Source organism: Coloeus monedula (assembly GCF_965178545.1).
Source record: "Coloeus monedula genome assembly, chromosome: 1".
Lineage (NCBI taxonomy): Eukaryota > Metazoa > Chordata > Aves > Passeriformes > Corvidae > Coloeus > Coloeus monedula.
In genome coordinates, this window is record NC_138781.1 from 14,469,813 (window position 1) to 14,530,760 (window position 60,948).

The following is a 60,948-nucleotide window of genomic DNA, read 5'->3' on the forward strand; positions in this document are numbered from 1 at the left end:
CCCACTGAAAAATTCAGGGTTCCTTTTATTCTCCCTTAAACCACTTACAACATAAACATACGGTGTTAGGAAATGCCACATTCCCTAGGTCTCAGTGGGCAAGTACCAGCTGAGCAGGGAGCAGCCCTAGAACCACCAAAAAGAGAAGGATTAACTCAGGCACACAGGCTGTTCAGGTTCAGGCTGCAGTGGGTGCAGAGAAATCAAAAGCTTCTTGGAGGCAAAAGAGAATTTCTCCACCACTGAATCAAAACCACTCTGGCCACTGTCCCCAAAGCCAATTTCCTGTACTCCTCCAGTGCAATGTGGCTTTTACTGGAAATTCAGATGTGAGTGCTAGCACCAATCTATCTGAGGAGCAGACCTTTGAAGCTGTGGTTGTAAATAGTTTTGGCAAGATTTTAAAGTGAGTTTCACTGAATGTGTGATCTAAAATCTTAACAGTTCTGCCCTGACTGATGTAATGGAAGTGGACAACTACTCTTAGGTAAAATTAATGCTGTGCAGGGCACAAACACAAGGTCCAGGAGCCAGAACAAAACTTGCTGCCCAAGAAAGTGTTTGGTCTCCATAAAAGCCTGAGGTGATGGCATACAAATGGACCAGGATCATGGCTTTTTCACTGCAATAGAGCAAACTGGTTCACTAGGTTACCACTTTCTACAGACACCAACAACCATCCAAATCCCAGCTTTGCAACATAAACTGTCATGGTCCAGTTTCTTGACAGTGTATTAGAAACTGGCCTTTTGGTTTATTAAGTTTCTGGGATAAAGCAGCTTTTATCATCAAAGAATTCAAATTTAAAAAAAAGAGAATTTGTTTAATGTGTTTGATTACATAATTGAGGCTATAGATAAAATGGTGTCAAATCACCTAAACAAATGCATCTCTATGTTCAATAGTATTCTCTAAGAACAAAGATGGCATCATCTTAAGAGTAATATTAGTTTTAGAGTGAAGTTTTCATTCTGTTTATAATTGCTTGGCTCAGTGTGATGAACCTTTCTCTCAAAGGATGCTTATGCACAGACAAAGGAAACCAGCCACATAAAAAATTTGGATAGAGATAATATAGCATAGATAAATCTGAAGTTTGGCATCTGCTGGGAGTTCAGAGCTTGTTTAATGCGTTAGGTTAAGTTGTTTGTGGTCCATTGATGTCATCGGTATAACAGGCACAACTTGCAGTTTCAAAAAATGCCTGATTTAAAGCTCAAAGCTTATGGCAATAGCTATTGCTTTAGCACAGGAGACTGCCACACAGAGTTGGAATCTGTGGTGTCTTTTAGTATTTTGTCAGCAGTATGATCAAAATGAAGAATTTCAGAAGAAAAACCTTCTGAGTTTTGGTTGATTTAACATTTTGCTTGTGCTCCAGAGATAATCTGTATCATTTGTATCTTAGAAAGTAAGGCTCAGGAGGGGGAAAATAAGTGTGTCCACCCAAAAATCATCTATTCCATTCTTCATTTCCATAACCAGCCTTCTTGTTTGTAAGAGCTGTCAGCAGCCAGTGCTTGTGCACCTTTGTGTGGGCGTGCACCAGCATAGCCTTGATATCCGCGATAATCACTGTCCCTCAGGGTCACGGCCGGCCAGGGGGCAGGGTCCTTTCTGCAGAAGGCTTGTGTCACTCCGTGTGGGCTGGGAAGAGGGGTGGGGGGAGAAGATTGCCCAGGAAGAGGAGACGGATGTGGGTAAACACTGAACAAACCTGGAGAATGAAAATTAGCAGCCTCCTTTGCAGTTTCCTTGGCGCCGGCACTTCCTGCTGGAGCACAGCCTTTGGCAGCCACCGGGATAAGCAGTTTGTCAGACGCCTTGTCTTGGTGCTTTGGAGGAGTGCCTGACTGTGGCTGGAGACAGCAATCAGATGCCATCAGCCAAACCCACTTTCAGGCTTTTTTATGTCTCATATTTCCAACTGTTTGTCCTTGTTTCTCTCCTGGTGCCTGGCTCGCAGATCTGCCCTCCCAAGCTGCCCACCAGCCACTGACTTTTTCTGTTCCTTTAGACTTGGCCACTGCCCGAGGTTGTCTCTTGTCCTTCTCCTTGACCTTATAGTTTCTCTTGATACAGACAACATTGATATAGTTGTCTGGTTTAGAGACTTCAGAAGACTCTAAGGCATTGCATGAGGGTACAGGGCCTTGCCCTGAGGGCATTTGTCTGCTTGCAACACAGGCCAGAGCTCATCAGAGGGCATCTTTTAGCTCTTTGGTAGCATAAAAGTGCAAAGTTTGTCTCAAGTCAAGTCCTGGCAGACATAGATCATCATAATCATTAAACCAATCACCACAACTGCAGTTAATTTGGACCTCTGTAAGCAGACATGAGGTTTGGTGATACAATCTCAGTCCTAAAAATATAACACAAATGTGCTTCAATGCTCTGCATTGAAGATTCAGTTTTTAACAGAGCCAACACAGACATACCAGCTCCCTTTCGCTGGGAATCTACATTTTCGTTTCCCACCTCAGATTTAGCAGTACTAAAGTAATCCTGCACCTCTGCATCGGGCAGGTGTAGGAAACAAGAATTGTTTTATATAAGTAAAGGCACCAAAAAGATGGGTTAGATGACACATTGAGTCTAGCTATGTAATTATCTCCTTGCTGATGGTCTCAAAAAACCTTCCCTCAGAGTAAGTCAAGTGATGATAAACATTATTTCTCAGGGATTTATTGCCTTCTTTCATTCCCTGTAAATCAGGGTGACAAGAATTATATGGAACCCTTTATAGAGAAGAAGTTGTAGATTTAGCAAAGATCCACAGAAAGAGGCAAGCAACAAGGCAAGGCAGTAAGGAAGATAACATGCACAAAAACTCTGCTGAATACTGACATACCAGAAAACCAAATAATCTAATTGGAATTAGGACCCACTTTGAATAAAATGCAGTGCTGAAATTATAGCAAGAATAGGAGAAATGTTGGCGACACTTGGGCACCTGACACTGTTACCTGTGATGATCCCAGAGCAGACCTGAAAGAACTCTCAGCAGCAGGAACAATTTGGCTGAAGGTGTTGAATGTCTTCAGACACTGCCTTTTCTAACAGGACTGCTACATTTAACTTGGAAGTTTCATGGAGACGTCTTATAATCCGTCCTTCTATAATACATCCAGCTCTGCCAGATCAGCTGAACAAACAACTTGCAGTGATGAGATTATTCGTCTAAAAACACCATTAAAATTGCACTCACTGGAGTATGGAAACCTGTCAAGGCTTTGTGCCTTTTTAGATACTGACTGTTTCCACAGAAAAAAATTATGGGGTATATGGCCTCCCTTTCAGTTGCTATGGAGTTTTGTGGATGCTGGGAAAATTTGCCTTTCACTTATGCTTGGTCTAATAGGCACTATAATGAAAATATTTGATTGAATGAGGTGCAGAAGATAACCCAGCTGGTGACTTTCCATCTTGTCAGGAACATTAAGCCCATTCCCTGAAATAAATTGCTAGTTCAGTTTCATATGTCTGCTGGGGCTAAACACCCTGTTACTGTAGGATGGAAAAAGACAGATTCAGCAGCAACCACAGAAACCTGGCCCAAAATAATTTGGCAGAGATTAGGCCTTGGGTTGGCACAGTTCCTGGAAGTGAATTACATTCGTGCCACTGGACTTAGTGGCCTTTCTCACATGGTCATTACTATATGCTCCTACAATGACTTAGCATCTACCTGCATTTACCTACTTCTTTCCTCAAGTGTCTTCAAAATACCAATACCATAGCTATCAGAAGATTTCTAGTGATGTCATGTTTGGCACCCAGAAGTCTCATCTCTCTAACCTAGTCTGGCTTTTATGCCTCTCTTTGATAGTCATTTTGGATAAATTTTACTGTTCTCTGTCCTTCCCACTACATTTCCTGGTACAAATTCCTATCAGTTCACTGTGAACATGGCTTTTTTTGGCCAGCTCTCAGGCTTGAGAAAGCTTCAGTGAAAGTACAGGGAAGGTAATTCTAGTGAGAAAAGTACAGAGATTAGGGGGAAAAATACCCAGAACAGAACTCTGACTTTCTGCCAGGAGACTGACTTTGCCATGGCTGGCAGTGGAGCTGCACTGTCTGATAGCAGCTGTCACTCTGTGGGAAGAAAAGGATGGACCATCATCAAGGATGTGCAGCAGGCCTTCCTGGGTAACCATTCCTCGTGTAGGGAATATCACAAGGGATATCAGGACACTTCAAAGAGAGGAGCTGTCTCACCAGTCACAGACAGCACTAAACTGGGTTGTTTTCAGTACTGGTGAAACATCACAAGTACCTTTTTTTTAGTTTCATCTTGAAGGCTTTTATTCAGGATATGGCAAATGGGATCATTGTGACCTCAGCTCAGCTCCATTTGCTGATAGAGACTTTATTTTTGGCCATAATGTCACAATTGCTTTAAATAATTGAGACTGAAAACCTCCAGGATGATTCCTGCAATGGGAATCATAATGCTTCCTGTCGCATCCTGCTCTGGGAAAATGTGTAGAAGGAAGATGAAAACCTGAGCTCAGCCTGCAGTTAGGGAAAGGCTGTGCATGGACACTCAGCTGCTGTCTGCAATGCAGGGCAGGTTCCTGAGCTGGCCCTGGGTTAGCTGGCCAGGACCCCACTGTTTCTCAGGAGGCAGATTTGTCCTGGCACAGCAGCTGCTCTGTGCTGTGGTGTGAGACACAGAGCAGTGTCCAGCTCCTGAGGGCATGTGCTCAGGGGAGAGAAAAGCAGCAAGAGGAGGCAGGGCAGCAGAGGTGCAAAGCTTACAGGAACCAGCTCAAGGATCTCTAAATTTGCCTCCTGCGTCAGTTAACTTGGAAGCAACACCTTACATATTTGAAGGATAGATCTGACCACGTATTTCTACTTCCTTATGCTGAACTCAAGCAAGCAAAAAAATTATGACTGGCTGAAAACAAATAAAACCCACACACATTGTGCCTTTTGGCTCTGATCCAGTGGGGTGTACACTCAGCAGTTTTTTTAAAGACTTGAGACATGTTTCTTAGCAAGAAAATCTCTGAAAGTGAAAACTGCCACATGACTGTCAGACTCCAGGAATGATGGGTTGGAGGAAAAAAACCTGATATTGCAAATCTTGCTGTGGACTGGAGGCAGCTGAGAACACCCAACTGCAGGAACACAGAACCCTGTCAAATCTGGATTGTTTTCCTTATTTGTGCTATGGACAAGGACCACTACAGCCAATGTTGAGCCTGTCTCAATCTGCACACTATATAATATGACTGCTGTTGCACGTCAGTAATGGTGGCTTTCTGTGTCAGTTTATAGGCAGGTTTCTTGAAAGACAGCTGGTTTTGGCTTTTGAACAACAGCCAGCACTCACTGAAAGCACTGTACAAAGTTTCTTAGTGGCTTAGGAGTTGCTTGTCCTGTTCCCAGTACACGTTCCCCCTGCCACCAATGGCACAGCCACACGGGCACTATAACTAAATTTCAACAGAAGACTGAAGGGCCATGGACATTAAATTCACATCCCACCCCTGGAAAATAATTCTCCCTAGTGAAGCTGGAAATAATAGTTGTGAAGTGCATTGGCAAAGAGGCCTTCAGAGATGCTACCCATATTAAACATTTCAGTGGAAGAAACCTCACTCTGTAAAAGCCATTCATGCTCTAAGCAGCTTTTTCAGTGAGGAACTCCCACTGAAACTGATGGATAGGAAAGAACAGCCTAAGGCAAGGGATATATTTCATTGGAAGTAATCCTAGATATATTGAAATTACTTGCAAATTTTGGTTTATTTCAACAGGATGGGACTGTGGCCAGTTTTGATGGAGTGGAGATGAATCATGTAATTTTCACGTGGTTTAGTGCAGGAATTCAAAGCAAGGCATCCCTCCTACTGTGCATGTAATAAAGCATAGTCACTGTTCTACTGTTCCCAGCCTCTTTACAGCCACAAGTTAGGCAGAAATCAGCTGCTATCTGATCTCACATATCAACTTTGATGCCCAAATTGTATTACATGACTGAAGAATTCAAACTCATGAGCAATTATAAATTAACACAGATACAATTCAACACTAAGCAAATGGGGTATATGTCAGTCTACAAATATCGTAATGTTAAATTTCAAAAATGCCAGGTGACTCTCCACAGTAACACATCTGGAAAGCTCAGTTTTTTCACTCTCTGATGACAGCTCACCAGTCCTTGGTCTAGTCACTCTTCCTAAGCAGATGTCCTCACCTACCCCATGCCTTTCTGAAGGCCTCTGTACAAGAATCAGCAACTCTCTTCTCATCCTCAACAGCAGAACTGAGCCAAAGCAAGAAAGAATGAAAGAAAGAAAGAAGGGAAGAAAACACCTCATTTCTGATAATTCAAATAGGCTAATCAAATAAATAGTGAGGAAGGGCCCTGCAGAAATGTATTTATAACACAGAGAATGTAAAAAAAAACCAAGTCAGTGACAGAGGGAGAATGACTTGAGTGAGTTAAGTGTCCAAATAATCCATCGGGCTTTGAGTTGGCAAGAATGCTACAGGACCAGATACAGGCTGTGAATCAGCAGCTTTGGAATGCCAGCACAGAGAGAATGGCAAGAGCGATCCAAGGGGGGAGAGAGGCATGCAGAAACTGCTCCAAGACCATTTTAGCAAAGCACATGTTTCTAACACATATATATGTCCCTATGATGGTAAAGTAATGGCTCAAACGCTTACTAGCTTAGTTCCTCAATGCATTAATTGAGGTCAAAAAGACTTCCTGATGTCTTGAACAGATTAAATCCACTGCTGACCAGGCACTAAGGCAAAATTTAAAATTTACAATTAAAAAACATGCTTTAGAAGGACCTATTTGCTGGAGAGTGGAAGTAAAATGCTGAATTCCTGCTGCTTAATTTCCAAAATCTGCATTCCATAGACTGACTTCTGTTTTGGCTGGCACCAGAGCAAGCTGAAGAACAAGTGGAGGAGGGCGATCCCATGCTCCTGGCAATGTGGTGCCAAGGGCAGGATTCCTTTCAGCGGGTGGGGATAAGAGACATGCTGAGGGCATTTGTTCCCAGCTGACTTTGGCTGTTTGCTAAATATTCTTAGGATAGGTCCAGCAGGAGGGCTTGGTGGGTATCCCTACCCTCACCCTGCCCACTGCCCTCTCACCTTGGCGATGGGGGATGCAGGATTATTGCACTACCCAGACTTCAGTACTAAAGACCTTTTGCACTTTTTGAAAAGACACTTCACAGGTCAGTGAGAGTCCTTATACCATTTTCTTTTTGGCAGTATCACTCATTTCTTTTCTGAGAGGTGAACAATACCAAACACTTTCTGTGTTCATCCTCTTTGGTCCATTTGAACTCATAGTCCCCGTGCCCTTCTAGAGAAAAATCAGACTAGGTTCACTAGAGAGCAGGAAAAGCACATGATACTGCTGGAAGAATTATCTTTACTTTCTTGAATTAAGTCATACTTTGGGATATTTCATGGGGGTTAAATATATCTATTTAACTTCAAATGTCTCTTACTGATTTTATGATTAATTTGTCTTTTCTTTCCTTTTTTATCTTGAATAGGGAAAAAGTAATTAATTTATAGAATTCTAACAATAGCTTTTTCTCCAACTTTCAACCCAGAAAAAAACTTTAAAATAATTTCTCTATCAGCTGACTGACTGTGAGTATACCCTGGTCTGCTCAGCATACAAAGAGACCATTGTCAATAGTCAGAAAGCACCTCAGCACTTCAAACAGAAATCACATGAGAGGACCTTCCTGATGCCCAGATGGGTCAGTTGGCAGGAGGAGGACTGATAGGGATGAGAAGCCTACTTTGCATGTGTTTATGATTACCACACAGGCTGCTTAGGATATTTTTATTTATTTATTCTTGTGACTCTGCTGTCAGCAAAGTCAAACATCTTTATGACTTCCATAATGTACCTGAAGATGCACTTTCCTTGAAATCCATTTCAGCATTACGAGGCAGGAATATTCCTGCCACCAAGGAAGCAGGAACTGTTTTCTTCTTTCAATTAGAAATTGGTTCTAGCTTTGACTAATTCCTCAAATTACTTTGATCTAGTCCAGAATAACAGTGCTGAGTTCTTTTTGGAGAGCAGGATAGCAACACTTCTTTTTCTATGCTAGTGAATTCTCTGGATGTAATTTGGATGAAGACAGGACAAGGAAAAAGAAAACAAACAAGAAAATATTATGAGAATTTCTAGTGTTCTGTTCTGCTTCTCAGGAAAAAACATCCCATCCATGATGGTAATGCACTGATCATGGGCTGTGGTCAGGAGGAGAACATTGTTTTCAGAGGGCAATTACAAAGCTCCATTCCTTAGACTGGAGCTGTGCTGTGCTCTGGGGCATATGGATAAATGACATTCCTTTCAGTCCCACTGTGCCCAAACTAAGACCTAAGGGAAATTTAGGAACAGTCTCTGTGGGCCCTCGGCACTCGCTGCATTTGTAGCTGCAGCTGCCTGACTGAAGAGAGAAGCAGCAGATGCCTTTCCCCCCATTTCTAATGTATCTCAGACCTAACTCGAAAAGACCACAGGTAGGACAGGAAGTTTGTGTCACTCTTGTGTTCACTTGCTGCTGCCCAGGTTGCTGCCATGTGTGACAAAAGTGCCGGTTTGGGTTCTGAGGACACCTCTGTGCTGGGAATTGGCCCATGGCTCCTTGCAGAACACCAGGAAAATACCTGGCAACCATGTGCTGCTGCCACTGGGAAAATTGACCCAAACTGTTTGTTAGAAGCATTAATTATGCCTCCCATTGCAAAGCACCTGGGCATTTAGAAATTTGGAAGGATTTTTTTTTATTATTGTTTAAGCATGAAATGAAGTTCCTCAAACAGCTGCCAATTTTTTGTTCCAGTTACTGAATGGTGAAACTAATCCTGGCCTTGTAAAAACAAAAGCTGGCTCCTGTTCAACACCTCTCCTCTGATAAAAAACTTGCAATAATGTAAATAAAACTAAATAAATCAAAGTAAGAAATTACCATGTATATTTCACATGAAGTGAACCTGCTATGCCCTCTAAATACTTACAGGCAGTATGTGATCTGCTTTTGATTCATCACTTGTTTAAGTAATACAGATATTTTGCTCTCCAAAGTAATAGGAAGAAAAGACAAAGTAAAACAAAATGTAAAAAACCCAACCAACTCTATGCCTTATGGTTTGTGTTTGCAGGTCAAATAAAGCAGAACTCTTTGCAACCCTTTCTGAAAAGCTTATGGGTTTGGATATTATCTCACCTAGCAGAAAATCACTGAGAAATGTTAAATTTAAGAAAGACTTCATCAGCAAAAGTGTGACACCTCAATAAATAGATTAAAATAAGTTGATCTGCATCTTGAACTAGAGATCAGCAGTGTGGCTCTGTGTTTGATCCTTTGCCAGTTGTGCCCCTGGGAATTTGTGTTTGCCCTTGTAACCCAGGCAGAGAAATGGCATGCAAGGGAGAAAAGTGCTGGAAAGGCTCATTAATGCCTCTGTAAATAGAGTTCTTGCCTTGTAAAGGTGCTGGGAATGCTTTTTTCATGAAGATTGGGTGAATACCCAAGCAGTCTCAACACTGATGGGCCCTGTATTGCTTTACAAACTTTATACAGACATACAAGGGAAGAGGAAAATGCATCTGCAAAATATCTCAGTTGACCTGCAGCTAGACTTATGTTATTAATTAACATTTTGTTATTGAAAGGTCTCTTTACATGCAGCCCAAGGTAGCCACTAGCCAAAGTGAAAAGTCAACACTTGGTTTTGCTGGTACAAAACAGAGTGGATGCAGAGCACACAGAATGACCATGAGTTTGGCTGGTTCTACATATTCTTTCTGTTACATTCCCAGCCTGAATTGCAGTATCAGAGGTGACAATGATAATTTCACCTTGAGAAGCTAAAATACATGCCTTAAGAAAGAAAAACAAAACAGTTTGTACCTTCCAAACGGAATGAAAAGGTTTCCTTCACTGACTCATGGTAGTTGGTGCAGAATTGCTCATGGTAGATTGTCAGACGTGTGGCAATCAGCATATTGCCAAAACAATATAATACAGTCAGTTTTACAGACCTCGTGTTTGTGACTTGAAATTATATAGCTTGCTAGAGCAAATGTTTCAAGTTTTGTCAATGATACATTTGTTCTTCTGACAAAATAATTAAGCATTCTGTCAAAAAGGGATTATTTTATTGTGGCAACCTCAGAAATAACAAAACATCTATGACACACATCCATCGCATGCATTTGCACAGTTGGAAGGCAAATCATCTGATTGATTATCTCTGTGACATGAAAATCCATTAACATTATTTGAAAATATAAGTTAGTGTGATGCAGTCAAAGAGTTTGAATTTTGGCAGTCTGTCATCATATGCACATAATGTTAAGAGATTATACTTATTAATCAATCATCAATTTGACTAATCTAGAAACACCATGTCCCAAAGCAGAAAAAAATCAAAAGGAAATCCATCCAATCAAAATAACTCTTTTATATTTTGATTTCAGTAAATAAAACTTCCATAGTCTTATTCATCAACTTTCTTTGATTCTTTAGGAAATCAAAAGCATTGCTCCAGGGTTAAAACTGGACAAAAAAAAAAATTCATAGAGATGGTTTGAATGAGGACTATTGCATTTAGATGAATCAGACTGTGAGTGCTTGCTTAGGGAGTACAGAATTAGGATACTAAACACTTTCCTATCTTCAAATCCTACATCTTGAATGATGTGGAATTCATTATTTTCACTTATAACTCAGCAGTGAAAACATCCTCTTACTGGGAAAAATGAACTTGAAAATACTGCGGAAATTTAAAAGTGTTGATACTGCTGTTCTATTTAAACTTAATTTTGATTGCACATGCTGAGAATTTTATGATTTGGTTAAATTATTGAAATACTGTAAATTATAGTAAGGACCATTTTATAAGCTCATTTTTATTTAAAGACAAAGAAAAGAGCAAAAATATCCTCTAACATAACATGTGGTAGCTTATTTTTCATGCAATTTTTCTTTATTATCCCTTCCAAAAAAGCTGATCACTTTGATAAACACATAAAACAATATATAAATTAAAAGAGAAAGTGCATGCTGTGCTCTGCCAGTGGAATGTGTGATTTTGATCTTTGCAAAGTGTCAGTTAAATACTTATAATACACTGGCAGATCAATTTTTTTAACCCTGTGTGGGTAGATAACTTTACTACACTATTGTGTCCTTAGGGTTTGTTTCCACTCAATCTGACATGCATTCATTGATATTGATGTTTCTGTTCCCACCTGGTGGGGAAAGCACAGAGTGGGCCATTACTGGCAGGCTGCTTAGTCAATCTTTAAAGGATTCCATTTTGAATCTGATTGCTCCTTACTTTTCTTTCAAATATACCACAGGCGCCTGCCGAATTTGTCTCTTTGACATAAAAGTAAAAGATTTCTTTAAAATATTTAAAAATCTAGTTTTAGTTGGGCTTTCTTTTAGTAGAGAAAATGCTATAATAGGGTGGGCAAAGCAATTGAGAACTCAGGCACGGGGAAGAGGGGCTGTAAGGACATGAATGCCAGAGGTGCAGTTATCCCAGAATCATGGAACAGCTGAGGCTGGAAGTGAGCTCTAGAGAGGATCTAGTCCTGCCCCCTGCTAATGCCCAATGCCTTTCACTATGTGCACTTGTACCATTTGGTAGCTTCCCTCTGCTCATAACTCCTGTCAGAGTCTAATCAGCCCTTTCAGAGGGCTAATGGCAGAGCTCTCAGACAGTACTTCAGCAAAAAGTTTGAATCAATAATGTTTTAATGGATTCTATTTGATCTTTGCAAGATACAGAGAACCAATCCAATTCTACATCATTTGAATGCTTTCCTTCAAGTGAGTGCCAAATACAGCCTCTGCTTTGGAAAAAACTGCTCTAAAGAGTGTACCAAATGTGTGCAGCACATCTGAGACTCATGCAGTTAGAAATGTTGGTCTGAGGCTGATGCATTGCTGTTATCAATATATTACATACTGCTGCAGATCTTACTGCAGTTTTCTGGAAATCTACTTAAGGTGGATCCAAATTTAAATTTAAGAGTTCTGTGAGTAAATTTAAGCATTTGACTAAAATTCCCCCACTTAGGAGTCCAGCTCAGTCTTCATTCTATCTAAGCTTTTTGCATCTAGGACTTGGCTGTCCAAAGCTAAGTTCATTTACTTGGGCTCTTTTACAGTCAATAGAAGGTACATGGGCCTCTCCAGGATAATTTATCTAACCTACCTTACAATGACATAGATCACCTTCTGAGCTATTTAAATTTGTTCATAGACTACAAGAGGAGACTAGGAACACTGGATTATGTGCTAGCTTATATATGCTTATAACACATTAGGTGAAATCTTCTCTAGGTTTTAACTGTTCTGGTTGTTTAACACTCTAGGAAGCCTCCTGCCCCAGGCAAGGTCAAAAAAAATGAACAAAACACCTCTCTGGCAGACAGAACTTCAGCTTTCCTCCATCAAAATGCTGAAGAGACTCTCCTGGACACCAACCAGACTACAGAACATGAATATCAAGGTTCCTATATACTATGGTATATGATGTTTCCTTAGACAATCTGTTTTCCCTTGCTATTTTTTTTTTTTTTAAGTTATTAGCAGAGGAACAGTATTTCCACAGATAAAAGATTACTATTTTGGCTGGTTTTAATTTGCAGGAGCAAAGTAATCTCAAAAAATTAATAATCAATTAACCAGTTGACAGCAACTTTAAAGTCTTGTTTATATGATTTTGCTTCTTTTAATGTTCAACCTTGAGGAGAGATCAAAGCAATAAATATTGGTAATCTCATGGGAAGCCTGTCTGAAGCAAACCAAACCTTTGCTCCTTTTTCAGTGTTCTCATTAAATTACATAAATATCCTTGCTAACAATGCAGTAAATTCTGTTGGCCATGTATAAAAAGGAGCAGAATTCAGCTTACTACCTAATACATAATTACCCTGTCTAGCAGGGATAAAAAACAAAGAAAAATTACTTTTGTCACTTGCGTGTGCAGATAAAATCCTTACAGAACAAGGAAATGGATTTGGTAAGTAAAAACCTGTCAGGGTCATACAATTTTTTTCTCAGAGCAGAAATGCTCTTTAAAATAAAAATCTGTGCATCAGAACACACTGGCATGCTGTACTTTCATTAATATATATGAGATTTTCTGAAAGGATTTCCTCTACAATCTTGTATATCTCATAAAACCTTCAGTGGTCTTAATGAAGATTTATATCACATTGGATTTTTTAGTTAATTCTAACATGATGTGACCAACATGCCAGTACTTGTCTTTTTTAAAGACTGAGTCATGCTGTTGAGCTGAGAAGTATAAGAAAGGGAATACTTGTTTCTCAGGGAAAGAGCTGTGCCACTACCTCCATCTAGATACAAAGAAGAGAAAGGAAAAATGTACTTTGCACTCACAGCAAAAACCAGCTCTTGTGACATATTCAACGTCCACAAAATGCTCAGTAGAGATTTTTTGAGAAATCTTTAATTTGGCCAAGAAGAAGAGCAGGCAGACCCTAGGCAGGTCAGAGGCACAACCAACAGCCTTCCAAGCTTACAAGCACTGCTCGTTATTCTCTGGGTTCAGGTCTTAGTACAGTCTAGAATATAGTAACAGAGGACTGAAAAAGACTACTTAGGTCACTGAATGATGTCCCAGGCAATCCAAGAACCACTGCAACAGATATTTAGTCTTAAAAGATCCATACAACTCCTCCATGAACAGCCCCATACCTCAGCTTGAACACTATTCCTGACTCCCTGTGGGCCTGAGACACAAAGAAAAAGAAGTAAAGCTGTACGTCTGGGGTACCATGAGAAGAAAGCAGGCATGGTCATTTCCCAACTCCCTTACAGCAGTAAGAATTGGAAGTAAATTGACCAAAAGATCCTAAGAAGGTCCAAGAGCTCCTAACACCAGAAACAAGAGCAGGGCTTCTCACTGAGCACTAAGCCCAGCACCCAGAGCTAAGAACAGAAGTCCTGTAAGGGGAAGCTAAAGCATTGCAAACACACAGAATCTCCTCTCTAACAGGCATTTGGGTACCCTCCCTACCAATAAATTGGATACAAATGAGCAGTTATCTCAAGCTTTAATTCCAACTCCACAGTCATTCTTATCTTGTTTTGTGATCCCCATCCATAAACTTATCAACCTCCATCTTAAAGCACTTCGAGTTTCTTGTAACAATGTACCATTGTTGTCTACCTTTTCCCAGGGAAAACTAGCCTTGGGGAATACAACAGGAATGTGATGCATTTGTTTTCTATTTAAGCCGTATGAACTGTGTTAATCCTTACATCCTTCTGCTAAATATTAGACATCTAAGATAATAGTGACCAGTGCTGTTTTCTGTAGACTAGGCTGTACCTTCCAGTAATGGAGGTAGGGCTGATGTATCTGTAATCAGTGTGATCTGTAATCCTTACACAGAAAGGACAGCTGCTCCAGATAATCAATTCATGCATAAAACACTGACACAATTGAATTCACAAGTCCTAGATTAAATTCAAAGCACATACAAGCATAATTTTTTTCAAGCCATACTATGTACCCACCTATGCCACTGTGACCCTTGAGACGATGATAATGTTCAAGAGGGAGGATTTTCAGAAACAGTGACAGGATTAAAGAGATATTCCTTCCTCTTCCATTTTTAAATGACTTTGGGGAATTATATCTGCTCTGGATACTTGATCATCAATTTTATTAGCAGTGAGAAATTTATATATTATTTTAATATCACACATAGAATACTGATAGTATATTTACAAAGTAAATAAACACAAATGCTTTTCTTTTCAATAATGACAAATACACATAACAATAGAAGTGGAAAATTTCTGCACTAAAATTACTTCAGCATATTGTTAATGTGGTCAATGATATCTCTGAAAATAGGAGGAGTTAAACTGTTGAAAAGGGAAAACACCAATATTATTGACTTGTAAGTAGAAAGGGAGATTACGTTGACGAGGTTTAGAACTAACAGGTAAACAAAGATGGAATTGTATAACAGAAACATAGAAGGGCCTGTTCCAGGGAAAACACTTGAAAAAGGACTCTGATATCCATAAAGGTAGTTGTTCCAAGGCTGCTAACTTTGACCAGTGTTAGGTGCAATGTAAACTGGGCCTAAAGCATACAAGGACCATTGATGTTTCACACTACAAGTTTGACATTAACTAAATTAATTTCAAATACATTTTCACTTTAGAAAATATCCTGGAGCATATTCAAGTCTATGCATAAAATGATTTTACAAGTTATTCTAAAACTACTTCACTGATTATGAGGTCCATGCACAGTAACCATTCTGTAGAGCCGTGACTGGGTAGAGGTCTGGTGGATGAGGTAAGGCGAACTAAAGGACACAAAGGCTTCAAATCTACAGTGTCCTTAATGACCTTCTACAGGCTGATCTGCCAAATTGCAATGACCAATGAACCACATGCTAAAGCTTCATCTTCCTCACTCTAAGATCCCAAACCTCTCCTTACATTTAACCCTCACACACTCTTCAAGGTAAACCTTTAATCCCACATCATTTAACTGGATTCAGAGGAATGCAGTGATCTATCACCCTTCTGTGCTGCCTGTTATATGCTTGGCCAGAGAAAAAGGGCACAAAGAATATTTTTACTCACACTATGCTATGTAAGTTCCAGCTATTGCAAGGGCCACTGTTTTCCATTTTAATGGACACAAACCTTACTGAAAAGTTAATTAAGTGTTCTTCCTTTTTAGCTGGTGACAAGTCTAATGTTTTTGGGGGGCTCCAAAAATGAAGGCTATACCAACTGAGGAATCCATTTCCTTATTTTTCCGTCCAAGTACAAGCCCTGTCTTCAGAGCTGTAACCAAGGAAGGAAGTATTCTTTGCCAGGAATGATGATACTATTGTTTCTGGAAGAGATGCATATGGACAAATCAGAATACAATTATTCAAGAGGCGTGGAAATCACAAAGGCAATTTCAGTTCCACTATTCCATTTTTTTCTCTGTATTTCTGGCAGTGCCTTAAATTTTACTACAAACAATTAAGAAAATTGTTTGTTGATGTCTATGTGATGTCTTAGAGTACCACAGTCAAAAGGATTAATGGCTTTTAAGATGAATCCATGTTTTCTTAATATCAGAAATAAAGGGGTTTCATAAATTGTTCTCACTGTTCTTTTGTCTTTGCCCATGTTATTCACCATTTTGATAGGCATCATGATAGAATTCATTCTTCCAGGCTATTTAATAGCTAGGGTGATGCAGTAGAAAGCATTGCTGCAACTCTGGGAGACAAATTGTACTCTATGCTCAACATCAAAGAAAAGAGAACAGGAAATCATGAGCAGAAGCAAGGACAGATTAAAAAAGAGCAGCAAAGTCCTACAAATCATGAAACACAAAACCAACGATCTTTAATGTTGTGAAGGCACTTGAAAAAGAGAGAATTAAATATGCGGGGACAAGAAAGGTTTTATTAGTAGCTATACTTTTTTCTGAATGGTTTGAAATGCCTGCTGGACACTGGGGAAGCAACAAATATATCACGGAAAACCATTACAGGGCTGGATAGACAGGGTAGAACTGTATTAAAGCTGGAAAGTGACCACCGTCATAAATGAAATAGGGATGAGACAGAAGTTTACTTAGGATGACAAAAGCTCTTTAGATGCTGCCAAAAAAAGTGATTAGTACCCGTCTCATCCCTTACCTGATTTTCTTTTCTTTACTCAGCCACTCCTTAGAGTGCTAAATCAGCACTTTAGCGCCACAGCTCCTGTATAACCACTAAGAACTGCTTTCTTCCCACACACCAACTCCATGTCGTAAGAGCTGGCAAACACCCAGAGTAGAAAGAAAAAAAAAATAGGAGACTTTTACTAAACAGCTTGAAAATCTGGTGTAACCTCTCCACTGTTTCAGGTGGACAGCATGGTAAATGAGCTTGATAAAAACATGACTGAGATGGAGAAAACAGTATGAATTGCAGTATGACGAATACATGTGCATGTGTACACTCCCCCACGCCCCCTCACTCCCTCCACCTAGGGCAGCACACATCCATTTATGGGAGGATTGGAAGTCAGGATGGTGAGTCTGTGTGAGGTCAGCAGGAACTTCACAGGAAAGGTTGATTTTTGAAGTGCAGTCATCCCACCCTCTCATGAATGGTGCATTTACCATTGCTAGAGAAGTTTCTTCAGCATGCAACTTGAAAAAGCACTTTCAGCCCAGCAGTTTTAAACTGAACTCTGAAAGTCAGCTCTGTTCTGCCTACCTCATGTACTGTCACTAATAATAAATTTCAGAATTGAAAAATTGAATTGATAAAAGAACTAGAAAAAAGGTTAGATTCTTCTCTTCCAGCATTATTTCTAGAAAGCTTTAAAGTAGAGATTCATAAAATACAATTTTGCCAAGAGATTTTAGACATGAATTTGAGTATAAGCATATTTCAAACTTGCTGAGTAAAAAGCAACCATGTGTGTGATCATCTTTTTAAACAGAATTAGCCCTACAAAATAAATGTGGATTTTACAGTCCCTTTGTGTGTGTGTGCGTGCGTGTATGTAATGGCTGTGAAAAACACAGTTTACTTCAACAGTCACAACCTCTGATGTTTTTTGATGCATGAACTGGACAAAAAGATCTAGCCAGGTATAATTTTTCAGAACAATATCAGTGGGAGGCAAACCCTATTTATCTTTAACTGATTCTGACTTCAGTTTTCACTGGCTGATAGAAGCGTGACAAGCTTGGCTGGTTAGCTGCAGGAATTTAATAAACAGGAAGAAAGGCAAGATGGTACCCCTGTTCAAGAAGGCTTCTTAGGTCTTTCCTTAAGAATTCAATAAGTCCTTCCCAAATATTACAGTCCTTTGAGCTTTAGATTTTAAAGAAACATATGAAGAGATGGGGCTTTAACTGCTACATTTAGGGCTTTTTATTCCTTTGATACTTCTATATTAAAATTCAGAAAACATATGAATTTAGATTTTTTTTGCAAGTGCCCAGTAAAATACCTTTAATGACGGTGGAGGCAAAAGTGCCAGAAAAGACTCCTTAAAAAACCATCAAAAACCTTTTTTAATCACTGAAAATAAGATCTTGCTGAATTACCTCCAAAATCTCAAGACAGAAGCTTTCAAAAAAACAAACAAAAAAAAAGACTTAGGGGCCTTGGGGGATTTTTTCCACACTCAAGATGGGACACTGTATATAATTTCTGACACCCTTGTAGCCAGCTACATAAGACCACTGGACAGACTCTGATGTGCTTTGAAGTACACAGGATATATGAGTAATGTATTTTGATAGATAATACATGTCATATAGATATATGGTCATAAAATACATAGCTTGACATTTCCTTATCCTTCAACCTACTTTTTGTACTCTTCTTTCTCCAAGTCTGGGGTCTGAAGGACTGTAAATTAGCTATGACCTACGCTGTATTATATTAGGGGGGCGGGTTTTTTTGTCACATAAAAGCACTTAGATTAATAAAGCAAGGTTATCTGTACACCGTACCAATGAGGTGCTGTGACTGACACTTTAAAGGATGCACCATCTTTGGATCTATTCTTGATCGTAAAGTTCACAATGTAACTTGTTCCCCCTCATTTTTTTTTACCATTTAAAAGTCAAGAAAAAAACATGGCTGCATTTTGAAGAAATAAGCAAGGCTGCAGTTTCAAATGTAGACCTTCTATCCATAATTTTGCTGCTTGCAGGCAAGGTTATCAGGATATGCTCCTTTAGCATACCGCAGTGACGAGAAAGAGAAGACAAAATTGAAAAGAAGTAGGGGAAAAAAGAAGAGCAAATCCAAAATGGAGTAAAAAAAGTGTTGCATTCAGAATACACTGGTGTTACATAGTTGAGGCTGACTTTCATTTCACATTTCAGGTAGGATTGTAGTATCTGCTTCCCCTGTAATGGTAGTTTCCCCACCAACTAAGTATGTAACAGAATGATCATCTCAGTGGGATTTCTTGCCATTTCTGTGTGCAACCTTAGGTGCAAAGCAATGATGTTCATAGCCATCAGTGGTTTTAAATCAGGCTATTGTGAGACCACCACTCTTGTCAATACCAGGTCTTTACAGGTGGATCAGCCAAGAACAATTTTGTGCTCTTTTGAACCCTTTGGATGCTAATTTTTGCCAAGCTTTTTCAGTGCATAATTCCGTCATCCTTTAAAAAGCTTGTAAATGTCCCTCTTTTTCTATGTATTACTATATTGTAGTACTGGCCTGAATTTTGTTCTGCAGCAGCTGAGCCAGCTCTTTTCTGCCCCAGCCCCTACCACTAACAAAGCCTATGGCAGATGTGGGATTGTGTCCCTTTGAGTGTGCAAAGCTTCACTTGCTTGTTCCACGCCTCTTTGCTGACGGTAGAAAATGAGGGATCTTAAATCCCATTTATGATGCTGAAAGAGCTCCTGCAGAAATCACAGGCTTTTTTGCCTGGTTCTTCTATGTTCCCAAACTTCTCTCTTCCGCTTTGCCTCTCCTATCCCAACTACTTTTCTTGTTTCTTTCTGTAAATAAAGCACGTTCTTCTTGAATTCAAGACAGTCATGCTCCTTGCCTTCCTCTCTGGCTCCCAGACCAAACAGATAGACTGAAAAAGCAAAGGCTGCCAAACCCCCATTGCCAAGACATGGAGCGAGATCATTTGTTCAGTGATTCACACACATACACCAAGCACAGACAGCAGCAGCCATGGGATGGGGGGTTTAATTCTAGTACAAGCTTCAGCAGGACTCTAAAGAATATGTTCATATGAGGTTTTTCCCCCAGTGTCAGCCTTGAGTAGTTTTAGATAATCAAAAGCAGAGCCTACAGGAGCCCTACAGGAATCTGAGACCAAATTTCTCTTTCATAACTCCCACATGAAAGGATTCTAAGAGTTTTCCTTTGGCAACAATGGAAAACAAGGCATATCTAATTTCATTTTTAAAATGAATAAATTAATTATCAATTTTTGCTACAACTATAAAAAATCTGCTTCAGGCAGGCACCCAGCAAGCTAAGATACACTCCAGTGGTCAGTTTAGTAAGGGTTATAAACAGTGAAAAGCAAATAAGAATAGAGATTTATGCTGGGATGTTTCAGACAACATATGCTGGATGCTTTTAATGGTTAAGAATATAAACAAAGTCCAAAAGTGCGTTTCTTCTTCAAAGAGAATTGGAATCGATGCTTTAGGTAGTGAGCAGACAGATTTTTTTGCATGAATTTGCACAAATTAGCTGAAATAAACATCTAAAATGTGGCATTATTCCCAGAGCTTGCTTTTGCTTTTAATTAGTCTATCACTATCAGAATATTAAATATGATCTTGGTGATTAAGAACAAATTAGAGGGTTTTCAGGTTTTATGCATTTCCAGCTAAAAAGTGAAATAAAGCTGATTTTTAGAATTACTTACATTTTTGCCAAAAGGTTGTTACTATGTATCAGCAGAAGCACTCTCAACACACGTTTCATCCTTCTAGCTCACATAAAATCCTAAACTTGATTTGGACATGAGATACATTCCAAATCATATTGTTTGCTGGAATGAAAAGAAGCTTTAGTGTTTTGCAACGAGGTAGGAGCTTCACATAATCTAGTTGGACTCCAACAGTATCTTAGGCCATTGAACTCCATCCACCAATCTTCTAACCTCAATAAATCAGTTAGTGAGTTCCTCAAGCTGTTGACCAGACACAGTCTCTTGGTAAAAAGACTTGAAATATATTTCTATTATTTAAAATATATTTGCACAAGCTGTTTGAGCCATAAAGTTTTGTTAATTTTAATTACACTTTTCCAGTGTCAGGCAATGTTGCTGGACTTCATAAGTCATCTTAATAGCCTTTATTTAGAGAGTGCACTACAACCAGCAAAGAATTTTGTTTGAGGTACGCTATATCTGGCAGATTAATCACTCTTTTGTCCTGCAAATTGACTTGAAAATTTGGAATAAATTTGACCTGGAATGCACCTGAAATTCTCAGAAGTCATATAATATATTTTCCCAGCACACTGCAAATTAAAATGAGAAGAGTACTTGTGTTTGCATTAGGCACACTGAATGTCAACAAGTACTGTCAACCAATGAATCTCAGAATTTAATTCTTGGAAGGTCAGGAGGAGGCAGCTTTAATTTGCTTCTCCACAAACACCTGGTTTAAAGATTTATTCAAACATGTAATGTTCATTTAAGACCAAATCAAGACCACTTTACTCTGCTGGAACAATTTTGATGGTTAATTACATCATTATCCCGATATAGCTTCCCTGTAAGGCTTAGGTTTGCCAATTCCCTTTGCTTAACATGTTTTTATTGCTGGGAAAGACTGAAGATCTAAAAGAGCTGCAAGTCATAAAAGAATTTGTAGAGGTATATTGCACAGATCATAAAGAGAAAGAAACATGGTTAGTGAACTGACAACACAAATTCCTTACATAAATTACTTTAATAAAACACATTGGTCTTTACCGAGAAACTTTACCAAAATTTTTTGTCAGCTGCATGGGGGCATACTAGGCTTAAACACCAAACAGAACAATTCACTTTCTGTGGCAACTGATATATAATTTTTTCTCATTACAATATATTACTTTTAAACAGTCTTTTATCCCAAGTGTCAAAAAATGTATGCTACAGACATTACATAACAACATAGAAGATGGCAAATATATTCTCAATTGGCAAAGAAAGCACATTCTGTAATTGCGACAAAGTGGGAAATTTTCCAGGATGCTCAGTCTCTGCCCTTTTCTTGTGAGACCACATCTTTAAACACAAGTCCTCAAGGCTGATCTTTTGACATGTCTTGGCACCAGTAGAGATAACACAGTGCCCTCTTTGAGCACACAGCTTTGTTGTGTCAGCCTTTAAGTAGGTCATGTCAAGGAGCGGTTGCTATTTTGAACAACAGATCAGAGAAAAGAAACTTCATGACAGAGTCCCTGACAGGGATCTGAGAGCACACGTGTGGTTCAGCACAGCTCCTTTACCAAGGGCTCCCACATCTGGGATGGGACATCATCAGCCAGTTCTCCTATGAGCTTGCACAGAGCCAACCGCTTCAGAGTGGGCATTTCCATCTACAGAGTTCACAAATGCTGACGTTTTTTGTTCCAACATAGTTAAAATGAGTAATTATCTACTCATAAGTCTGTATTGTCTTTGTGGAGTGTCTGCTCTGTCAAACATTCAACAGGTAAGCAAGGCCAAGCACATATTTTCTTGAGAATCACATCATTACGAGGTTTCTTCCTTGACTGAGATGTTCTTACATTGGGCACTACATGTCAGCAAATGTAGCTAAAGATACATCCCCTTTGAATGGATAATAAGAAGTTTCTTCAATACATTAGGGTAAAGGATGTTCAGCAGCTGAAACATGTACTTCTGTGAGTAATAATCACAAAGCTGTTTATTATGCAGCTAACATTTCTTTTTCCTTATGTACAAAAGTAAATTAATTGAAAAAGTAGTAAATAAACCACACTTCTTTCATAAAAGTAATAACCTTCTGTCATAGGAAATCTGAGGATCCAAATCCAGCAGCTGCATAAGAACATTCCTAGCCATAAGCTTGTGAATAATTCCAGAAATAGATGAGATAGAAGCATTAATATATCTTGCTGCTTGAGATACAAGGGAATAATTTCTAAAATAGCAGCCAACTAAAACAGGTTTTCTGACATGTAAAACCTAATAACAATTATGTTTAAAACATTTAATTGAAAGTTGTAGACAGATGTCTGTGTATATCTCATATACTAGGTGTTGTGGACTAGCACTGCACCATCTACAGACTGAGCCTATATCTTGGCTTTTCCAGACAACTATTTCCACATGTGCTCATGGGTGTGGACAGGTAATTGTTGCTGCCCTGCATAAGACAGCACAGTCCTTTCACATTTTTAATCACAGCGGAAAAATAAACTAGTTACAACATGAACCCAATTTAGAAGACTTAGCTTACTTCATAAGATAAACTAGGCACAGAAATATTTTTCGCATTACTCTGTGAAAAGAACCTATAAATGCAACTAGATTATTAGGTAATTCTTCTGTCATGTGGAGCAATTTTGAAGAGTTCTCCTTGCACACCTATCGTAAGTAAAAGCACATCACTGAAATCCCTGAGCTGAGAAGTCTTAAAAATGGGGGATGCCTGTTTACAAAAGGTCCCTGTTAAAATTCACAGTAGTTCCCCCCTTTATAATAATGAAAAAAAGAGTACTTTTAAGGGAAGCACACTGCTCCTCTGAGTCATTCTGGCCTACTAAAATACACTAACTTAAGAGAAAGGCCCTCTATTATTTTTTCTGGGTTTTTTGTTACTATCTTCAAGGCTATTTGAAAATTTTCCAGTAAAAATCATGACTTCTGTTAGGGAACTGATTGAACTCAGCCAAGCTGTGAGTTTGCACTTAGCTCCAATCTGAAAGTTCGTGCCTGGATGTAAGAGGCACAGTTGTAAAGGTGTGAGACCCTTGGGAATCTCTATCAGAATGGTTTACCTGATGTTTTTGTCTAGATACAGTCCCTAAGTTTTGATCGACTAGATTTAGAGCCCCTGTAATAAATACATAAACAAACTTGCAATAAATTAAGCCTAAACAAATTGCTGTCCAGATTTTCTCTTTTTTTCAATTGGCATGAAGAGGTGGCGACAGTCTCCATCCCGGGGGTGACACCACGGGCTCTGGGCTGCGTGTGCTCTGATCGCACTCGCCGGGTTCCAGCTCCAGGACACACGGATGCAATGAGGCTCACGGGAACACTGGCAGCTCCCTGGCATCTGTGAACACCACACCGATGTGGATTTTCCCCTTTTTAGCTATCAGAGGTAAAGAAACGTAAACAAACTAACTAAAAACCCCGAATATCACAGGTTTCTCTCTCAACTGCCTGCTTTAAGCCCTTATTTCACGCTCTGCCCCTCAGCTTTCTGTGTCATACGCAGTGCTCTCCCCAGCACTGCTGTGCCCGGCGTCCTTCTGGCTGCAGGGCCACGCTGTGACACCTCTCGGACACCAGCTCCGCTGGCGGCTGGATCGGTGCCCGCCGCTCCTCACCAGGGCGGCCAGCGAGGCCTCGTCCCTGCAGCCCTGTGGCCGATAACCTGCCTGAGGGAGCTGGGGGTGTTTAGCCTGGAGAAAAGGAGGCTCAGGGGTGATTTTATCGCTCTCTACAACTGCCTGAAAGGAGGTTGTAGCCAGGTGGCGGTCAGTCTCTTCTCCCAAGAAACCAGCGACCGGGCAAGAGGACTTAGCCTTAAGATGGCCCAAGGGAGGTTTAGGTTGGACAGCAGAAAGAATTTATTCACAGAAATGGTTATTAGACATTAGAATGGGCTGCTCAGGGAGGCTGTGGTGGCTGTCCCTGGACGTGTTTAAGGAAAGACTGGATGTGGCATTTAGCTGACATGATGATGTTTGGTCATAGATTGTACTTGATGACCTCAGGTCTTTTCCAACCTAACTGAATCTGTGATTCTGTGTGGATGACGCCAGGTTGCCCGGGAACATGGTGGAGTCACCATCCCTGGAGGTGTTTAAGAGGCGCCTGGATCGGGCGCTGGGTGATACGGTTTAGTGCTTTAGGAGTCACAGTGGTAGTGCTGGGTTGACGGTTGGACTTGATGATCTTAAGGGTCTCTTCCAACATTGATGATTCTATAATTCTGTGATTCTGTGATTCTGTGAGCCTACGGTTCTACGATTCCAGGTGCGGCGGGACACGGCAGGAGGTCGCGGGCGGTGCTATCGCAGCCTCCGCCCGCCTGAGGCAACCCCGCCCGTGCCACCGCCCCCAGCGGCCCCGCGAGCAGCGCCCCCGCCCGCCTGGGGGCGGTGCCGCGCCTGCGCACGGGGCGGGGCTGGGGGTGGGGCGGGCGCTGCGGAGGGTGACGTCACCCGCCCGCCCCACCGGCGGGGCGGGGCGGGACCCGCGGCCGCAGCCGCCATGGCCGGTGCCATGTTGGGGAGGAAGTGAGAGCGGGACGCGGCGGCGGCGGCCAGGAAGGAGCCCTTCCCTTTTCCCTCCTGCCGGGGCGGGCGCGGGTTTCCCGGCCACGGCGGCTTGCGACACCCCCGGCGCGGGCGGTGCGGCGGCGGCAGCTGGCGGCGGCGGAGCTGAGCGCCCCGGAGGCGGCGGTGGCCTAAGATGGCGGACCCGGCGGAGTGTAACATCAAAGTGATGTGTCGCTTCAGGCCCCTCAACGAGTCCGAAGTGGCCCGAGGCGACAAGTACATCGCTAAGTTCCAGGGCGAAGACACCGTCGTCATCGCGGTGAGGGGCCGCCCCGGACGGGAGAGGCGGGAAGCGCCGCGGGGGAGGGGGTGTCAGGAGTCGGCGGGGTCAGACGCCGCGGGGATGGGCGCGCTGTGAGGCGGGAGGGCGCGGGAGCGCCCGCGGGCGGGGACGCCTCGGGACGGGGAGCGGCCTCCTTCGCGTCCGAGGGAAAGGGGAAAGGGGGCAGGGAGAGCTGCGGACGGGGGGGCTGGCCTGGGTGTGGGCACGGTGGAGCAAGGGGCGGGAGGCGGGGGGGCAGAGGGGCGTGGGGCTGCGGGGTCAGGCCGGTGGGGGCAGGTCAGGAGACCTTTGACAAAGGCTCCAGCGAGAGGCCCAAGTGCCGAGGTGCAGAGTGAAGGCGAGTCCCGCAGTGTGTCCGCCGGCCGGGCGGTCCCTGGGCTGTCCGGCCGTGCTATGTGACCGCTAAATAGGCGCTCAAAATGCACGCGTGGGAGCTGCCGCCGGATAATTGTCTGCGGAGAGTTTTGGGGAAGAAATGCGGAACGACAGTGCAGGCTCCAGAGAATTAGTGCTCGAGATCTGTACATTAGTCTTCAGCTGACAACTTCTTTCTGTTGTTCTTAAATCAGAATAAACAGACTATTTGCCTTACTACGTGTTTGTAAATGTATTTTAACTGGAGTCTCCTTGCAAGGTATGAGGCCCGTTGAAAACAATATAGATGTTGCAGGGGAAAAGATAATCCTCTCCTTTTTGTTAAGTGGATCATATTTAGCTACAAAGTGGAACTGGAATATAAAAATAAAGTACAGTAGTTAATTGCCTTGTTTGGTTGGTGTTGTACAAACACACTTTAGCCCCTGCGTTTATTTTTGTTAACTTTTAATTTGTGTTTTCATGTAAACATATTTCTTGAGAGAGAATGCTTGATTCTGCATTGCTGAAAGTACCTTAGATGCTAGTTATCTGTTAAAACTTCGGGGGGTTATGTTTTGTTTTTTGAGCTTTTTTGCACAGTATCTGAAGATGCAGGAGGCAATTTAATAAAATACTTTTTTTTTTAAGATGAGTTACTAAGTACTAGTGCTTTAGTCTGTTAATATTCAGCTGAATTATATGGAATAAAATACGGAATTCCATGAGTCTGGAGTGACAAGACCAATAGCATGCTTGTGAAATGAGGTAATTTGGGTTTATTTCAGCTGGCAAGTTACTGTCTTGGAGTACGTCACTTCTTTCATGATGTTGTACAGGTAAACTCAGAGTAAGGAACCAAACCTGGAAAATGAAAACTTAACTAGAGTGAATAATCTCACTTTCATCACCCATGCATTGTGACACTGCATAATCTGTTTATAATCCACAGTTTAGTTTAGAAACCTTGATGTGTTCTATCTTAAAAAACAAATTTTCCACATTTTCTTGCAGTAGTCCTAGTATAAATGAAAGCGTATCTTTTTAAAATACTCTTTAAGTGCACTTTAAAATTATCCAAAAGGTAGATTGTGCCGACGTTGTTCTATATCTGAATAGAACAGTTTGATGGAGTGCTCCTGAGGGATCACGGGGGGCTTTCTGCTTAGGATTGATGTTTGGTGTTGCCAGCTGTACCTTGGTGATTTCTGCTTGGTCAAAATCAGAAGGAATTTCCCAGTTGTCCTGGGCCCAGGACATGCCATTTCTGACCTGGAGAAAAGTGCCCCCAAAATTATTAGATTGGGTAGCAGTGACAGTATTTGTGTCTTGTTTCACAACATTTGAATAAAGGTTTGATATTCTGATTTTGTCTTTGTAATGGTGGCTATAGGACTAGATTGATATGCTCCAAATTATGACTTAAATCTCTAAAACTCTTGGGACAATAACTTGTGTTTGCTGGTTTTGTTTTTAACGTTAACTGACTTTTTAAAAATTTAGGGACCCTCTAACCTGAGCCTCTAGCCAACCACTACTTGTTTCTGTGTGTTGCAGTTGCCCAAAGGAGGATAACAGAAGCAGTGCTCATGAAACAGTGTCTGAAAGGCTTCCTCCATAAGCTGTGTGTTTGGTTACTTCATCTCTTTGGTTTCTGTCCTTACTGCTACCTGTCCCGTTGGCTGCCTGTTGAGCAGTAATTGAGCCACTTTCAGTTTTTTATAGCTGCTTTGCTCAGCTGCCTGAAGGGCTTGGCACCTCCTCTGGGCACCTGGGTTGGTGGAGGCTGCTTTAATAATGCCTGGGAGTTGCCTGTAATGGTCGATGGGAGGTGAAAACTGGGAGGCAGCAGAAGCAGAGCTGATCTAGCAGTTTTGACTCCTCTGGAGGAGGATGGGGAGGGAAATCAGTGACTATAACCAAACCCTCCTCCTTCCTTGACTCCCCTCATCTCTGAGCTAGCTATATTCCATTCTTTTCCTAGCTCCTATGTAATTAATGTCATCGTTGTCTTTCTGGACAAGTGAGTCATTTTGATTTACGTTAGATAAAATAATAGTTTTAACTGTAACTAGTGTGTAACAGCAGTTTGAGGGGACATATGATGTTGGTCTGCTTTAAAGAGCAGACTCTGAAACAAAGTATTTTCTTTCCACAGGATGAAACTTTTTTAACTAGTAAAGAGCTCTTAATTTATTGATTAAAGGTGGCTTCTTTCCATCTTAATATTCTATCAATTATTTTTTCCTAATGGCTTCTCCTGTTAATTAAATACAAGGATTTTGTTAAAACAGATGGTAGGGTGACTTGTTATATGACTTTTATGTTAAACATTAGAAATGTACCTCTATGTGAAAATTGACAGCAATTTGCTCATGGGTTTCAGGCTTTTGAGTAAGATGGAACAGGGAGGAAGAACAGTTTGATAGAGGATTAGATCCTTTGATTTTTCAAATATAAAACTACATGCAACTGAGTAGCTGAATAGTTCTGCATAACATATCTATACATCTTCTTTAAAAACCTTTCTCTCCCTAGTCTTGTTCATCTTAAAACTGCCCAAAAGATACGTTAGTGAATACAGTGACACTCAGGGGTTTGGAACTGAAGCCTGAACCAAAACCAGTACGACCCAGTGTCTGAAGTAGTGAGGCCTTATTGGTGTGCACAAAAATGGGCAGTATGTCTCTGTTGTCCAAATGTTTTTCAGTAACAATCATAGTATATTACTTACTTGTATGGCTTATAGGAAAGAATCATGGCTACCTGTCTGTATTTTCATTTTTGTTTAAGTACTGTTTTTATTTAGTGTAATCCTGGAGAGAGCTTGAGATATTTGGCTTTCTTTTTCATTATCTTTTAAACTAGTGTTGGATCGTAAATGAGAAGGGTAGGTTAGAAAGTTGTTAGAATCAGGTAATGAAGGTCACTTGCTGCTTCTGCAGCTTTTAATAGTAGGTTTTTCAAAAGAAAAATGCTGAAGGCTGTACTGGACTGTATAAATTCAAGAAGTGAGATGCATTCTTAAAGTAATTTTATTGTTGTTATTGTTTGCTAATGCAAAAGAAAGCAGTGTTTAATTAGAGACACAAAAAATGCGTCAGGTCTACAGTGGAACTTTAAATATGAATTGGGAATTGCAATCTGTAGCTGAAATAATACTATTCTTCCAGTGTTGCTCTCTCTTTTTCTTACCTGATTCCATTAAATGTTGATTAAAAAAGATGCTTTTCAGATGACAGTGGTGTGATGATTTAACAGAAAACAAATATTCTGGCTTCCAGGAATCTGTATAGGGAGAGCTTTGCTCTCTGATTGCTGTGCTCCTTGCTTAGAAACACCTTGCTCATATTTGTTGGGGGTTTTTCTGAAATTCAGTGACATTTTTATAACATCAGTGCTTGCTTTTCTCTTTAGAAGAACCTTTTTACTAAAATAAAATGTGGCTGAAACATTTATTCAAAAATTGTTCTATTTCCATTCTGGAAATTGAGTTTCTAGTTACAACGTTTTAAATCACATGTTTTAGTCATTTCTAGCAATAAATAACTGCTGTAAAATATATTAATACTTGAGTTGCAGTATTTGCACAGAAATAAGAAAGAGGACAAAAAGGGCTGAGATTCGCTGACTGTTCTGTATCAGCTGCACTTTTGTGTGCATGGGGCTAAGACAAGAAGAAAATCCTCTTCCCTTATCCTAAAATGAAACTATTAATTTGTAGTTGTGCCTTTCCACCCACTGGCCGTGCTGAACTCAATTAGGTGTGTCAAAGCAGCAATACCTTAGCTTAGTAAAAGGAAGAACTGAGTCAGGTATCTGACATCATACTTTCCAGAAATTATTCCATGTTGGATTATTCTTTTAACATATTTTGCGCTGATGGGAAGAACATTATTTAGCATAGATGCAGAACTTAAAGGCAAAGTAAATCCATTATGTACTACTTTAACCTTTCACCAAGAATAGGCTAAGCATGGGTAGGTATTGTAGCACTGTTTTAACTGTCCATTCTAGCAAAAAACACTGTAAAGAACTTCTGGATGTGTTGTGATAGAAAAATATGCTACTGATTTTTCAAGTGAATTTTCACTGCTGACTTTGCTTCAGACATCAGTGCATAAAAGTAAGGTGAATGAACTCAGGTGATCTTATAAATAACCAATTCTGTACTTTATGGAAAGTTGCAATAGTAATAAGGGATTATTTTTTTTTAATACTTCTGTGGAGATAACCTTAAGTATTCCTCAGACTTTTGATGTAAGTTTTCAGTGTAGTTGTGATTGCAGCTTTTTCTGTAGTCCTCATTGAACATATTGACAAAAAAACTTTTCCGAAAGAACCCACATGTACTCCAAATTTTGTATAATTTAAATTGGCTGAGCATCATTTTATGTAATGGATAACTAGTCTTTAAGTTAGCTATGGAGCTGTGTACTTCAACATCATCCCTTTATTAAGATTCAGTTTAACTACTGCTAGGTCATGTTGGCAGCTGCACTTTTCTGAAGGCTGTGAGAGCACTTGGAAAGTTTTCGCTGTGAGACCACATCCCTTCAAGTACAAGGCAACTGTGAGAGCTGAAGTTGTCTTGCGGTTGACTACAGACAAAAGAAGTGCTAGGCAAGGAGCTAAAAGATTCAGAGAGAGGAAGTCAGTAGCTCTGCTTGTTTGCATCATCTTTTATGTCTTGCTTATAAGTCCATATGTATTAAATTGTTAATAGAATTTGAGCACCAGTTTTCAAAAATTTCTGGGGATGTCAAAGCAGCCTCATGCTGTGTTAGTGACACAGCTGCTAGCCCTGTTATGGACACCATGTGGTAATGCTGCTTGGGCCCTGTGTGTCTTCGGTTCATCATTAGATCTGATTGTTTACTACTTGAGGAAGAAAAGGCATCTGGTGTAGAAAAAATATCTGACACTTTAATCTTTCTTGATTAATCTCTTAAAGGTAATGAGGCTTTCTAGGGCATGGTAATCTGTGTGATACTGTTTTAGCTTTGTTTACTGCAGAAAGTAGACTGTAAAGAGAAGTGATAAGATGTAGCATTGTAGATGTCAAAGATGTGAAACCATACTGAGTGGGAGTAATTTGCATTCTTAAAACATAATTATCCTGGAACCTGCTTGTCTAAACCTACTTGATTAGGTAGATACTGAATCAGTGATGAAGGAGCAGGGACATACCACTAATATGGATTTTCTTAGGTGTGATAAAAAAATGAGGACATGTAAGCAAATATTCTACTTTCCACCTGCAAAGGATGGAGAAGTGACAAGTGACAACAGGACCCCTTGTGAGGATTCTTTAGGCCAAGATTATTAAATTTTATATATTGGTAGCAGTTGTTAACTTGAGGGAAATTGGAATTGGTCATGTGCTTAGCAGATTTCACTATATAAACAAACAACATCAATTAAAGGCAGTACTGCCCAAATGAAGGCCTTGCAGCTTAATTTTCTGTGCTTATTAGTCCATGGCATTCATCATATTTGCTGGTTTTTATATTAACATTGTGTTAAACAAAAGTGACTGTAATTATATGAGATACAGTAATTTGTCTCTCTTCTTTTCTGGAGGCATTTAAATGGCAGTTGGAGAGTAGATAATCTAAAAGTATTCTGTGTCTACAGATTACTCTCGAATTAATATTTTTCTTTAACACAGATAAAGGATAGTTCAATTCAGTGGAACTTTGCTTGGCAGAAGAATTAAAGACAAACTAAACCCCTCTAAATGTTGTTTAAAAATGTAGAGAAGGGAAGCCTTTTTAGAACCTTCTGCAAATACCTGAAGATTGCAATATGGTTGCAGATGAGTGCAGGTTGTGCCTACAGTTCTTTCTAAACAAGGGATCTTTCTGCGATTTGGCATCAGAAATACTCTGTAGTGATATATAAATATGTGATGATGTGTTTGTATACATTCAAACACATATACTATACAAAATAATGTTTGCATGTTAATGTACTTTTCCATTCTCATCAGTGTCATATTCTGTTGGTAACAGCAAAGATCAGATATGTTGTGATCTGTGAGAAATACTTAGTATTGTTAACAGTTGCTGCATAGACTGCCAGAAGATTGTATCCCGGACCTTTCTCTAGTGCTTTTAAAATCAATTAATTGGAATGATAGTTATCTATGTACTTTCTGGAGCAATAATTTGAAGGATGGTTTAAATCTTAAAAATACAAACATGCAGATTTCTAATGTCACATGGATCATTTGCAATGACATTGGACACTATCACTTTTCTCACTCTGTTCTTCCAGTGTACTGTGGTAAATAGGATGCTCCACAATGGAATTATTTCAGTGCCTATAAATATGCACTTGAGCATGAAACAGATTTGATTAATGTTTTGTGATGTAGCTGAATTGCAGTGTATGGTGTAGCTGATTACTATGTATGAAATTGGAGGCTTTTTGAAACTACAGCTGCTAGTGAGAAAGGTGGTGTTATCTTTTCTACAGGATTTTCCTTTTTGTGTAATGTGTTCTCAGTCTTCATTTTCTTACCTCAGGGTTACTTGAACTTGTTAGTTGTCTCCCTCCTGGTGTATCTAATGCCCTCAATTCTACCTGCAGAACATAGGGATTTGAGGTGTCTTTGAAACTGAAATGAGTAATGGAGAAAGGTGGTGTTTTCCCTGCTGTGAAACAAGTGTTCTGACAAACTTCAGCGCCCTAGGGACAGTTTCTGCCTACTGAGTCTTGTGGTTTCTTGAACATATTTATACAGTGAACATGTAATTATTTTTCCAAGAGGGCACTCATCCACCTGAATTCAAGGCCTCAGATAAATATGTTTAGTCTGAGAAAGCTTTGTTTGGTATGGTGCTAGATGTTATTAAAAGGCAAATGGAAGGTCAGGCCAGGGAGGGGAAATGTTGTTGTGGGTGGATGAAAGATGGAAGCCATACTTGTTTCTTTGCCAGAGAGCCAGTTCCAGAATATCCTTGTGGGAGGATGATAGAGAGTTAAATTTAGGCAGGATGGAACACTTAACAGTTGCAGGGAGTTTAACAATGTTAACTGACCTATGTTCTTAGGTAAACTTCTCCCATCTGCTTTGCTACCTACGAAATCAAGCTCTGAAAGTGCTACAAAAATTTGAGCTTTGTAAGATGAGCGTAATTGTTTATATCCTAATGGATTGTCAGCTGCTTAGAGCTGTTATGAAAATCTCTTTTCTAGAACAAAGCAATACCCAGCATTCCTATCAAAATTATGTCAGATCTTCCTCATATAGTCTTTTCCAAAATGAGTCTTGTGAAAGGTCTTCCCCAATATAGCCTTTTCTTCTGCGTGGGGAGCTTTATTTTCATGGTATCTTATATGGCACAATAATTTGCATTGAATGTTTCTTTTTGTGTTTTTTTAACAAATACTACCAAGCCAGATGCTCTGTGTCGTGGGGTATAAGCTGTTTTTAATAATTTTTGTTTACCAGAGTAAACCTACTACCAGAGTAGAAGAAAATAAGGGGTTCTCAGATGTACAGACCAGGCATTAGCTTACCTTGTAAATCAAGTAACTTGAGGTCATGTGGCAGAGTAGTTTTGCAGAACTGTTTAGATAACAATTTAAAACCAAATATATTTAATTCAAGGCCTTACCCTTAAGCAAGCGTGTGAAGATTTAGGCAGCACTATATAAGCTGATTTCCTCGCTACAAGTGCTTAAAATAGATTGGGCTGAGACAGTGTAGGATACTTCTAAACTATTAACAAACACCTTCCAATTCTGCTTCCAGCATTTTTTGATAACTCTTCTCTGTTATGTTTTTCTTTTTTTGTAGTCCAAGCCATATATCTTTGACCGTGTATTCCAGTCAAACACATCACAAGAACAAGTATACAATGACTGTGCTAAAAAGATTGTCAAAGGTAAGGTGGAAGAGCAACTTTACCATAATAAAATACCATATTCCTGTGAATTTCAGTGTTTAAAACTAATACTTTATTGCTGCCTTTTCTCTTCAGAATGCTTAATAAGTGCCAACATGGATTGTAGCCCTATACAGTCATCCTGTAGTTGAGCTATTAAATTATGTCAGTGCTTAACCTGCTGTTTCAGTTGATTGCAACATTTGATAACATTTACCTGTTATGTTTTAGGGTTTTTTTACAGTTCTCTGCAATGATAGTTTGAAACAATTTGTCAAAAATTAATCATAACAACTGCTATTAATAGGTTTGAGGTGTGTCATCTGCTCTCCCCATAGCCCCCCCGTCCCCCCTAATTTACTGGTGAAAAACATCATGCAGAAGTTTGTTTGAAGGAGTGTAAGAGGAAATGAAAATTGTGAAATATGAGTTATTGCTGTGCATGTCAGGGTGTACAGTTTCTCCAAAACTGAATTGTCAGAATTGGCCTAGTAACTTCAGAAAATCAAGTCTTGTCACAAAGAAGGATATGCCACAGTAAGTTTTTGTAGTAAGCAATTAACTAGTTCCCTGAAAATAAAATTGATTAATTTCTTGAGGGCATCAATATGTTCTAATTGACCCAGCTTTCAAAACAGCTTTACAAAGCCTTGTCAGAAGCCCCTGAAATATCAACTATTAGTGACAAGAGAATATTGGGTAAACATATGGAGGTCTTCATCATTAGAAGAATGAATTGGTGTGGGAAATCCATGCTGCTGCAAGTATTTAACCGTTTAGTGAGTTAAATAGTAATCAGGCTCAGATCAGAACTTTGCTTCTTAAAAACTGGATTTAGCTAAGAATTGCAATGCTGCCCCTTTTCTCCATGTAAAACTCTGGGTTCTGTGTGGCATTTCTGAGCTGTGCTACATCGACTGGCAAATGAGTTCTAGTGGTGAAACAAATGGGTTAACGGGTATGATGGAGTGTCAAAGACCTCACCATTTGGAGTATCTACTCGTGCTTGTTTTTGGAAAATAAAAGTTTGCTTGCAGGATGTGATTCTACAGTAACTTACACATAAACAAGCCACCCATCAGCCCCTCACCCCTCAATTCAAAACTTTGAAATAGAAGCTTATGGCCTTAGAGCAAGATGTTTATAACTTAGGGCATTGCTCATTCTCATGACAGATTTTCCTGAAGGCGGAAAATTTGATGGTGTTCTCGTGTTTGGTTTCTTCTGAGATACCAAAGACCATCTGTTCAGCCTGGCGATTGTATCAATTTCCTTTTTGTTCCTCACTGTTAAGTCCTGATTTTTCTGTTAAAGAAACGTATGCTTCTGGCACAGGCAACTTCTAAGACACAGTCAGTGATTGCAAAATGCATTAAAAGATGTAGGGAGGAACACACTCCCTCCCCCTAACTCTAGCACAAGGTTCCCAAACATTCAGTGATTTAACTTGCTGGACATTTCAGGACCTGCCTGCTTGCATTCTATTTAATTCAACTTACCTTTAGAAGAAGGAAATGAATGCTAATGAAAATACTCTTTCCCTTTAGATGTACTTGAGGGATACAATGGTACAATATTTGCTTATGGGCAAACATCATCGGGAAAGACACACACGATGGAAGTAAGAAATGTTAAAATAATTTCCTCTTACTGTCACTGTCATGTCTTTTCATCACAGTAGTCTTTGCTTTGTAGAAATAAGATCTCTGCTTGTTTTCTTGCAACATTTTGATTCCCCATTATTTTTTTTAGGACTGAGAATGGCAATTAGTGTAGGGTTTTTCAGCCCTCAGTAGCAGTATGAGAAAAACAAGAATAATATCAATAACATATTTTTGCTTGTAGTAGTTTGGGAGAGTTCTGAGGCTCTTCTTTTCACTTGTGGGGAATGCTGGGGCTAAGTGGATGGTTGACTGTACTTAATAGAGTGAGTGCATCATACTTGTCAGCATTTTGTCTGCTAACCTGAACCAGATGTTTTGTGTTTGAATACTGTTTATAATGCTGGATTGAGTATGAATTTTTTGTTGTTTTGTATCTTTTTCTGTTAAGGGGAAGCTTCATGACCCAGATGGAATGGGCATTATTCCAAGAATAGTGCAAGATATTTTTAATTATATTTACTCTATGGATGAGAATCTTGAGTTTCATATTAAGGTAAACTTTTCTTCATTTTTACTTATTTAATCTGTATTAAAACTGGAAGGTAGTCTGTGGGTAAATGGATATTCTGTATCTGTTTCAAATGCCTGTAACTTGGAAACATGATAACCTGACTTATTTCTGAAGTAACTGATTCTTCTTAAGAATTATCTTAACACTTTAATTTTGTTCCATTGAACATTGATGGAAACTATGCTGATAACTTGTGGCACTGCTGATAGTGGTTGAAACTTCTGATCAAAACAGTTTCTTCTTAAAGGTGTGTTTTAGTTCAGCCTTAAGAACTTGAGCTGGATGTAGTGTTATGTGGGAGGTCATAGTAATCATGCTGGATCCTTGTGATCAAGAAGCAAAGCATTTTTGCTTTCTGATGTATCTCTGTTCCTCTTCTTACTTCTAGGTGTCATATTTTGAAATATACTTGGATAAAATAAGGGACCTTTTGGATGGTAAGCCTTTTATTGGTATTGAACATATAAAATATTCTGGAGAAACATATTAAAAAAGCCCCTTATGTTACTTAGGTATTCATTATGCTAATAACCTTTGCATGATAAAGACACATCATGATGGGAAAGCATACAGCTCATCTATGTAATATTACTGAAGCTGCAGTGGTGGTGGTTTCTTGTATGTTAAGTTCTTGTAAAGTGTTGCTGAGAGGTAGCATTTATGGCTTGGGCATGCATTGTGCACAGTGTTTTCATTCAGTTTCACCTTAGCTTTGGAATGGTTTGTCTTCCAGTTTCAAAGACCAATCTTTCTGTTCATGAGGACAAAAATAGAGTTCCCTATGTGAAGGTGAGCATCAGTCTGATATATTTTCATCTTGCACTTCTCTAGTGTGCACCATTTACTTCTTCCTTGTTGGTGTGGTGTCATTTTTCACAACTCCCTTTTTTTTTTCCAAAGGGTTGCACAGAGCGTTTTGTATGTAGTCCAGAGGAAGTTATGGATACTATAGATGAAGGAAAATCAAATCGACATGTAGCAGTTACAAGTAAGTATCATCTTCTGTTTCCCTTTAGTGATTTATCTGTTTGCTTCTGGTATACCTTAAAAAAGTAGGAAAGGCAAAGCCAGTGAGCTGAATAATTCAGGTTTTTGAAAGGGTCAGGCATAAGCAGTTTCAGTATGTCTTTCAGAAACAAATAGTTCATTTCTGGTTAGATGATGTTGCTTACACTGGGGTTGAAAGGAGAAAGTAAGTCATCATCGAGGAACTATGAATCACTGGAGAAAAAGGTGTAGTTCTCCTTTAGGAATAGTGCAAAATCCCTGTTTGTGGAATTTGTTTCAATTAACCTAGAAATATGTAAGCGTGGCTTGTCCACAGTTGATCATTCTGTTGCATATTTTAAGAGCAGCTGATCAGAATTTAGACCTGCTGCAGATTTAAGCAGCATCCCAAGATTTTTGGCTGTAGCTTGCAGCTGAGTTGCAAGGAGCCATGTCATAGGTCTCCAAATTCCCACAAAGAAGCAGGATTTGGAATTGCCAGAAGGGTTAGAGAAGACAAGGAAAGTTGTAGGTGCCTGCAAAGTATTACTTTAGACTTGAGTTCTTAGCAACTGAGGTGACAAGTCTCAGAGCCAATTAGAGAATGTTGCACAGTCTTCCTGTGTCTAGTTCTTTATTCAGGAAGAGAGAATATACAGTCATTAAGAAAATGTAAGGGTTTTCTTCTCATTTATTCAGTTAAGGATCAAAAAGAAAAATACAGTGTTCCTTTTAAGGAGTGATTCAGTCTTGCAGTTTTGCTTCATTGCTCCTAAGTGAGAAAGTTCTGAAATGGGGACTGTACTAAGGAAATTTGGATAGAATATTATTTTCTGTTCTTTGCTTCTTTAACATCAGTAAGCTGGTACTTTTAGAACTGTGAGAGATTTATATTTAAAAGGAGGAAGAAATAGGCAGATGTTCTCATTCGGATTGCAGTCTGCTTAAATTTTGTTAATAGATTAAAATAATACTTTAAATTCAACAAGTCTTGTTTTATCTTAATGTTTCACAGCAGAGGAAGCAGTACAAGACAGGGATGAAAGGCTATGGCCAGTTAACATTTTCACAGAAGGATAAAATGTGGTACACTGGAGGTTTACAAAACTCTCCTATCAAGACCTAAATATACTTTCTGTTCTGATAAAGTAAATGAATGTGTGAAATCCATAGTTGACAAGCTAGCAAACCTGATGGGTGAACTTATATGTGATATTAATAGGAGCCCAAGGGAAAACTGGATCTTTCTTACTCAATTAGATGATACCATTCGTTTTGCTGCCTGTAGCTCTACTGTCACTGAGAGATTGCACTATACAGCTTCAGTAGCTTTGGATCTCTTGCTGCACTGTGGGCAGGTGGTGTTTTAAGTGAGATTGGTTGTACAAATCGTCTTGACAACGTGTTTATTTTGAATTATAGATATGAATGAACACAGCTCCCGAAGTCATAGTATTTTTCTTATTAATGTAAAACAAGAGAATACTCAAACAGAACAGAAACTAAGTGGAAAACTTTACCTTGTGGACTTGGCAGGTAGTGAGAAGGTAATTATAAGTTTCTTTTTCTGCTCTGAAAAGCTCTGTGTTTTTTCTATACAGCCAAGTATTTTATGTTAGTGTAATACTGATTGTTCAGTTGTAATCTCTGAGGTGTGTTAATTTTGACTTTGAAACATGGTTTCTGAATCCTAGGCTGGCTTGGCTGTTAGATACTACCACTTTAAGCTGATCTGCATTTCTGCAGTGATTGTAAATCTGGACTAGGGTGGGGAAAGAGGGTAGAGTTCAGCTTCGGTATCTGAGAGTGCAAAAAAAAAAGTGTACAGGTGTGTGGGTTAGCCAGGTACAGGAATAAAGTTTTATGGTTGCAGAATATCTGGGTTTTCTTATGTAGTGATACTAAGTTTCATAATTTGAAATTCTGATTAACATTGGTTAAAATGACAGCTTGCTTTCCTGTCAGTGGGTTAAAACGGGAGGAAATACATACTGTAATTGGTCATTTAAGAGCTGGCTTTTTGACATTTCATCTTTGCTTCTGGGTTTAGCCCTGTCTTTGTCCCCAGTTTTTCCAGTCATTTCTGCTTGCTGTTGTTGTTCCTTACATCATTGTACTATCACCTTGTTGTTGTCTCTGATCCTGTGTTTATTCTGAATGTGTTTCTTTAGAGTCTTTTTTTCTTTTAAAGAAAAGGGCTGGGTTGCTGATCTCCTTTCTCTGTATTTCCTTTCACCATTTCAAACTTTACTTTTGTGCATTTCCCCAGTCCCTTTGAAATACATGGAGTTTCATAATGCTGTGTGTCAGTTTAAGCACAGGGAAGTAGTTTACTGTAGTCATGATCATGGCTTGGTGGAAATAGTAAAGGGAGGGTTATAGAACTGTAAGTCAAATTCAGCCCTTGAGGCAAAAGAGGTAAGGTAAATAGAATGGCACCATGTCCGATTTTTTCACATTTCTGCTGATACCTACTTAAGTTCCTAGAGCACTTATGTAGGTCAGATTCAGTCCCTAAAATCTGTTCTCACAAATTTCTGCTCGTGAAGACTCTGCTGAATTTTCCAGGGTAGTAATGGTCTGTGGTTTGGGTTTTATAATTTTTTTTGTTAGGGTTTTTAGAGGAGCGAGGTAGTTTGGTTTTATGGATGATCTCTGGACAAACTATTCATAATACATACTTACTTTTAAAGAATTCAATATTTTCGTCAAACTTCAAAAAACATTTGAAGTTGTTAGTTTGACAGAAGTTTTTAACTATGTTTATCTTCTACAAAAAGGTGTATTTTGCAGGGAGAGTATTCACGTCAGTTAAAAATACGAGAAACATCTTCAGACATTTGAGTTTTGAATGAGAAAATTGATAATGAATCGGAAAGAGTCTGAGGAAGAGCTTGCTTATGTGTACCTCATAAAGTTAGGGAGACTGACTTATAAGTGGAGAAATTACGTAAGTTTTATGATAAATGTTGAAGGTGGTTTTTGAAGATGCATTTATTAATGTCCTGAAATATTGTATAGGTTAGTAAAACTGGAGCAGAAGGTGCTGTGCTGGATGAGGCCAAGAACATCAACAAGTCTTTGTCTGCTCTTGGAAATGTCATCTCAGCACTGGCTGAAAGCAGTGTAAGTGTTCTGTTTTTTTTTTTATATACTTAAAAGTTTGCATCTCTGAACATATCATGCAGAAATTCTTAGCAATCTCAGTGATATGAGCCAGTGCATTGCAGGTGGCCATTATTCTACAGTATTCTACAGTACCCTTGTACTGTATTGACAGTAAAGATTAATAAGAATGCTGAGGGATCCGAGCATCATATTGAAAGTTTCTTTGTCCTCTAAAGGTTACCAAACATAGAAGTACAATTTTGTCATCCCATGCATATACAGTCTTATTATTAATGAATTAAAGTAGAATTTAATGTCTTTCTGGTAAGGTCATACCTAGCAAAAGCATAGCTCATATTTCAACAAATTAAATGTGTCTGAAAACCCGTGACTGATCATTTAACCATTTTCTTGGTAGACATATGTTCCATATCGTGATAGCAAAATGACCAGAATCCTTCAAGATTCACTAGGGGGTAATTGCAGAACCACTATTGTTATTTGCTGTTCTCCATCTTCTTACAATGAATCTGAAACAAAATCTACTCTTCTGTTTGGCCAAAGGTGAGTAAGTGACTTAATAGGAATAAATGTAGAATGAGAAATAAGTAAGTTGCTTTATTAAGATTCCTGAAACAAATTAATTAGAATGTTTACTTTCTGTAATTCTTCAGTGTATATATGGCTAAGTGTTGTGATCTATCTTACCTCATAATATATAAAAATCCTTAAACCAGTCAGGATCCTGAAGACTGTATTTTCAGGAGGAGCATATAATTTGGTTCAAAATGTGGTTTAATGTATAGTCTTGCAGGGCTATAAGTACTTCCCTGTCCCCTGGCCCTCCCTAAAGTGGAAGATGGTAGAAAGGAGCTCTCCCCTGGTAAGTTGAATCCTTTATTTGCCAGGAGAGCCTGTCCTCTGGTCTGTGTCTAACAGTCCAGTAAACTTTGAGATGATATTTGGAAATTCCTGTGTCATGTGTAACTGAATTTTTACATACTCATTTCAAATTAGGTGTTTTGTTAGGTAGCTCTTCTTTACTACTCTATTATTGATGGTTTGTTGTTATACTCCAGTTCCTGACCACTAGATTGAATCACATCATTTGCTGGAGCACATGACAAAAGCAGTGAATGTTTTGCTGGTCCATCTGGTCTTTGCTGTTAGTGTACCTCTCCCAATTCAGTCCAACACATAGTTTCCTACTGGTCTTCGCTGAGAAGTTTTGTATTATGGAAAATAGACCAGATTAGAAATCTGGCAGAATATGAATAGTTAGTGAGTGTGGAGTAATGACTGCGTTCTACAACAGTGGAGGTTTTTGGTTTCCTTTTAGAAGGTGGGAGGTCTTTCCTTTTATTATTTGGTGATTGAGCTACTGGAAAGTGTTTTGCAGCTGCAGCTATGTAGTTTCACTACATTGTGCTCTTGATGTCTTCAGGAGTTAACAGAGTGCACTTCTGTCTCAGCCACCACAGTTAGTCCAGTATGTTAATTCACTTTCTAGGGATGTCAAATATATGCTGAAGCCATCAGCTGTAGTAACCGAAGGCTATGTAATAATCACACAATGTAGCAGAAAATCATGTCTCTTTTAGTAGTAATGTCTCACTAAGATTTTTTAGAAGGGTACTTATAGGAGTCGAGTCAGGGAAACGGAGATGTTTAACTGCCATTAAGCTTTTTTCCTGTTCTGATTTTTGGGGTGGGATATTCAGTAGTAGAAGACCAAACAGGAAAACTACTGAGATTAAGTGAGGTGTATGGCACTGTAGTGAAAAATATACATTACTTCATTAATATGTTATCAGTGTCTGTAGTTTTGTCTCCAAACCTAATTGAATGGGATTCACCTGGCTGAATGTAGAGAATCACATCTGCAAGTTATCTAAGTAGCTTGTAACACCTTTTGGTTAGTGGAGACATAGTAACTGGTCTTTTTGGTTGAGATGAGCAGTTTCTTAGATAAGCCAGATGGTTTGCATCCTAAAAGTGTTATGCTCTCCATTGGACAGTGTTTGCTAGATGTGAAATACTATCCTTTGTTCAAAACTGTGTGCAACTGTCCTGACCTGAATTCTTTCAAGTGAAGCAGCTGAATTTGTCCAATTCAACCATCTTGAGATTTCTCAGCTTTCCAAAGTTATGTTGCTCTGTCCATTGACAGTTGTATCAATCCAATTGAGAGAATAGTAACTTGACAGGGAATAGAAATAAGGTTTTGGAAGAGGTGGGAATGTTTATGCTTTCACCAGTGGTATGTGGACATATTATTTAATAGCCTTTAATTATTTTCTTTAAAAATGAAGTCTCAGAGCTTTTTGCTTTTTCTGTGTAGAGCGAAGACCATTAAGAATACAGTCTGTGTCAACGTGGAGCTCACTGCAGAACAGTGGAAGAAAAAGTATGAGAAGGAAAAAGAGAAAAACAAGACTCTGCGTAACACCATACAGTGGCTGGAAAATGAGCTCAACAGATGGAGGAATGGTGAGAAGCAGTTACATTATTATTCTGCAAACTTTAGGCAAGACAACAGACGCTGAATTAGTCTTCAGGCTACCAGAAATAGCTAAGAGCTCTATGCAAGACAGTAAATAAGGATATTAAAGCTATAGTATTAAGTCAACTTTGGAGCATGATATTTTTCACTTTATTGCAACTGAAACAACTTCTAATAATCATGTAATGACAAACATGTCTGAAAGTGTATTCATGTTAGATTGCTCAACACTTGGTTTTCTAGCAGGGCTAGAGTTACATATATTGTAAAAGTTTAATTTTGGGGGACAGAAAACTGATACTATTTGTAAGTGCAGAAACCGAGTAAAATGTTTTCTCTGCTTTGGTTGTCTGATTCAAAACAGTATCACAAGATCTTGCCTTCATTTAAAGCTCAAATGTGAATTGGTAAAAAACCTACCCAAACCCCAAAGTTGCTGACAGTACCAAATGTATGCCTGTTCATTCTTCCTGAATGATTAACTTCTTATCAGTTCAAGTTGCTGGCAAAATGCAAGTTAATAGTGAAGCCATAAATTTGGGAAGAGAGGAACATAGGTCATACTGATACATTCTGGAGTTTGGCAGCTGTAGAATATGATTTTGCAATCTTATAGACAACTGTACCACATCCTGATATAAATCAGAAAAAAATGGGTTTGCTGAAATAGGTTTGGTAGGATTTGGATTGGGTTTTTTTTTTGGTTTGGTTTTTTTTGGCGGGGGGAGTTATTGTTTTATAGAGCTGGTATGAGGCCACACCTGAAATGTCAATATTCTGAAAGAACTATACTTAACAGGAGGTACTGAGGTGTTGGAAAGAGCCCGTACCTTCTGAGGACTGCATAAAATGTTTTGAATAAAGCACTAAGGAATTTAGTTTAATTTACCAGAGAAGTGCCTTGGCGTGTGGTGTTTTCTTCTCTGTCAAGTTAAAGTGTTCTCATCAGAAAAAGCTTTATGAACATAAAAGGATAAAAGTATAACTGAAAATATTTTAAATTAGAAGCAAAGCAATGTAAAAGTAAATATGGCTACTTCGCAAAACAGAGTGCCAAGGGAAAGGGAGAATTTTCTGTCTTCTGGGAAAGTTAGGTGACTTTCTAGAAGATAAGGTTTGATGTGTAATTTGGAACTCATAGCAGAGTAACTGGGTGAAATACAATGTTTTGTGGTAAGCAGGAAATAGTATGGATAATCTAGTGCTTTTTTTTTTTTTGCCAAGTAATCAACTGAACTCAATTGCTTATTAACTGCAATACTGTTAGTAGGAAATAGCTAATATTTCTCAAGGGTAATTTTGTGGGAAATATGTCATGGCTAACTGTACTAAAATTAAGTGTATTTTTAAGGGGAGACCGTACCAGTTGATGAACAGTTTGACAAGGAGAAGGCCAACTTAGAAGCTTTTGCAGTGGACAAGGATATTACTGTTACTAATGATAAACCAGCTACCACAATTGGAGTAACTGGCAATTTCACTGATGCTGAGAGAAGGAAATGTGAGGAGGAAATTGCCAAACTTTACAAACAACTGGATGACAAGGTATGCCATTCTTACTTAATGTAAGATCTCTTCAAAATATATCTTGAACTATATTATTGTATAATGTGTCTTCAGCATTCTCAGGAGGAGAAGCCAAGGGGCAGGTACAAATCTCTTCACTCTTGCGACCCGAGGGAATGGCCTGAAGTTGTGTCAGGGGAGGTTTAGGTTGGATATTAGAAAAGGTTCTTCATCCAGAGGGAGGTTCAGCACTGGAACGGGCTCCCCAGGCAAGTGGTCACAGCACCAGCCTGACAGAGCTCAAGAAGCCTTTGGACGATGCTCTCGGGCACAGGGTGTGACTCTTGGGGTGTCCTGCACAGGGCTGAGAGTTGCACTTGGTGATCCTTGTGAGTTCCTTCCAACTCAGGGTATTCTACGATTCCGTATTTAATTTGCCAGTATTCATTTGTTAGCTCAACTTATTTAAGTATTTGCTGAGAGTGCTTGCTCTTAATTCTGATCGAGAGAAATAGAATTGCATTATCTGGTGCTAAGGGAGTATCCTTTCTCAATTGGAAAATAATAGAAGTGGGAAAATGAGTCATTTGAAGACAAAACTTTTTTCTTCCCATGTTTTGGATATTTTATTTGAATATAATCTCAAATTTAAGTGGTAGTACTGTATTTGGATAGAAAGTCTTTTAATTAAATATTAATTGTTTCTTGGGAGTTAGAAAAACTTGGAGAAGACTTGCAAAAGCACAGGTGTAAGACTTTTGTCTCTGAAGCATGGTGTGTTACATACATGCCAGGTTAAGAGCCTAATGAATCAATCAGTGAAATGAAAAGGATTGGTTTTTACTTTTATTGCTTTGTTGTGTAATTATCTCAGAATAAGGAAAAGTTAGATACCTAGCATCTTCTTTCTCTTAGATTATTTTTTCTGAGTGGTATTTGTCAGTGTAATGAACACAGTCTTATTTCAACTGCAGGATGAAGAAATTAATCAGCAGAGCCAACTAGTAGAAAAACTGAAGACACAGATGTTGGATCAAGAAGAGGTGAGTTTTACTCTTGCATCTTTATTTTCGTTTGTCTTTCCTTTAAAGAAGTTGGAGGTATTTGGAATAGGTCACAGTTTATGACCAGGGAGTAGAATGACACCTTGCTACGGCACAATAATTTTCTTCTATGCCTTATCTAAATGCTCTGCCTATTCATTCCTCCTGCTTACACTGTGCTGATGGCTAAACTTAAACCAGTTTACTTAGATCCTAAGTATCCATGAAGACTGAAAGAATTGTAAGTATTTTATGCAAAGACAGCAGCAGTTGTCTTCCTGTTCAGGTTTGGCCAAATTTAGAAATACATCCTCTGAGGGAAGGCACAACCACCCCTCCCCCACCAGGTTCGGGAAAAAAAAATTTTCCTTGAAGGAAAGTGAAGGAGATAAAACTATTTATTTAACAAACACATGGGAAAAGGAAAATAATGCTAAATAATAAAATCTCTCGCTGTGGAGAAAAAAACCAGGGAAAGTGTTAGAGAGTCCTCCCTTTGGTCTCCTCGGAGCTGGGGCTTGGGCCAGGGCCAGGCCCTCTGTGCCCGGTGGAAAGTCCTCCTGATGTGTTCTAATAGTCCAGTGGAAAAGGGACAAAATCTGAAATTCCAGGGAAGGAAAAAAAAATTCAACACTCAATCTCTCTCTGGAGAAAAAGAAGCTGAACCACTGGCCAAAAGCTGATCAGGCCAGCTGCAAGCCGGGTGCCTCCTCCCTCCCCTGCTGCAGCTGGAAAAAAAACGCTATCTCTGTGTGACCTTGAACAAGCTGCAAACTGCTTTGAAAAAGTTTTGCTCAGTTTTTTTCCTTCCCCCTCTCAGGCTCAGTTTAGAGGCATAGAAAGGCACAAAGTTAATTCCTGGGCACAGGGCAGCGACATGGGATACACATCATAAAGTCACCCCAAGACACTTCCCTATGCAAAGTTAGCAGGTTGTCAAAACTGAAAGTAACTTGATTTAGTGTGAGAAATCTGTTTTAAGGTTTACTTCTGGTCAGTTGCAGTACAGAGAGAGAAGAGAGAGGAGGGAAATGTATTGGCCCATAATGAAAAAAGAAGTATCTATGTGTTAATTCAGACCATTCTTCCTAGAATATTCAAATGATTTGTATGCATATGTTGACAGGGATATAACTTAATTAATAGGGGGGAATGCCTATCAATAATGAAAATTTCATTTAGCCAAAATATTAGAAAAATTATTTCTCTGTAGCACAAAATTTTTTAAAAATGGTAATCCTTGTGTGCACATTCAGAAGGAAATGAGAAGCTGGAGCTACTGTTGAATCTAATTTAAATAAATAAATCTGCTTCTTTAGCAGTTGTACCCTTTGTCTAGTTACTCTTCAGCAGCTAAGTGTTGAAATGCTGGAAGTTTAGTCCCTAGACTGTTGACAATTTCAGACTCATGAATAGTGTTCAGTGCCTTTTTTGAGAACTTGAAATATTCCATGTGCATTTCTAGTTGCTGTCCCTATATGTCTTCATTTGTAATCACTTCCATTTTTAAGATATTTAAAAACTTAAAGAACTGTGAATATAGATGGTAAATTTAGTTGTTCATTATATTCTGTTCTTGGTATCCTTATTGCGTGAAGCTAGTCACTAGGAATGTAGATATAAAGCTACTGTAGTAGCTAAAAGCATTAATAAAATCCAAGACATACGTGGAATTTTCTTCATGATTATTTACTGTTGTAATTTTATTAAATCTCTGTCAATATTGCAGCTTCTGGCATCAACCAGACGGGACCAAGACAACCTGCAAGCAGAGTTGAATCGCCTTCAGGCTGAAAATGATGCTTCTAAAGAGGAAGTGAAAGAGGTGTTACAAGCCCTTGAAGAGCTAGCTGTGAACTATGATCAAAAGTCTCAGGAAGTAGAAGATAAGGCAAAGGAATATGAACTGCTTAGTGATGAACTCAATCAAAAATCGGTATGAAATTGGGATAAGAAATTACTGAGAGTCTTTAGTGTGACTTTGCTTGCCTTACCCGTATTTCTTAGTTATTTGAAAGTATTTCACAAGGGAAAATGAGAGCTTAAGTCTAAAACTTAATTTGTTTATGCCGGGAATTATTTTCTAAAATCTGTAAGCTTAAGAAAAAATGTATGGTGATTATTGACCTTGATAGCACTTGTGACATTTTACTACCTAAAGAGTGTTCAGAAATACCCTAGATGTCAAAACTTAACTCTTTCGTTACATGCTGGTTTTGTTTGTCTTCCTGGTGCAGTTGGGGAAATCCTGACTTAAGAATCTGCTTCTTCCAATCTTGAAGTTGCAGTGAGCATGCTACAGCTTTTCTTGAAAAGAATGTGTGTTTGCCTGCTGTGTGTATGGAATGTGAAATAACTTACCTTGATGCTTTCAAAAATAAGCAGTTTGGTTTACTTTCTGAAAGGAGTAGTTGAGGATGTATTCCAAAAGATAACCCTGGTTAAAATACAGGTGCAGCATCAGTCTCACAGAACAGTGTGCGCCTCCTTACGTACCTGTAAAGTTGCTGAACTGACTGACAGTTTTGGTAGCCAGTTATTTGGCAGACCTCAATCAGTTTTAAGCAGTTAATACTCTACCTACTATCCTAAAATTCTAAGTACTGGAAAGGATCAGCATGTTCGCTGGTATTGCAGACAGTATTAATGGCACAAGTCTCATTCTTCTCTGTTCTTGAAGATGATAATAAGAGGGTCTGGGTGTTCTAGTGACTGGCTTTCAATTTTCAGTTAGTAAGATTTGACTTGATAGAATACGAATGTTGTAGTTGAAGTTCACAAGATCATGCAACTTCTCTTTCAACTTCTAAGTATTTGAGCTGAGTAATCTTTACTGGTAGCTTACATCACTTGAAAGTTGGCCAAAAGAGAAACTATGGTCTTGTAAGCAGCATTTAAAATCTGTTGGAATAGGCTTGCTGTGTATGTGTATGATTCTGAAATGTATGGTTTGATTTTTGCAGGAGGTTTTTTGTTTGCTTTATTGATGTGGTTTCTAATTAGTTTATAGGTAGTGATTCTAGATGATATAACTAACATCCAGTGAATGTCATGAATAACTCTCAATGTGTAAGAAAGCAACTGTTCAGAGGTGTCATAAAATTAAAACAAAATTAAATAAAATTAAGATAAAAATAAAATAAAATTAAGATAAAATCCCAATCTGGCACAGCTAACCAGTACAGTAACCATCCTTTGGCATCTCTGCCTGAAACCTTCCTGCTGTAAAACTTCTGGTGTTTTTTTGAAACTGGGCAACAAATAGTGGACTCTTGAGCATGTGAGCTGCTGAGCTGCAGCCACTACAACCACAGCAGCTCAAACCAGCTGAAAAAGTGCTGTAGAGTAAGTGGTGTGCTTATGAAATCTCAGTGCTGGGAGAGTACTGTCATTTTTTGATTTGCAAGTAGGGAAGAGTTAAGAGCTGTGCATATGAAGCTGAAATTGTTTTCATTTACCGAAATACGGTGAAAAGTGTTGGACTTGCTGTCCATTTACCCTTTTTCTATAAATGTGATTCCCTGCAATATTTAATCGTATATAACTCTGAATATTGTTTAGCAGTGATAACACTAATGTTGCTGCAGAGTTTTAAGATTATATTTTGTGAGTTGAAGGTCTCTGTCCCCAATATTTTTTTAGTTCTTTCAGAAGAAATGCTGGTGCTCTGTGAATAGTATGAAACTTAATTCCAAGAGCAAGAGTGTGTTTTGTTTAATTAAGGGTAACTTCTTTTACTGTAGGTCACTTTAGCCAGTATAGATGCAGAGCTTCAGAAACTTAAAGAAATGACCAACCATCAAAAGAAACGAGCAACAGAAATGATGGCCTCCTTACTAAAAGATCTTGCAGAGATTGGAATTGCAGTAGGAAATAACGATGTCAAGGTAAGAGTTAATCGCGGCTGTCTTTAGTGCCATGTATTAAACACATACATTGTGGATAGGTGGGGGCATTTTCTAAGTATGGTAAAAATTACCACCATAGAAAGCTTCATGTATATTAATAATTTGGACATAAGCTCCTCCATTCCTTTTATGGGGACTTAATCAGGTTCCAGACAGAATTTGATTATGCATAGACAAGGAAGAGCAGGCATGATTTTTTTCTGAAGCAGTGTTCTCATTCATGTTGTCAAACTGCTATATGAAGAGGTCTTAATCGACAGCATTGTCTTGGTAATCTAATACAAACCTACAGAGACAATCAGGATGATACTTGTATTAAAAACAGAATGAGGGCATGAAATAAGAGAGAAATCCAGAAGATGGCTATAGGGCAAGAATGTAAGCAGTATTAGAAATCAATAGTGAATTGTATTTCCTTCTTCAAGCAGCTCATCTTTGTGCAAACCGCTAAATAATCAATCAGAAAATTTAAATACAGTATAAGGGTTTGGGGTTTTTTTTTAAGTTCTGTGGTTATCAGTTGAGGCTGGGGATGTGTCCTGGACATTTAGCTGCTCCAGTGCACCTTTAGTTCACTTTTGTTATCTGAGCTTTTTAAATGTGCTATTCCACCCTTTTCAGCAGCCTGAGGGAACTGGCATGATAGATGAAGAATTCACAGTTGCAAGACTGTACATTAGCAAAATGAAATCAGAAGTAAAAACAATGGTGAAGCGTTGCAAGCAGTTAGAAGGCACACAGGCTGAAAGCAATAAGAAAATGGAAGAAAATGAAAAGGAGTTGGCTGCCTGCCAGCTCCGGATCTCACAGGTAAATTTTTTTTCTACAGTGTACAGTGTTCTTTATAAATTCAATTTATTAACCTATCAGGGAAAAAAAAGTTGCAGGGTTTTTTTGGCACCTAACAAAGTGTACTGTGAGTAAACAGCCATAAGACTCAGCTTTTTCCTTAGTACTCTTTGGTTTGGATGCTTCTAAGTAATTCAGTGTGACAGGATGTCAGAATTTCTGCAAAATATCTGTAGCCTGCTAATGCTTTTGTAGCACTTGTATTAGATACTGGAGTCCGTGTGTTCTCCATCACAGGATTCTTTACAAATATAAGTCTTACTGAAGCAGTGACTAGTGGGCACTCTGCCTGCTAATGCCTCAAGCTGGAAGTGGGAGAGGTAATAGCACAGTAAAATTTCAGGAGGTTTGCGTAGCAGATTAAATTTATTTCTAATGTGAGAGAGGCCATTTTAATGTGACTTCTAACACTTCTGATAACTGTAATCTACATATGCAGTTTAATATTTCTGTATTTTGTTTTACATACAGATAATCCTCTTTTATTTTTAAATCAGGAGAAGCACATTTCAAGGCAATCATCTAAGTACAGTGGGCCTCTCTTGCCTCTGTTAGTATTTAACATTCAAAATATCTCTTCTTGCAGCCAAAAATATATTTCGTGCCAGTCCAGAATAAAGACATTGTCTTACAGGCTACATTACAGATCTACTTGAGTAGTCATATTCTTCTGAGAGTCTAGTTGGCACCATTTTTGTTTTGAGATGAGATCACTTGTTGTGTAACAAATAAGTATGAACCATTTATGCAGATGTAATTCCATGGTACCTAGTTCCAAAGTAAATGAATCTTTTCATTCCACAAGCATGAAGCCAAGATCAAGTCACTGACTGAATATCTTCAGAATGTGGAACAGAAAAAGAGGCAGCTGGAAGAATCTGTGGATTCCCTTAATGAAGAATTAGTTCAACTCCGAGCACAGGGTAGGATGTGCTTCCCTACACCCCAACCACCACCACCACCATTTTAAGAATATAGTGATAAATAGGGAGTTGCTCTGTTCTGTTTAAGTTAAAAGGTATACCTATAGAAAGACTCTTTGCTACTGAACATGCAGAATTAATCCATGGTAAAATACGTTTGCTGTTTGCAAGAACTGTTATTGATAGGATTAAAGATGTTACTAATTTAACTGATTTTTGTGGTGGGAGCGGACTTTTTCCAAATTGTAAGGTGTTGGCAAGGGAGAGGGAAATTAGTGCCATCATCCATGTGATTGCCTAGATACCTGGCTAAAATATGTTTTTTCTTCTCTGTCCCTACTAGAAAAGGTCCATGAGATGGAGAAAGAGCACTTAAATAAGGTTCAAACTGCAAATGAAGTCAAGGTAAACCAATTTAATTTTTTAAAAAAGAAAACCCCAATGACCCAAATCCCCACAGAGTGAAGTCTGGTGGTAACTCAGAGCATTTCATATGTTCTGGTTTTTACTAATAGCAAGCTGTGGAGCAGCAAATTCAGAGCCATCGTGAGACGCATCAGAAACAAATCAGTAGCCTGAGAGATGAAGTTGATGCAAAGGAGAAGCTCATCACTGAGCTTCAAGAGTAAGTAATTGTCATTATTTTAGTGGTGCCAAATGTCTCTGGACTGTGCAAGTACAGAAGCACAGTACAATGGGAAGGAAGTGGCAAGAGTTTCTTCCAGAACTGTCCTTCTGTCTTCTATTTTGTTACTGAATGTGGTGTCTGAGAGTTTCAGCTGATGAAATACTTACTGTCTGTGTTCAGCCAAAACCAGAAGATGATGCTTGAACAGGAACGCCTGAGAGTCGAGCACGAGAAGCTGAAAGCGACCGATCAGGAAAAAAGCAGAAAACTTCATGAGCTTACGTAAGTGATAATGACACATGAAACAAATGTGTGTGGGGACACTTACTCTATAAACTAGTGACCTAATATGATGAAGTGCCTTTCACTTTATAGTATGCTTATTAAAGAGAGGCCTTCTTGAACCTTTTTTAAAACCTTCTCACTGTCTGAATACTTAAAATTGGAAGTAAAATTATGTAAGATATGAAGGCCACAACTGGTTTTTTTTGTTAATATGCTATGGATTGGAGTAATTAACTTTTCAATTTGCAGCTACATACTGCATTCTGTAAAACTACAAGAGTCTTCTAACAAATCTCCTGACTCTTTTTCTGGTTCTTGTGTTCCTTATTCTCTCTATGGTTCTTACGTGATTTACCTTGTTAGGTGGCTCTAATTGGTTTTTTCTTTAACAGTTGCATGCTTCATTGATTAACTACATACACTGTGTTAGTGAATTAGAGACTCAAAAGTTAGTGCAAAAATTGGAATTAAATTCTGCTTGCAGGTAAGTATCCAGTTGGAAAACAGTTCTCAGCTTCTAGAAAGCTGACCTTAATCTCCTGGAAGTCTTTCTAAGTGTATCAGTTGCCACCCCTTTCTGGTGCATACATATTTATCTTTACAGAAGCTAAAAATACATTATACTTAAAAGTACTTTTTGAAAAGTGCTTTTTGGCTGTCTAAAACACACACAGTGGTTTTCAGGGGTTTTTATCATGGAATTTGAAGTAATCAGAGGGACCTGATTGTTCTGTGCTGGTAACCAAGAAGCAATGCTTGCTTTTTTTTTGTTTTTTTTTACTTTTTTTTTCATTTATCCTGTTTAAGACTAAAATTTTAACTAACAGTACTCTGGTCTTGTGAATCCATCTTATTTTGATTTATTTATATGCCACAATGATTACAAAACTTACATTAACTACAGTAGGTTTTCTTGTCTTGCAAGATTTGCTATATGTACCATCTTATTGCTTCCTATTTCAGTTTGCATGCTCAGCTACATCTAGCATTGACCACTTTAAAGCACTTGCTGTATAGAAACATTCCTCTCCAAAAGATTTGCAAAGAAGTTTAAAAATTAGTTTTGTATTCTGTGTCTTCCTCCAGCCTTTCTGAATCCAGTTACTTTCCATTGTCTATCATAAATGCACATGGCAAATGACAGGCCAGGAACAATGCACATTATTCACTTCAATTTTTTTTAATTTGGAGTTGTATAAGATGCCTGGAACTACTTATACAGAGAGGTCTGGAAAACAGATAGGATACTGACACTATTAGGAATATTTTATTATATCAAATATTTACTGATTTAACTGTGAGCTAGTAGTGAAACTGAGTGAGAAGAAATTTCAAGAGGAAAAGAAGCTTTTTTAACTAATTAACAGGAACACTTCATTTTCATTCTGCCCTTGGCCTTTCTATTATAATCTCAGGTCATAAAAAGAGAGGTCCACATTCCTTTCCTATATTCTGTCATCTTGATAACTGCACTGACTTACAGTTCTGAGAAAGAGCATTTCCTGTACAGAAAATGCTTTCACATTAACTGGCAAGACAGCGGCTCTGTACACTGATAATCATCAGGTTATGCTCCTGTACACTGACATCGTTGTTTGGGATGCTGGTTTTGCCAGCGTGTTGAGAGTGAGGTGTTAAAACAAAGAGAAAATTTTTAATCTGTCACACGATACTTATGATCTTGCCTGGTCAGAGCTAAGAACATTTGTAGGATAAGATCTCCCCAAGTATTCACTCTGAAGCTGACTCTCAGAGTTTTGTGTTTTACTATTCTGGAAACTTTTATAGTTTATGCATCTGAATGTACTTGTTTATATTCAATACTAAAAGTACATCCCTCTTTCCTTCTGCAGCTCCCCCCATCCCACCCTGCCATGCCATACAGATTTCTGACTGTGGTGTCATCTGTTAGTTACATCTTTAAGACTTTAACCAAAAGACTTTTTTCATTTGTACAACACAGTGTTTAGTTCTCTAAAACATTAAAATTTCTTATTTTTCTAGGATATTTCAGGAATAATTTATTCTCTTTTAGGGTTATGCAGGACAGACGGGAACAAGCGAGGCAAGATTTAAAGGGTTTGGAAGAGACTGTGGTAAGATAGTCAGAATATATTCCAAAGCAAATGTCAATATTTGTCTTTTTTTTTTTTTTCTTTCAGAGTTTGTTTGGGTTGTTTTGTTAATTTCTTGTCCTTAACTGTAGGCAAAAGAACTTCAGACTCTTCACAATCTTCGGAAGCTGTTTGTTCAAGATCTGGCTACTAGAGTGAAAAAGGTAATGTGGTGTTATAGTGAAGCTTGTTTCTGAGAATGTTACATAAATTTTAGTTCAGAACTAAATTAGGAACTGGTGTTTATTTGGTGTAATTTGTCTGGCTTGATCCTAATATTCAAGATCAGATTTGTACTCAGCCTCATGTCTCCCTCCCCGTGCCTTTGTTACTGCAGAGTGCTGAGATCGACTCAGATGATACAGGAGGCAGTGCTGCACAGAAACAGAAGATTTCCTTCCTTGAGAATAATCTTGAACAGCTTACAAAGGTTCACAAGCAGGTACAGTGAGACTTCATTTCAAATTTTAATAAAACTGCTCCAGCTTCGTTATTACAGAAGCAACTGCCTATTGGTCATAAAGTAACTTATAAGTAGATACTTCTACATCTTAAGTGTGTCTCTTGATACAGGAAAATTTTAGCCTATTGTTTTGTAACATAAATTAATTAGCTAATTTAAGTACATGTGGGTGTATAACAAGATAGCTGCATTTAAACTGAAAGAGTTTGAGTTTAGACTTCATGCGTCAGTCATGGCGATGGTTGCCTGTCCCTGATGGAAGAGGTGCCTCTGTTGGGTAGCAGGTTCTTCCACAGTACCTGACTTTTCAAATGACAGTCTTAATGTCACTGAACTATATAGATTTACTAAAAGCTTAAGCAAAGTTAATACAGTAACCCTACTGTTTTCCCTCTTCAGGGGTGGGGAGGTTATCTGGTTAGCTCTCCCTATGAAGAGAGATACCAAGGAAATAATCAATTCTGGTTTTGTAGCTGGTACGTGATAATGCTGATCTTCGCTGCGAACTTCCTAAACTGGAGAAGCGACTTAGAGCTACAGCTGAAAGAGTTAAAGCTTTGGAATCTGCACTGAAGGAAGCCAAAGAGAATGCTTCTCGTGATCGCAAGCGGTATCAGCAAGAAGTAGATCGTATAAAGGAAGCTGTAAGATCCAAGAATATGGCCAGAAGAGGACATTCAGCACAAATCGGTGAGTAAAGAATCCCTTGCCCCCTAAAGCTTTATCTGTCTCCTACTTTTTTTTTTTATCTCTGGGTATATGTGCATCTTTCAGCCCTCACTGAAACTGCCCATGTGAATGTGATCTGTTTTCTACTGTGAGTTTGGTTAACAGACTGTGTGTGCAGGTGGTACCTTATGGTTGTTTGGCTTTTTTTTACTTTAAATGGCTTTGGGAAAGGCTTACCAGCCTAGAATTCTAGCCTGAATATGTTACATTTCCTAGAAGAAACAGTACACTGCATGTGAGTCTTAATCTCTTAGATTATTACAATTCCATTCCAATTTCTAAAACTAAATAGGTATTTCAAGGGAACAAGAAAGATTAAGCCATCACCTTCAACAACAACAAAATTGACTTGATCCTTGTGGGGGGAAGGGGCAGACAGAAACCCACAACATCCAAAGATCCTTAATTACCCTTTCAGTTCTTTGTTCCAAAACATACAGTATCCACAGCCCTCTCTAGGGGAAAGTAATGGAAAAACAGAAAGGGGTGGGAAGGTGGAGGTAGCATAGTCATATTCCTTTGCTCCTCTACCTGCCATTACTCTGTGGAGTGCTGAGGACTGAGGTGGTGTGTGACCTGTGGAGGACTTAACCGTGCACATTACACTACAGCTGTAGAACTAAAGGCATCAATATACTTCTCTTAAATGTTAATGTGACTGAAGTGAGTGTTGCAGTTAAATTTTGCCCATATTCTATAGGTCTGCAAAGAGCTGTTGCAAAATAGTTACAAAATTTTGGTCACATGAAGTGGCAGCTTGCAGACAGGTGCTTTTCTGTCTTAATTTTCTCTCAAGTGGTCTCCAAGAAAACAAACAATTCTCTAGTGAGCTCACCTGAGATATACAGCCTCTTGTGCTTAAATATCTAGATGATCCAGTCATGTCTTACTGGAGATCAGCATCCTATAAGGCAGTAATTGAGAAGTGTTTCTCTGCTGCAGCTGCTGCCTGTAGGTTCTTTATATTCACTTTTGCTTGCTGAAACTTTAGGTGCTTCTCTTTAATATTACAGGACTTTGTGAAGTCCTACACATACATTATGCGTATTCTGTTAAGAGCTAAGTGCAAAACTGATTGAAAATACGGTTTATTAAGTGTATGCAGCTTGTGAAGGACCTGTCAAAACTGCCAGGTTTTTACTTGGGCTATAGAGCAAGTTTTATTTTTATGTGATGGTAGATTGATGAAGCACTGTTATCTGTGGAGTATTGGTACACAGAACCACCTGCAGAGAGTGTAAGTAGTGACTTATCAATCAAGTAGATGTGGGAAGGACAGCAGCTATAATGATTGCTTACTGTTACATAACTCTCATGAAACTGTCTATTGTTGTGTCTTATTTGAGTTCTTACTGCCAAAAAATAGGATTCATAGAAGGTAATACATTAGGTGGGACAGATAATTCATGTGAAGATAATCTTTATCAGAAGCTTTGCAAGCTTTAACAGGGAGCAATAAAAGCAAAACCTTGTCTGTTTTCCAGGGTTTGTTGTAGCTGACACTAATCTGTTACGTTCTCAGAATGCCATCCTCTAAATTTGTTTTCTTATTCAAAGTGCATTCAGTTGTGATTATTACGTTTGGCTAATGGTATCAGTAAATTTGAATAATCCAAGGTACAATTGTTGTGTATATATTTGTAAGTCACATTTCTTGCCATGCAGCTAAGCCTATCCGCCCTGGCCAGCATCCAGCAGCTTCTCCGACTCATCCAAGTGCAATTCGTGGTGGAGGTGCGTTCACTCAGAACAGCCAGCCAGTTGTGCTGCGCGGAGGTGGGCGGCAAGACAAAGTGTAAGTTTGTCTTGTAGCATTTTCTAAAATGTGTGAGCAAACTACTTTGTATTAGGTTTATTACAGTTCCTTCTGTGGCATAAAGTCACTTGAATAGTCAGACTAACTTGTCTTTTTTACAGAATTTTATAGCCAGTGGAACAGTACATCTGACTAAAGATGCTGCTGCTTTTCTTCTAAAACGTGTTTGCTGTAAAATGGTAATTCTGATGATGTTCTCCTGGGGTAGACCAAAATGTGGAAACAATCAGTTGGAGGTAGTTACCAGTCAATGATAGTAGCCACTGTTTGGGAAAGGAGTGGACATTTTAAATTCTTTTGTCCTGCTAGTATCTTTTTAAATACGGTTTTCTTCAGGAAAACATTCAGTGATGAAATAAAATTTACCGGTTTTTTACATGTTATTTATTTGCTTCTCTTTCTGTGTTTGCACACTGCTTTGTGTCAGTGACTTGGAATTACTTAACAGAATTCATGTCCTCATCCAGTAGACTTAAAACGTTAGCCTAGCTCAAATGTAGTTACAGCAATTGAAATTAAATGTGCACGTACTTGAAAACATCTCTAATCTCCAAAGTAACTACACATAGTATTATTATATTATATACACGTGCATGTAGTATGGCATTTGGTATGTTTAAGTTGCTTTACAGAATCATATCGTTTAATTAGTATCTGCTTTATAGTTGGTTGATCTGTTGCTCACCTAACAGTAATGCTTTACTTTATATTCTCTGTTGTCACCTTCACTTTTGAATGTGTCTATAAATGTCTTCTAGACATTCCCTTAGTTAAGGTTATCTGCATCTTCAGTTTGAAATACATCTAAAATGGGGTGGGTCCTTGAAACCTGGGTGCTCCTCTTCTGAAGGGCTCCAGAACAGCTTATGTGAATCTTGTGTCTGTTCATTTCTTTTCATTAGCTGACTGACTTATCCAAGCTTTCTCTCCAGTTCAGAGAAAACTGGGTTGTAGTACTAGGCAGGGTACCTGGTTCTGTTCAGTAATGTCTCTTAGTAAATAAGAGGTTGAACTGAAGGGTACTTAAACTTTGAATAACATTTAGCTTGAATGACCAAGGAGTTGCCACTAGCCAGGAAAAGCAGCAACAGTCATGGGAAATGGAGCTGGGCTATAAGTGGTTTCTGTCTGTAATGTTTTTTTCATTTATATTCAATTATTTATTATTATTGCAGTCAAGATTGCATACCCTGTCAGCTGTAAATTTGTTGGTAGCAGACAGCATTGCTTAAATGCTTTGTGTTGTGTGATTTCTTATTTTAAAGTGGATGTTTCATTTCCACTTATCTGAGTGTTTTAAGAACTGGGCTCTTAAAGGGCATGTAAATAGTGATATGGTCTACTGTAAATGTAAATAACTTTGCTTTTTTGGCCTAACTCTGTGGTTTTTTTCTCATTTACAGTTGCTGAAAAGTAAATGCAGCATGAGGAGGATTGGATATTCTGTAGAGGGAGTCATTCCATGACAATAATCTCTCCGTTTGGGGACTGTAGGATTATTTTTTGAAAATTGTATAAATTATACCTGGCCTGTACAGCTCTTCCCCCTTCTACAAATTCTGCTAACTGATTCCCAAAAAAAACCAACTAGAGTGCAATTTTGGCGTCTTGAAAAATGACATGTTACTTAAAGTGTAGCTCTGCTTATTACACAGTTTGTCTTTCATGTCTGAAATTTAGTCTGCACTGTGCCAAGCTGAATGTACATTGAGAAAATCTTAGTTCAAATTTTCTAGCTTAATTTGTGTACATCTTACTGTCTTAGGGAATGTGCAACAGTGTTTAAGTATACTTTCATTTTTGTCACTTCACATAACACTACATGTCCCACTGAATTAGGGCAGCACTCTACATTACAGTTTTCTTTTGGAGTGCTGCATAGAGCATTGGAACGAACTGTCTGTACAGTGTGAGGATCCGGAGGTGCTTACGGCAGCTGCCACGAGGCACCGCGCGCGCCGCCACCGCCCTAAAGGGTTCAGTGCGAACAAGGCTGTGTAACTGTTCTCTCATTCAGTGCCCGGTGACCGGGTGACTTAGAATGAAATATTGTACAGTAATAAGAGTAAACCTGAGTTTACAACAAAGACTTTGGCAATGGATTATCCCATCTGTCCTGTTCCTGATTCTGCACACAGTACAGTCTGGTGGAGTGAAAACATTCTGCTTCATTCTGATGAGCCTGTCTGTCCATTTGTCTGTATCTATGACGGTTCACTTTTGCTATTTGTAATAGTGAAATGAGGGCAATCTAAAAATGTAACTTTATATTCCACTACATACAGTACTGGAATTTTTGCCTAAATTTTTGACTTTCAATTTTAAAAAGCCTTTTTCAACAACAGGCCAATGAATTCAGATACATAAATAAAGGACACAACTTTTTAAAACTGATGTATCCAGAAATGCCAGAGGCATATGTTTAAAATAACAATAAAATAAAGTGCTACCCTGAATTGTATTTGTAATCCATTTGTAAGTAGGTATATGAAATGTCCAAAGTAGTAGTTGTTGAATATTTTTCTTCTCTTTGCAATAAAGTCCTGTAAAGTGGCTAACAAAACGAAATGTGGGGTTTTGATTTTTTTTGGTTGGTTGTTTTTTTGTTTTTTGGGGTTTTTTTTGGTTTGGTTTGTTTTGTTTTGTTTTGTTTTGAGCTCCGGTACTCTCACTGAGCTAAATCCGGGGTTTAAACTTTTATATTGTAATTTACTTAACTTATTGATAGGGTTTAGCCACTATAATTTTTAGAACAGCCTTCTGTATAGAAACTAGTTACCAGGTCTTTAAGAAAGAAGGAACTAGTATTGCTGGAAGAATTCAATGGGTTTTTCAGACCTGGTTGATAGAACTTTTTGTTCTGGCTTGAGTTTTTTGCTGGGTATTCAGTTATTGTGGAAACAGTAGAAACTCTATGACTGTTCAGAGAGCAAATCACTTTCAATTTTTATATTTTAAAATAGGCAAAATATTTATATTATGATGGAGTATAGTCAAATTTTAGACCTTGAACCACTTTTTTTCTATATCTACAGTAGTCTGAATTTTTAATAGTTTGATTTTTAAAGTTTGATTGTATCAGTTGGAAATCCCACTATTTTGGAGTTTTCAGCTTTTAAGACAGTTTTTTTTTAAGGCCGCCGAACACTCCAAACTTGCAGTTGTTTTAGAGCACAGTCGAAGGCAGCATACTGAGGAAAAAAAAAGAAACAACAAAATATTTTAAATTAAATTTCTCATCAAGGAATCAGCACTGACCATTATCTTTCGCAATGTTAACTACAGGTTTTCAGGCCTTCATTTGTCAATGTGCAATCATAGAAACAAAACAACACACTCAAATGAAGCAGGATTTTTTTCTCATGCCTGTGAATGGGAGTTTCATTCCTGTAGGTAATTGTCATGGGTTTTGGTGCTGAAAATTTCTGTGTTTAAAAAATTAGATTGAATAGTAACTAGTGTGTAGCTCAGTGTACATCACCTTTTTATATTTAAATCTTTTTTTATTTTAAACCTTTTATGAAGTTTACCAAGAACTGCCTCTTAAAATGTAAAAGAGAAAAACACACAACTTCCTTTGCTTTCTGGTTTGGCTGGCATAGTTCAGCCAGACAGGACAATTACTGTATTTTGTAAATTAAAATATTCAGTCTATACAGGGAATGTTCAACACTGCTATTTCAACTTGCAGTCTTTGAATGGTTCTTACTTCTGTGTTCCTCTAGATCATATTTTTAAAAGATGGTTTAGGATAGGAACTTGGTGAAATAATATTTATTTCTGGTGAACAACTAAATTATTTACCTAACTTAAATGCTGACTCACTACTGTGTGTAACTCTAAATTTGACATGAGGACAAGTCTACCTGTGGAATCTGATTTAACTTCAGTACACTTAAGATGCATTAAAACAATTGGTTTGGGGAAGACGCCATATAGTTTTAACTTACCTGCATGCTGTAAATGTATTTGTGTTTAAATAAAGAGGAGAAAAATCTTTGAACTTCTCTGTGCATTTATTCCATTTATTATCTCTACATGTGGTTTTAAAATTTAAATAGTCTCCATATACTGTTTTTCATTTGATTGGCTTCACAACCAGTTTTCTCCTTCTAAATTGTGATCACTTGATGCCTCCACCCTCTTAAGCCTGTGTTAGTTAGTACAAGTAAGCTTTCCCACACAGAAATCTGGATATTTAAGTTTTAGTCTTCAGAAGACTGTTCATGACAGAAAAAAACCACACCCACACAAAAATCTGAAACCAAACAAAACAGAAACACCCCCCAGCTGATGCTTATGGAAATTGGTTGCAGCCA

The 60,948-nt window shown here is 38.7% G+C and overlaps 1 protein-coding gene across 2 annotated transcripts; it reads left to right on the forward strand.

Moving 5' to 3' along the window:
• The first annotated feature begins 24,974 nt into the window (after positions 1–24,974).
• KIF5B (kinesin family member 5B) lies at positions 24,975–60,632 on the forward strand. Of its 2 annotated transcripts, none has more exons than XM_082288113.1 (26): positions 24,975–25,319; positions 33,505–33,592; positions 35,140–35,213; positions 35,645–35,749; positions 36,156–36,204; positions 36,501–36,556; positions 36,668–36,755; positions 38,177–38,301; positions 39,776–39,880; positions 40,281–40,426; positions 42,204–42,352; positions 43,717–43,910; positions 44,846–44,914; positions 46,644–46,850; positions 48,658–48,801; positions 49,444–49,632; positions 50,477–50,594; positions 50,938–50,999; positions 51,110–51,219; positions 51,403–51,504; positions 53,543–53,603; positions 53,714–53,785; positions 53,959–54,063; positions 54,558–54,774; positions 56,479–56,608; positions 58,033–60,632. In XM_082288113.1, the coding sequence occupies exons 1-26, from the start codon at positions 25,194–25,196 to the stop codon at positions 58,037–58,039; spliced, it is 2,898 nt and encodes a 965-aa protein (XP_082144239.1). In that variant the 5' UTR covers positions 24,975–25,193; the 3' UTR covers positions 58,040–60,632. The 2 variants fall into 2 exon arrangements, with proteins under 2 accessions (XP_082144239.1, XP_082144240.1); XM_082288114.1 differs by having other exon boundaries at positions 49,447–49,632.
• The last annotated feature ends 316 nt before the right edge of the window (positions 60,633–60,948 follow it).

What these genes read in the sequence shown, in the direction of transcription:
- KIF5B (XM_082288113.1), top strand. Translation starts at nt 25,194, where the DNA reads ATGGCGGACCCGGCGGAGTGTAACATCAAAGTGATGTGTCGCTTCAGG. An exon ending in CAGCACTGGCTGAAAGCAGT is followed by an intron (nt 39,881 to 40,280) that starts GTAAGTGTTCTG and finishes TTTTCTTGGTAG; the next exon opens with ACATATGTTCCATATCGTGA. An exon ending in GCTCAACAGATGGAGGAATG is followed by an intron (nt 42,353 to 43,716) that starts GTGAGAAGCAGT and finishes TGTATTTTTAAG; the next exon opens with GGGAGACCGTACCAGTTGAT.